The sequence below is a fragment of the Spinacia oleracea genome, chromosome 1, assembly GCF_020520425.1.
Source record: "Spinacia oleracea cultivar Varoflay chromosome 1, BTI_SOV_V1, whole genome shotgun sequence".
Taxonomy (NCBI): Eukaryota; Viridiplantae; Streptophyta; class Magnoliopsida; order Caryophyllales; family Amaranthaceae; genus Spinacia; species Spinacia oleracea.
The window spans coordinates 121,182,077-121,242,466 of NC_079487.1; the positions used below are offsets into that span (position 1 = coordinate 121,182,077).

General features: G+C 36.6%; 3 protein-coding genes and 1 long non-coding RNA gene across 10 annotated transcripts; 2 read left to right on the forward strand and 2 right to left on the reverse strand.

The window, feature by feature from the left end:
- Positions 1-4,815: 4,815 nt before the first annotated feature.
- LOC130466176 (uncharacterized) lies at positions 4,816-6,286 on the forward strand. Its single transcript, XR_008926190.1, has 2 exons — positions 4,816-5,865; positions 6,105-6,286. It is a non-coding gene; the product is annotated as an uncharacterized lncRNA (long non-coding RNA).
- Positions 6,287-22,189: 15,903 nt separating this feature from the next.
- LOC110775227 (homeobox protein ATH1) lies at positions 22,190-28,309 on the forward strand. Of its 6 annotated transcripts, none has more exons than XM_056842663.1 (7): positions 22,705-23,537; positions 24,050-24,121; positions 25,459-25,535; positions 25,624-26,589; positions 26,685-27,028; positions 27,622-27,682; positions 27,779-28,309. In XM_056842663.1, the coding sequence occupies exons 3-7, from the start codon at positions 25,509-25,511 to the stop codon at positions 27,995-27,997; spliced, it is 1,617 nt and encodes a 538-aa protein (XP_056698641.1). In that variant the 5' UTR covers positions 22,705-23,537; positions 24,050-24,121; positions 25,459-25,508; the 3' UTR covers positions 27,998-28,309. The 6 variants fall into 6 exon arrangements, with proteins under 6 accessions (XP_021835517.1, XP_056698641.1, XP_056698646.1 ...); XM_056842668.1 differs by having other exon boundaries at positions 24,059-24,121; XM_056842676.1 differs by having other exon boundaries at positions 22,706-23,537; positions 25,459-25,527.
- A 259-nt stretch (positions 28,310-28,568) lies between these two features.
- LOC110775235 (jasmonoyl--L-amino acid synthetase JAR4-like) lies at positions 28,569-31,198 on the reverse strand. The gene is made up of 4 exons (XM_021979839.2): positions 30,906-31,198; positions 30,659-30,760; positions 29,758-30,548; positions 28,569-29,450 (listed from the first exon to the last, which is right to left on the reverse strand). The coding sequence occupies exons 1-4, from the start codon at positions 31,196-31,198 to the stop codon at positions 28,906-28,908; spliced, it is 1,731 nt and encodes a 576-aa protein (XP_021835531.1). The 3' UTR covers positions 28,569-28,905.
- Positions 31,199-34,896: 3,698 nt separating this feature from the next.
- LOC110775233 (jasmonoyl--L-amino acid synthetase JAR6) lies at positions 34,897-40,297 on the reverse strand. 2 transcript variants are annotated; one of them, XM_056842695.1, is made up of 5 exons: positions 40,118-40,297; positions 39,201-39,502; positions 38,991-39,092; positions 36,721-37,517; positions 34,897-35,565 (listed from the first exon to the last, which is right to left on the reverse strand). In XM_056842695.1, exons 2-5 carry the CDS (start codon positions 39,482-39,484, stop codon positions 35,027-35,029), a joined length of 1,722 nt encoding a protein of 573 aa, XP_056698673.1. In that variant the 5' UTR covers positions 39,485-39,502; positions 40,118-40,297; the 3' UTR covers positions 34,897-35,026. The 2 variants fall into 2 exon arrangements, with proteins under 2 accessions (XP_056698673.1, XP_056698668.1); XM_056842690.1 differs by having other exon boundaries at positions 39,201-39,510; positions 40,118-40,296.
- Between the last annotated feature and the right edge of the window lie 20,093 nt (positions 40,298-60,390).

A 60,390-nucleotide genomic window follows, 5' to 3' on the forward strand; every position in this document is an offset into this window, starting at 1 on the left:
ACCCAAAAACGCATCATTAACACTAAACATCTTGATAAACTAACCTAGAGACTACCGCAAAGCAAAACGGAGGAGAACGGGCACACACAAATGGCAATTTAATCCCAACAACCTGAAATCCTAAACTAACCTTTACCTTTATCGTCAAGGTCGGGGTAAGTCGATACTACAAGACGGCGGTGACTACCTTTACCGTCAAGATCGGGGTGGTCCGACACAAAACAAGACGACGACGATTAGAAGGACTGGGGAAAAAAACCAACAAACCACAAAGGGTACTACCCAAAACCTACAAACAGAAACAACCCAAAACAAACGATTCCAATTCCAACAACAAAACCTAACCCTAGCAAAATTACCTCACCGACAAAAGAGACGGCGGCGCAAGGTAGGGATGGAAGAGGCGGCAGCTAGGTTGAATCTCTGACCCGATTAGATAACCTCCGAACCCAAAATCAATTGCTTTGCTTTAAAACTCCGGTTATCCGAACAAGAATCCGGCGAGAAGGATGATTAACCAAGAGGAGGAATAAGCGAACGTTTGGCTCCTCTTTCACCTTCACCACCGGCGACGATCTACAACTCAACTACTATTATTAGACGAAAGGAGGTGTTGGCCGGCGACCCGAGTTGAGCGGCGAACTCAGGCCGCCGACAAACACCTAGATCTAGGGTGTTGGTTGAGAGTTTCGTAGAGAGAGGAGAGAGCTTTTTTTTAGAGAGAGAGAGAAAATCTCCACACACACTACCGGATCCATTGATTTGAAGCACAACAAGTTGAGGTTTTACTAGAACCATTTACAAAAACTCTAAATTAGATCTAATCCACTAAATTAATAAAAGGGTGTACCCTCAGCTCTAAATTTGTGGTATACATGTCTATTTCATCATTGTAGATATTGTGTGACTGATTATTAATTATATTGTTTTTCCCCTTGAAAGAAATAACAGGATGTAGATTCGGTCTGTTTTAGAGTTGGTATAGATGAATATTTGAATTGTTATTTCACCTACATTACTCCCTCAAGGCTTCCAAGCCTGAAATTCGTAATGATTATAGTCCTAGTTTTCTTTTACGTTTAAAACTAGTTATTGGATCTGGTGATGCCTCAAGGTCAGTGTAGGTAATTTGAGAATTTATCCCACAAAAATTATGGAATCATATCTAAAGTTTGAGATAAAATTATTGCACATCACAGTAGTTTGTGATAAATATTTTATTCGAATTATTTTAAAGTTTATATTTATTTTGTATTTTGTTATTACAAATTTTGGTTAACCATCTCTTAGAAAATTAGTACGAGTATTTATATCAATATATTCAATTATTGAGATTTTTTTAGAAAACTTCAATTATTGCGATAATATTAAAAGAAGAAAATAAAAAAGTAAAAAAATATTTTAGTTTATAGGATATAGACCATATAGTTTTGACGTGATAAAAGTTTTTATAGGAATGTAAAATCATTTATCATTTCCATTAAACTCAAAAAAAAAAAATTGGGTTTAAGAGAGAAAAGTTCCTCCAAACAAACTCCGCTTTAGTATAGGTATACTCCTATAGATATAACATCAAAAAGAAAATACTCCTGTAGATATACGGAATAGATACTTACCACACTATTTTTTTAGAAAAGGTATTCTTAAATTAAAAGGTCTTGCGTGCACAAGGTATACAATAAATTTATTGTACACCAAGATAACTTTTATGCAGTTTTTTTGTAACTTTAACCTATTTTTCTGTAACTTTTATATTATAAAATTAAAAAGTTGAAAGATAAACATTTTAAAGGGTTAATGATATATTAATTTATACATTATTAGTGATTTTGAAGAAATAATTTTTATTCAAATGAAAAAATTTATCATTAAAAAATAGATAACTTTTACATATATAAAGGTAACTTTTAAGCATTTTGAGTCAACTTTTACTCCGGTGTACAATATTTATTGTACACCCATTATAAATAAGAATTTGTGTTCTTAAATTGTCCTGAAACCCTATGTTACGATAGTATATACGGAGTATATTATGTTAATATTGTAATATCCTAAATATACGGAATTACCTAGAATAGCCTTTTTATGTGATATATATACGGAGTTCATTGATGAGAATATCAGAGTTTGAGCGTTATTTGTCACCCTCCTATGCCTTTACTATCCTTCAGATTTCCTCGTGTGAAATTAGTTACTTTTCACTGTACAACCGATTGTGCCTTGTATTATATAACCGATACTATATTTAAGCGTAGTGTTCACAAGATTCATGCACATAAATACAAAAGTAATCTTATTTATATCATGTTTATAGTATAACAACATAGAAAATTACCTTTGCAGTGTTATTTTGTTACAATATCTCCTAATTTCTGTTGTTTTTGGTGGTAACATTAATTCGCTCTATAATAATTGTGGACTTTTTACTTTCATGACAAACTTTCACAATGTTTGGGCTTCGTCATCCTCCTACTGGGATTACGGCTTATAATGCAAACAATTTATTTGGGCCAGGCTTTACTGGATTTGCTTTAGCAAGCCTAATAAGGAAGGTGGGCTTGGTCTAAAAGAAAATTTAATTTATGGCCACTAATTCATATGGGCCCAAACCCTCAAATTGGGTCCAATATACTTATCGGGTCATGACTTTAGAGGGGAACTAGGGAACTTAAGTTAATCTTTTTTTTTAATGGATATTTATACTTATTACCAAAAACAAAAAGTTAAAGTTTGTTCATCTTAGATTTGGAAGAAGTTGTCAATGAACTGATGATCCAAATAGTTTCAGCTTTTCAATTAACTATATATGTCTCTCTAACTAAATTTCGGGCTATTAATTAAAGAAAAATGATATATCCATCCTTGAGAACTTACTACTACAAAGTACAAACTACCATGTATAACAAAATGAAGTGACCAATTATAAATTGTGGTTGAATATCTTTAAGTACTAGTAAGGGTCCGGTTTTTTCAATTGAAATTATTTTCAAAGGAAAACAAGTTTTGTTTGTTGTTTTCTACAAGAAAAAGAACATAGAAGTGAGAATAAGAGGAAAGTAAAGGAAATGTAAGAGATTTTGGATTATAGTGGAAAATGTGTCATTTCTTCTTTTCAAAGAGAAAGTTAATTTTTCTTAGATAAAGTTACCTTTGGGGAAATTTTTTTCCACCTTTAACAAAACAAACAAAGTAAAATGAAAAAATTATTTCCTGAGAAAGTGTTTACTGTCAAAACAAACGGAGCCCAGAAAGAAAGTGTACAGAGAGGAAAAAGAAACCAAATAAAAACTGAATTTGGTGGAAATTAGCGGAAAATTATATTGAGAATTTTGGAGAATATGATTGAGGAAGAATGATTGAATTAATTGAAGAAGAGTGGAGATGGAAATTGAGATTGAGTGGTTGCAACGTCTAGTGCTCGAAGGAAATAAGCAAATTGTTTTTTTATATCTTATTATTAAAAATCCATTAATATATTTCATTTTTTAAGGAAAAGTCAACTAACTATTTAAAACCAATAAAAATAAGACACGTTATCATTTTTACCTTTAGAGAGTAGGGTGTTTTCGACTTTGACCTATTTTAAGACGATTGATACACAAATTTCGGATTATTTAAAAAAAATTCATAATTGGAATTAATAAAAGTAAACCGATTCTAAGTTGAGATTATTTTTTCAAAAAATTGATTTACGAACATAGCCATGAGGAGTAAGGACTATGTTTCGGAATCAAATACACAAAACCTAAAATGATTCCATATGCAATTTTTTGACAAAATTACAATTCGATCAATGTGAAGTAGTGTATCATTAATTATAACTAAACTTTTACTTGTTTTATCTTTTCGTTATTTTTTTAAAATACTGTAGTTACTGCCGTACTTTCCACTTTGATGTTCATATAAAACTACAATGACTATGTTTAGAAAATTTACTAAAATGGAAAAGAAATGCTTGAGTTGATATGATAAGATGGGAATAATTTGTGGAGCATCCATATTTGGGGGTTGGGAAATGGGACACATCTCCCACATCAGCTTGGGCCCAAATACTTTAACAGGACTTTGCTTGTTGCTATTTACTGCTTACAACTTGGCATCCAATGATTTTTTTTAAATAGGAAAAATTGACAAAGACGGTCTAAACAATTGACATTCAGTTTTAAAGGTCTTAAGTATTGATTATTATTAACAGGTTCCAACTAAGGGGGTGTTGACTTTGCGTGGACTTTTTTACCGGTGACTGATTGTGTAAGTTATGATAAATTTGTAACTTTGTAAATGCAAGTCTATCATAGATTTATAATGGTTTAAACAACTATAAGACAAAAAGGTCAACAACAAAACGAGACAAACAAGTTCTATTGGTAATAAATTAAGTTAATTTAATAGGTAAGGCTCAGTTTTGTTCGACTTATTATCTTATTTTGACTTATTTCAGACAAAATAAGTTCAGACAAGTTTAGATAATATAAGTTCAGCAAAAATAAGTTTTTTTTCTAGAAATTTTCACACACAAATAAGTTTATTTCAAACAAAATAAGTATTTTTCAGATAAAATAAGTTCAGTTAAATTCAGATAATATAAGTTCAGTCAAAATAAGTCCAATAAAACGGAGCCTAAAACAACGCAATTTTTAATTATTTTGTTGGTTATAACTTAGAGCAGAAGTAGTGCTACTATGAGCAAAAGTCTCATTGATTATTAAGACAATGTATCCCATTTAAATGAGGGAGTACGTATGACAAAATTAAGTTCGAGTAAGAGTCTGGAAATGTCATGACTCTATTTCATAAACATCAACTTGTATCTCAATTATTATTTTTATTTTATTTTATTATTTTCACAGGTCTTGTGAATATGCGTACAAAGTGAAAAATTGGTTAAGTATGAAAGGATCTTGACAAAATCCAAAATATTAAAAAGTTAATAAAAATTAATAAAAGATTGTCTTAAGCTCAGACACCACTTATGTTACATTTATAAGGTTATAGTGTATTGTTTTAGATCAATCCCATTTAAACAACAACTACTCAAATACTTCCTCCGTTCCTAAATAGTTGCACCGTTTTGACTCTCACGTTTGCCAACGCGTAACTTTGACCATCACTACAAAAAAAACATGATATAACGACGGATTTGAGCGACCGAAGTTTTAACCATCGCTAAGCTAGCGATAGACTTTGAGGATCTGTCGCAAATTTCTTTCAACGACGGATAATAATTTATTTGTCGCAAGCTGAGCGACGGATTATTTAATCCGTTTCTAGTACAACTACAGACTTTTATTTCCGTTGCTGGTCCAACGACAGATATTAATTTCCGAAGCTATACCAGCTACGGATTTTTATTTCCGTAGCTATTCCAGCTACAGATTTTTATTTCCGTAGCTAGACCAGCTACAAACTTTTATTTTCGTTGCTGGACTCAGCGATGGAAACTCCATTTCCGTTGCAAGATTTTTATTATTTTCTTTATTTAACTTAAACTGAAAATCGACAACCCAACTCACATAGTATATAAATAAATATTTAGGGTTATATTGCGCCTCTCTTCTCCTTTCTCTCAATAGCCCCTTCTCCCTCCTTTCTAATATCCACTCTGAATCGATCTGTCTCTTCCCATGTTAGACTTTGATGGGGTTTGCTGAGATCTTCGACGACAAGAAGGAACACATATCAATTGTCATTTTCTCTCTTTCTAGTCTCTATTCATTGATCTTTTTAGAGATGAGGAGAGAGAAAGAAGAGAAGTGGGTATTCTGAATTTTAATGGACGAATTGCATTTGCGTCTCTTACTTTGGATGGAATGTAAATATATGTAGTCAATTTGATCGATAGATGTAGATAGAAACTAAAATTAGGTAAGATATTTTAGATCTGGGTTTTGATTAGCTCACATTCTTGTTTGTTTGATATTGGCATTATATATAATTAGATGTTGTAGTTTTTCTATTTTATTCTCTTTTTGCTATTAAAAATAATTTTGTTTCCTGATTTTATTGTTGTGTTTGAAATTTAAATGAGTTTCTTCTCTTGTTGATTTGTAAGCTAATTTGTGTTTTTTTTCTTTCCAACAAATGTTCTGATTATGGGAAGCTAGAGTCTGAAGATGTTTTTGAGCAAAGAAGACGGAGAAAATCGAGACTGTGTTTACATTAAGAATCTTAAGATATTACATATCAAGTTTGTATATAGTTCTATTATTTGTATATTACAAATCAAGTTTGTAATGCAATTGAAAAGTGTATATCTATAAAAACATCCGAAAATTTATGGAATTCATTTTTGGAATTAGACTTGAATATGTTTTCTAACTTACTTAATTATAGTCTATTGCATCATAAATATTGACCAACACCAAAATAAATGAAAAGGCAAACAAAAAAGCAACAATTAGAGATTTTCTGGTTCTTTACCTAAAAATTGAGCGACGGAAAAATTTTAATCTATTTCTAAGACCAGCGACGGAAACTAAATTTCCGTTTCTAAAACCAGCGACGGAAACTAAATTTCCGTTTCTAAGCCTAGAGACAGAAAACAAATTTTCCGTTTCTAAGTCTAGCAACGGATTTACAATCCGTTTCTAAAACGAGCAACGGAAATCAGAGACGGATCATTTTCTATCGCTAGCTAAGCGACAGTTTTACAGTTTTCCGTAGCTTAACTCATTTAGCGACAATGATTTTGCCAACGGAATGTATCTGTCGCTCAATCCGTTTCTAACCATATGCAGCAACGGATTTTGGTAATTTATCAACGGATTTGGTTTGTCGCTATATCATATTTTTTTTGTAGTGCATCAATACTTATAATTATGTATTAGTAAAAATTATAAAAAGTTGATATATTTAAAATATATATTAAGACAAACTTAATAATACTTTGTATAATAATTTTTAATTTTATTTATTAGTAGAAAATTGAGGTCAAAGCAAGACAAGTGAATAGTGTCAAAAGTCAAAATGGTGCAACTATTTAGGAACGGAGGAAGTAATATATAAGTATAGTTCCCAACAAGTTCAAGCAACAATGACTCAAATGAATTCAGTTGTCAACAAGTTCGATTAATTGGTTGAATACGAGCCAAAAGATTACAAGACTAACAAACAATAACCCGCCTATAACCTACATATATAAGTTCTATAACTGTTTGTGTTAAAAGGATTATGAGTTGTAATTAGGGGTGTTTATTGGTCCAAACCCGGATCGGATCGACCGACTTGGACCGGACCGAAAACCGAAATTATGATAATTCAAGACCCGAAGACCGGATCGAAGATCGAAATTATGATAATCGAAGACCGGACCGAAGACCGAAATTATGATAATTCAAGACCCGAAGACCGGACCCGGACCGGACCGAAAAAATCGATCCGAAACTCGGACCAGACCGATTTGGACCGGTTGTAGACCAATTTCTATATATTATTTATTTTTATAAAAATTAGGATAAAAAAGAAAAATTATATATGAAAAACTATTTGTTTGAGGCCTTTCTTGGAAGCTAAAATAAAATATATCATAATATAGTAATATTTACAACATATTAAAGGATGGTCCGGTCCTAAATCGGGTTTTGGACCGGACCGGACAGGACCGAACCTGACCAAAGACCGAAAATTGATATTTCTCGACCCGAAGACCGGACCGGTTTCCTTCAGTCCGGTCAGGTCCGGTCAGGTCCGGTCCGGTCCAGACCAATTTTTGCACACCCCTAGTTGTAATGGCTATGGTTAAATGGGTTATGAGTAATAAACGATTTCGGTTAAACGGATTACGGGTTGTAAATGGTTTAGATTAATCGGGTCATGGGTTGAAACAATTCGGGTTAGAAATGGTTTGGATTAAGTAGGTTTTCCTCGAGTTAATTGAAATGGATCAAGTCATTAATGGGTTTTGGATTCGTATTTTTCAGGTTTAAAAGGATCGGATTGTTGCAAAATTATTTGTTACCGGATTTTGGATCTAGGTCGGGTAAATCCTTTTTGGGTTTTGGTTTAGTATTATGAATATAATCGGATTGGATTTCGAGTTCTTAATTATCGGACAAACACAACGTGTCTAACGGTATAACATGTGAAATTGTGAATGTGTAATGACTACGGCGTAACGAGTAATCGGCTGTCAAAAACTAACCCGACCCGAAAACCCGACCTGAACCGACCGAACCCGTAACCGACCATGACCCGAAATTACGGTAAAACAGGTAACCCGAAACCCGACCTGTACCCGACCCGAAAAAACCGATAACCGATTTTAACCCGATGTTGTAACACCCGAACCCGAACCCGACACCCGACCCGAAAATGACCGATAACCGAACTGACCCGACCGAACAATGACCCGAACCCGATTTGATACCCGACCCGATGTCAACCCGAAACCGATTGTAACTCGATGAAACCTGCTATTGACCCGACCTGTGAGAATCCGCTACTCGATTTACCCGAGTTATCAATGACATGACCAAATATTAACTTCATTGATATATCTATTTTAAATATTTATTGCTAAATATTGAAAATTTAACTCTAAAATAAGTTAAACAAAATTTTTTAGAATATAAATCCTTAAAATGTATAGGTTAATTATCAGACCCGAGTTTGACCCGTCCCTGAGAGTGACCCAATCTGAATTCTATTTGATCTGATTATTATCCGATCCAAACTAAGACCCGAACCCGAAAATAACTGTGTTGCAAACCGACTTAAACCCGACTCGATAAGACCCGAACCCGAAATTATCTGCTACAAACCGACTTAAACCCGACCCGATAAGACCCGAACCCGAAATCAAACCTGACCGAAATGTGACCCGACTCGAACCCGACCTGAACCCGGGATAGGAAAAAACCCGATATGACCCGACCTGAAATCGACCCGACCGAACCCGAACTCAACCCGAATGAAATATTGACCCGACACGACCCGACCTGATCATGACCCGAAACCCGAGATGACCCGACCCAAACCCGACCCGATAACCTGTTTTGACAGCTCTAATATTTATAGTATGAATATTGTGTAGTCCGTAGTTAACATTGAGATAGCTGATGTTCGAAGCTGGGAAGTCTAGACATACTTCTATTTAGCCCTAGAACTCTAGGAGTAGGTAAGGAGTCCCCAACTTAAGCCGTACAAAAAAGGAGACCCAGTTAATTAGCATCCCAATGTAAATTCGCCCAAAGATCTTCTGTACTGAACTTGTGCTTGCATCGTCATCATCACAGTTTGTTTAATCTCTCCTAACCAAACTCAATTCAGATAGTCCCGTTTCGAATGTACTATTGTTGTAATTTCAACTGCAATGCGGACTCCGCGGTTCAGTTCAAGTTCATTAAGTTTAGTTTTTTTTCTTTTTTATGATCAGATTAATTTAACTACTTTATATGTCCATTTTTTATGGTGCTAAAAATTCATTTTTTCTTTTGATAATGGGATGTAATGGACAAAACCAAAATGTCTCTTAAAACCTATTTGCTTTCTTTCCATGAAATAGAAGATGGTTGTCCCGTTGTCGTTCCGTTAGTCCTTTTGGGTCAATTGGAAACATCTCTGCAATTGCAGGGGTAAGGTTACGTACATCCGACCCCCACTCACTCCGCTTCTTGCAGGAGCCTCTTTGAGGCAATGGGGGTAATGATAATGAATGAATGAATTATTTAATTTAACTACTTCATCCGTTCCATAAATATCGTACCATGATTGACTTTTATTTATCTAACAAATTACTTTGACTCTTAGGCCCTGTTCTTTTGGACTTTTTTGCAGTTTCATTAAGTTCAGTTCAGTTCAGTTCAGTTCAGCTCCATTAAGTTCAGTTCAGTTCAGCTCCATTAAGTTCAGTTCAGTTCAGTTCAGCTCCATTAAGTTCAGTTCAGTTCAGTTCAGTTCAAAAGAACGGATTCATCTTTCTTTGTAATTATTTTTATTCTTAATATTGCAATTAAAATTGACATTTATTACTTATACATATAATAATTATTATTATCGTTATTATTACTTAAATATTACAATTATTATATTAATATTATATGTAATTATTGTTATTAATAAATAATTATGATTATTGTAGTTATTATTTATTATTTATTATTTATTATTTATTATTTATTATTTATTATTTATTATTTATTATTTATTATTTATTATTTATTATTTATTATTTATTATTTATTATTTATTATTTATTATTTATTATTTATTATTTATTATTTATTATTTATTATTTATTATTTATTATTTATTATTTATTATTTATTATTTATTATTTATTATTTATTATTTATTATTTATTATTTATTATTTATTATTTATTATTTATTATTTATTATTTATTATTTATTATTTATTATTTATTATTTATTATTTATTATTTATTTATTATTTATTATTTATTATTTATTATTTATTATTTATTATTTATTATTTATTATTTATTATTTATTATTTATTATTTATTATTATTATTTATTATTTATTATTTATTATTTATTATTTATTATTTATTATTTATTATTTATTATTTATTATTTATTATTTATTATTTATTATTTATTATTTATTATTTATTATTTATTATTTATTATTTATTATTTATTATTTATTATTTATTATTTATTATTTATTATTTATTATTTATTATTTATTATTTATTATTTATTATTTATTATTTATTATTTATTATTTATTATTTATTATTTATTATTTATTATTTATTATTTATTATTTATTATTTATTATTTATTATTTATTATTTATTATTTATTATTTATTATTTATTATTTATTATTTATTATTTATTATTTATTATTTATTATTTATTATTTATTATTTATTATTTATTATTTATTATTTATTATTATTATTTATTATTATTATTTATTATTTATTATTTATTATTTATTATTTATTATTTATTATTTATTATTTATTATTTATTATTTATTATTTATTATTTATTATTTATTATTTATTATTTATTATTTATTATTTATTATTTATTATTTATTATTTATTATTTATTATTTATTATTTATTATTTATTATTTATTATTTATTATTTATTATTTATTATTTATTATTTATTATTTATTATTTATTATTTATTATTTATTATTTATTATTTATTCAGTTCCATTCAGTTCAATTCAGTTCAGTTCAGCTCCATTAAATTCAGTTCAGTTCAGTTCAGTTCAGTTCAGCTCCATTAAGTTCAGTTCAGTTCAGTTCAGTTCAATTCAGCTCCATTAAGTTAAGTTCAATTCAGTTTAGTTCAGTTCAGCTCCATTAAGTTAAGTTCAATTCAGTTTAGTTCAGTTCAGTTCAGTTCAGCCAAATAAAACTCAGAAGAATAGGGCCTTAATATCTCAAATCATGTTTAAGTAAAAATTATAAAAAAATTGATATTTAGAAAATATATATCGATACAAATCTAACATGACTCACATGACTACAATTTTCTTACGTATGAATTACAAAAAAATGACCAAAGTAATATAAAAATCAAATGGTGTGATATTTTCAAAACGGAGGAAATATATAACTTACGTACATGTATGGAGGGAGGAGGAGCCGCAAGAGCCTAAGACAAGACTGAGAGCATATTTGCTGACGAATACTCTAATACATACTCCATGTATAGAGAGTATTATTTTTGTTTAAAATTACTCCCTCTGTATTTATTTAAGGATATATTTGGTCGGACACGGGTATTAAGAATAATAATTGAATAAAATAAAGTAATAAAATAAGTGGGGTTGGGTAGATATTTTAATAAGGAGTAAATAGGTCTGTAGGTCCCTAAACTTTGCCAAAAGGTGCAGTTAGGTCCCTCAAGTTTCAAAAGGAGCATTTAGGTCCCTCAAAATGGATGGAAAACGCTGCTTTTTGTTTTCCGTCACTAACGGCCGTTAAAATTCAATTAAATTAAAAGGAAACTAAATAAAAGGCACTAAACGACAAAAAAACAGCTACATTTACCATTTACCAATAATTAAATAAAGGGAAATTCATTTCAGATAGCTTTTTACAAAAATATAGCCGTTGAGGCTCTCAAAAAACAGAGTATTTAACATTCCATGGCCAACAAAACAACAATAAAACACTTTAAAAAAAATTCTTTCTTCTCCATCTTCTGCTCTGTGTTTTTTCTCTGTTGCTCCACCATAGCTGACTCTTCTCAACAAAAAGGTATTTTTCTGCCATTTTTTTTAAAAATCTTAAGTTAGCTTATTTTAACAATAATTAAACATATTTAGGAAATAATTATTAAAACGTAATTTATTTGCAGAATGATGAACAGGGCTATCTCTTTGTTCAACAATGGTGATAATGAACACCCTAAGAGGTGCTACTGTGGATTCACAGTATCCATTCAAAAGGCATGGACAAAAGAAAATCCTGGAAGGAGGTTCATTGCTTGTCCAGATTATGATGTTGAAACAAACAGAAGGGGTTGCATCTTTTTCAGATGGATTGATGAACAAGAACCAACAACTTGGCAAACAATTGTCATACTTAGGTTAATGCAAGATAAACAAAGCCTTGCTGCTGAAGTTGATAGTTTTAGGACAAAACTTAGTGAAGCTAACAATTATGCAAGGAAGAGGGAGGCAGACTATGTGATGAGCAAGATGAGAAGACCTATTAGTGTGAAATGTGAAGTGTGGGTTGTGATCCTAGTGGTTCTGCTTTTTTTTATCTGGTTTGTTTTAAGTTAAGTGGGTTAAGTGGGTAGGTAAAATGTAATGATCTGCACTAATGAAATGTAATGAAGACTTTAAATTCAATAAAATCTAACCTCATGGTCTTTTTTCTAATCTTCTAGACATTGCAAGATCCTGCAATGCTTGGCTTGATATTGTGTGTCCTTGACTTGGTTGAGTCTGTGACAATGGAAAGTCATGTGCAGGGAAGGAGTAGATGGTTTGCTCACCCCCATGATCATAATAGAAAGCTGCAGGAGGTCTTTGCCTCTGTGGTGTGGGGAAATGTTGTGATATAGGCTGCATTAATTAAAACAAATTAGGAACAAGTTGGCTTCACTACAGTAAAGTAACATGTAAGAAAGAATTTGAGTCTATTGAATGACTTACATTAGTTATTCTTTGATACCCATTTGGGTAGGTATAAATACCCACACCCCTATTGTGCATTGGTATAGCTGAACTGGTTCTTGGGTGTTGTTGCTGTGTTGTGGTCTGCTCTGCAGTAGCATGATTGTTGTTGTGTTGTTGTTGCTTAGGGGCATTCTTGCAACCCCTTTTGTTGTAGCCTATCACACCACATAAGCTGCATTTCATAGAACAGCCTATTCTCTTCAGCTTACCAAATACAGTTACCTCTCCAACACCATATCTCCTCTTTGTTTTAGGTCTTCCATTGACCTTTTTCACCTTTGGAGCCACAACAATGCTATCAAAGAGTAAAGCTAAGAAAGGGTCACAAGTACTACTATCAAAACCTAAAAACCTAACCCCATTCTTGAATTCTTTCCTAGGGTCCCAGAAATGTACTTTCTCTATATCATTATAACCTAAACTATCCACTAATTCCTTAACATATTTGCCATCTGCATTCTCATGGATGTAATCAAAGACATCCACCCTCCCCCCACTATAAACCATATCACCTTGCACAACCCATTCACCACCATGATGCACATATATGCAAGGGTTCAAAGTCAAATCATCAACATCTGATCAAAGTTAAACAATATCAATTAAAAAAACAAAACTTTAAGAAATCAAACCAAACCAAAGCTTGAATAACAACACAAGAGATAACAAAAGGAAACAGTTTCATTCATTCATTCATCATGATCATTCCAGTTGAATTTACAAAAGGGTAGGCTTCAACCCTTACATTTCAAACCTCAATCCACTATTGAGGGAGAAGCCTACGGTTAGATATAAACTACTGTCATAGCAGTGACAAATAACAAAAACCAACACTTGTCACATTCACAAAAACCTAATTGCAATGACAGTAGTAATGTAATTGTCCTTGAAAATTAAAAATAAAAAAAGCTATAAACAAGCTGGATCATCATAAGCTTGACAAAAGAGGGGCCACCACCAGCGCCACCACCACCCACCCCTGCATGGCCTCCACCACCAGCTACTCCTCCTCCTTGAAAAGGAGGGGGAAGCCGTCAAAGTAGACGGACATGTCCTTGTCCATCCAGGCATGGAAGTCACGGCCATCATTGTCAATGATGTCCATGATCACTCACTCCCGCAGCCACGCGCGGTAGCATCCTTGAGGGTAGTGGTATGGGAGGCGGTACCGCAACTTGGCCCACCTACGCCACTGCTTGCATACCATCTGCACAACAGCCTGCCCCTCCCAGTCCAGCTTGGTGAAGATCTGGGTGATGAGGATGTCTTGATGATGACAAAGGGAGTGTGCCTCCCTTAAAGCAAGGTCTCCTAAAGTCAAAGTAACGGCCAAAGTCAATAAAACAGTAAGTAAACCCTAATTATTAAACGGAATCTAGATTAAAATACTTCCAAATTAAGAAACAATAGTTTAAATAAACACCATTTTCAAGAACATGCAAGCATCAATTCGAATTAATCAAACTCTGTTTTTTATTTAAGTGAATCAAAAATAGTAAGTGAAACCCTAATTACTACAAAATCTAGTTTAAATTAATTCCAAATTAGGCAACAATTGTATAATTTAACATATTAAACACCATTTTCAAGAACATGCAAGCATCAATTCGAATTAAATATTGGAAAGTAAAAACGGACGAAACCCTAATTCCAACTTCAATTGATAAATTATGCGAAATCAGCCCACGATTGTTTAAATTAACATATAAAACACCACAATCAAGATAATGCATGCACCAATTTTGGGAAAATGTTACTTAACAAAAAAGCCCTAATTTATCATGGCTCAACTGCAAACATTTATTGAAATAACCGACAAATTGAATGAAAATACCTTCGTCCCATCTGGAAATTCTTGTTCTCTTCCTGGGGGAGGGAACTTCCCACTTGGAATCACCAGAACGTTTGTTGGATACGCAAGAACCCATTTTTGCAGAATCACCAGAGCAATAACTTCAAATTCTCTCAAGTGTTTAAGTGAGTAAATGGGAAAAAGACAACTGAGAGTGAAAATGGGGGGGGGGGGGGGACCATATAAATAGGAAGTGAAAAGGGGGGAAATAGGGTTGGGAACAGTAAAAAAAATACCGCCAAAACATTATTAGGAAGGAACCAGAAAAAAGGAGGGAAGTTGGAAGGGTTTCCACGTGTACACATTGAAAAAGTAAGTTGAAAAGGCTAAGTAATTGGAAAAGGCTTCTTTTCATCAAAATCATCTGTTTTCAATCATTAATCTACGTGTATATTAATTCTCCTTTTATTTTAATAATTTTTATATTATTATATAAATTTTAACGGCCGTTAGTGACGGAAAACAAAAAGCAGCATTTTCCATCCATTTTGAGGGACCTAAATGCTCCTTTTGAAACTTGAGGGACCTAACTGCTCCTTTTGGCAAAGTTTAGGGACCTCCAGACCTATTTACTCTTTTAATAAGTAAAGTAAGTGGGGACCATGTCATTTTAGGAGGTGGGATGTAGATAGATTATTTAATTAGATGGTGAGGTTGATAAGTTGCTAAAAATAACAAATGTATCTCTTAAATAAATACGGCCGGAAAAGGCAAGTGTATCCCTTAAATAAATAGAGGGAGCATCTTTACACTTTCGTTTTAGTCCTTACATAATATTCTTTACATTGTATTTTATTCTGTTTTTTGACATGATAATTTACTATCTTACTCATTTGATTCTACAACATTTACAACTTTTCACTCATTTTTTCTTACTTTTTTTTTATTACATTCATCCACCTTATTTTACACATCTATCTTACTTTATATTCCCTTTGACCCGGAATACTCGCATCATTTTCACTGGACACGGTTGTCAATGTACAACTTTGATTACCGATATTTTTAACTACATATTATAAATACTTATAAAATATTAATATTTTATAAATATATGCTAGGATGAAGCCAACAATATATTACTAACATTTGTTTTCATATAATGAAAATAAAATAGTGTCAAAGTGAATTATGTGAATAGCCAAAAAGTCAAAACAATGCAAGTATTTTGGGACGAGAGGAGTACATATTTTATTATAACCACCTACCTTTTTACCAACTTTCCCTATTTATCATAATATTTTTTTTAAATAGTAACTCCAAAATTCATTTTGGAATGGAGCGAGGTAGTATATTTTTAGTAGGTAGGGAGAATGACCCTACTAAATCAACACTTACTATTATTATATTAGCCAACTCAGCTACGGATCAATGTTTGAGTCACTCTCAAAGCCTTCCACAACATAATTATGATCATTCATTCATTCAAGCGAAGAAGACATACATATACATAGTGTTATTTAATTGAATAGCTATTTTGATTACTTCATACCTACACAAAACAATTACAAAAGATATAAGTATGGACAAAATAAGTTAAATTGCCCTTAGGTCTAGTTTAGTTCACCTTATATATCTCTTTATCTAACCTAGTCCGATTGATATGATTTGATATGCTCTGATATAATTTGAACTTATTTTTTCCGAATTAATCTGAATTGATCTAATTCTTCAGAATTAAGATCTAAATAAACATCTACAACTACTAATATTAAACAATTTACACGTAAATTAAATGTTACTCAAATTTATAATATTGTTATAAAATTACACATTACGGAGTATTTGTTTGACTTTGCTCATGATTTAACTATCTACTATTACATTATACTAAAACAAACACCAGGAATGACACATGACATTTCATGGTGCAGAATTTTCCCGCCAAAAAACACTTTCCTAATAAACATATCTACTTTTATTTATTATTATTTTCTCTTCTTGTGTATAAACTGCTATGCATGTGAAAAAAAAAATACAATATAAAATCATAGAATATTACAATACTAGATAATTTTGGTAATAATATTAGTCAAATCGACAAATCAATTATACTATATAGAAAATATGTTTACTCAATATTTACGTCAAGTTAACATATTAAGCATTTAAGCATATCAAATGTTTTGGTCAAATTATCATATTCAACATCTAAAATATATAATATGTATTAGGGAAAAAATCGTATTAGATGATGAAATGAGTACGTTTAAGATTTATTAATTATGCATTACCTTTAAGAGATAAAAATTCCAGTTAAATATTTTTATAAAAAAAGATGGTCAAATAATAAATTTTGACTATCCGTGCGTCCACGGGACATAACCTAGTTCCTTATATTAAATAGACCTGACATGATCTAGATAGATCAATTGTGAACTCAACATGATCTAGATATATCGGTTCTGATATGGAAGATGGGTTTTGGTATGTACATGATCTAGACATATTAGCTCTAATCTGGACATGTTATGCATGCACATATCGGTTATGATCTGGACGTATGAGTTCTGATCTGGACATGATTTGTACAAATCTATTTTGATATAGACAAATCGGTTTTGATATGAACATATGGGTTCTGAACTGGACATGATCTGTACATGTCGATTTTGATCTGAATATATGGTTCTGGTCTGGACATGATATGGATAGTTCTCATCTATACATATGGATTCTGATCTGGACATGATATTGATATACTCCCTCCGTCCCAAAATTGTCCTATTTTCTAAATCGGGCGTCGCAAATTTATAGTCCTGTTTTTAATTTTGGCTATTAAGGTCCTCACTTTCTCATGTACTTTATTAATTAAAAATGTATTGAAAACCCCACCCATTTACTACATTCCACTTTCCTATGTCATATATTCTCTTTCACATGTACTTTATTCCACTTTTCCTTACAACTCAATTATCATTTGTACTTTATTCCACACTTTGTCATGTACTATATTCCATTTTTATTAAAACCCGTGTTTTTGGTCAAACGGAACTATAATTATGGGACGGAAGGAGTACTCCGTATCAGTTATGATATGTACATATGGGTTCATGTCTAGAAAGATAGATTTTGGTCCGAACATGATCTAGACAGACCGATTCTCATATTGACATGATCGATTATGAGTTGGACATGTCCTGACATATCGATTTTGATTTGGACATGATATGGAAATTTCGGTTATGATCTGGACACATGAGTTTTGCCTTGGACATAATCTGGACAAATCGTTTCTTATCTAGACATATCGGTTTTGATTTGAATATATGGGTTCTGATTTGGATATGATTTAGACAAATCGGTTAGACATATCGATTTTGATATGGACATGATCTAGATAGATCGGTACTGACATGGTCTGGCCAGATAGGTTTTGATCTAGACATATGATTCTGATCTGGACATGATCTAGACATATTGGTTATGAGTTTGACATGATCTGGACAAATTGGTTAAGAGCTGAACATGATATGGACATATCGGTTCTAAACTGGATATGATTTGGACGAATCGATATTGAATTGGACATATAGGTATTGACTTGGACAAATCGGTTATAATCTAGACATTATCTAGACATGTCGATTTTGATATGAATGTATGAATTCTAATCTGGACATATATATTGGTTCTAATGTGATGGATATATTAGTTCTAATATGGACATGATCTGAATATATTGGTTCTGATTTGAACATGATCATGATAGATCGGGATCTAATTTTAATAAATTGGTTCTGATATGAAAATATGAGTTCTGATCTAGATATAATCCGGGTAGACCTTTGTCCCTTACCCCAACCCTCCACAATCCACATCCCTTACCAATGCTCCTTTGACGTCTCACATACCCAAGTCGTAACTGATTCTCCCTTATTTTATTCTCAACATCCGCAACTCCATTGCTTTCTTAAATATCTACACTCCTAATTCAATCCCTCAAGGCGTTCTTAACATTCCTACACATCCATCTCAACATAGGTGTCTCTAATATTCTCATCTTAATTAAAGTACGTACTCCGTAAATACCCAACATTATGACTCATATAAAATGTCGGTGTATTTTCATCATACCCCGTATATAATTTTCCGTTTACCCTTTAAAGAAACACTACCATCAACAATAACCCAATCCCTATCTAGACTTATATCATATGAAAATCTTTATTTCTTTGTATGATTATATCAACAACATTAATACTCAGTAATACTCCATTTGTATTTATTTAAGGGATACACTTGTCTTTTTCGATCGTATTTATTTAAGAAATACACTTGTCATTTTTAGTAATTTATCAACCCCACCATCTAATTAAATAATATATTTACACCCCACCCCCACCCCCACTCCCTAAAATGACATGGTCCCCACTTGTTTTTCTTATTAAAATATCTACTCAACCCCACTTGTTTTATTACTTTATTTCATTCAATTCTTTTTCTTAATACGCGTGCCCGACCAAGTGTATCTCTTAAATAAATACGGAGGGAGTAGCAAATCAAGTTAGTCGATCTTGACATAGTGTTGACCGACTCTTTACCCTTAACTAGATTTGAATCCCGTTTAAAGAACGGACAATTATACGTGTTTGTTAAGCCGTTTTTTAAGTGTTAATTTTATTGAGAGCTTGTAATTTTAGTTAGGGTATATGATTTATATAGAAGTGATCAAATTTATAAGTTGAAAAAAATATAAATTATATGTTGAATTAATATTAAGTGTTAAAGAGTGAGATGAAGTAGTAGAGGCTGAATATGAATTCAATGGTGAATTGATGTTGGATGAGGAAGATGAAGTGGAAGATGTGTTGAAGTTGTGAAATGTTTCGTATAACAAACAACAACATGATTTTTTTTTAAAAATAAAAAAATGAAAAATACATGGATGAAAGAAGGAAGTGACACAAGTCATCTAACAGAAAAAAAAAATCTATGGTTGAAAAAAGAATGTGACACGTGTCATCTAATCATGTACGGTTATCCTTTTTAAATACTAGGTATAAATAGACTAGGTATAGATAAGAGCACGTGAGATGCGAGTGTGACTCACTATTATTGTGCGGGATAAGAGGGTTCTTAAATGGACTTGGTCTACAATAAATTTATTGTGGAACATTCTTCAAAAAGTCAACAACTTGATTTTAATTTATTTTGACGTGTTTATTAGAATTATTATGAAAAAGCTACTCCATAATTGGTGTCGTTAGTATTCCCTATGTCCCTTATTGTTTGACCCATGAAGTAAATGTGATTTGTTAAGAAATGGGTGGGTGGAATTAAGAATATACAAAAGTGGTGGACCAAATGTACTATATGTGATAGTAAAGTTGTTGTCCCATTAACATTTATGTAAATAAACAATTTTTTGGGGACAAACATAAATAACAAATTGGGCAACCAAATAAGGACAAAAGGAGTCATGTTGTGCTCGAATAATGTTATTTGAAATCACCACTCTCCTGTTAAAACATAGGTTACTTGATTCAAAAAATAGTTACTGTAACTAAGAAAATTGGTGCTTAATTTATTAGAGTAACTATGTGAACAATAAATGTCATTATATTCATGAAAGAGGAGCCAAATTGTGGACCAGGTCCACGCAATAATAATCACGGTCGGTGATGTTGGTATCGGACAGTCCTAGGGGCGTAAATTGGATGGATTAGATTGGACTTTGCCAAGTCCAAATCCAATCAAAAAAAATTTGGATTTGGATAGATGAGTCCAAGTCCGGTCCAAACTTTTTTCAAGTCCGATCCATAAAATATTTCTTGAGTTCGAATCCAGTCCAATACAATTCGAATTTATTTTAGAAAAAAAAGTTTTTTTAGTTTTACTTTTATTTAAAAAAAAGTTAAACTCAAATGTTTCGAACATAAATGCAAGTAATACTGTTACCGGCTAACTTTTCTGACACATAAAATAAGTTATATGTGTATTAAATATTGAGTACGAAATACTTTAACACCTACTAGTATAACTACAAGTCACTCTTCCATAAAGTGAAATTAAATAGATACTTCGTATTAAGCAATAGATATAATTGCAAATAACAATATGTCTTCACATTGCCAAAAAAAGTTCCAATTCTTAAGAGAAACAAAAATTTTAAATATATCAAAGCTCAATAATTACCATCACAACCTACGAGCAAAAGCTAAAGAGAAAGAGGTTGATAGAATATTTTTAGGTTATGGGTTTTATGTGGAGTGTAGGTTAATTTTGTTGCACATAGTAAAAAAAGGCCAAAAACTCACATATTTTACAATAGTTTTTAAATCACATACGTGATATGTTTATACTTCGTATATAAATAACGAAAATGATAAAGGTTGCAACATGCGACCTTTAAGACGTATCTCAATGACATGACATGCTTATGTGTCATGATTTAAACTGGAAATTAAAATATTTAACTTATACGCAGTATATCCTATTATACATGCATGTTTAGAAAAAAGGTAGGAAAATTTTAATATTCTAATTTGTTTCCTTCTTTTTATATCGACTACCTAATTTACGTATTTTCATAGTAAAAATATTGCATTTATAGCGACAGCTAAATGTTGTAGCAACTTACGACCTTTATCATCACCCTATAAATAAAACTTCAAACTTTTGACTTAATTAGATTTTTGGACTCCAAAAGGTTGAGTCCAAGTCCAGTCAAAAAAAATTGTATTTGATAATTTGAGGTCATAGCCCGATCTAAAAATTTTCAAATCCGATTCAGTCCGACAAATTTAGACTCGATTGGACTTTATACATTTTTCTCAATCCACTATACATCTAGCGGACACCTTCTTATACAACAACCTTTTTTTTTTTTTACAACCACCTTTTTTTTTACAACCACCTTTTTAAGATAGGTAGTACTTCCTCTATTCTTTTTTAAATGACACAATTATTTAGGCACGTTTGCCAATGCACGATTTCAAACGTTAATATCTTTTATTATGGATAAGAAAAAATATATAAAGTTGATATTTAAAAAATATTTATTGAGACGAATCTAATAAGACCCCACACGACTATGTTTTTTCTTATGTATAAATCACAAAAGTAAGTCAAAGGAACATGTGTGAATAGTGTCGAAAGTACAATTGTGTCATGTAAATAAGAATGGAGGAAGTATGTAATACTAGTAATAGCCTGTGATAATGATGGTGATTTCTCCCTTGATTAAAAAGAGGCAACACCCGAGAAATCAACAGAGAAAACACAGAGCTACCCTGCTTTACTCATCATCTCCCTCGAAAACCCAGTGCTTAAAACCCTCGTACGTTACACCATATAATTTCAAAACTCCTGAAATCAGAGATACCCAAAAATCCAAAATTTATACTCTCACCTTTCTCCATCACATGAGCTCAAGGATTTTGTCTCTAAATAGGACTGTATTACTATACTGCTTTTTCCCCTTTTTTCACAATCCAAAGTAAATTAATTAATTTTATAAAAAATTCTGCCATGAACAGAAATTTGATCAGAAAGTGAAAGAATCCAGCTATAATTTTTGATCATCATCATGAGTGCAGTGAGGATAAAAGAGGGTTCAATCCCAAAAACACAAAACAAATAAAAAAAATATTGAATTTTTTTTCATGGGTCCCCTTTAGCCTGCAAAAGAAATGAGTGGAACTGCACCAAGTAATGTAATTTCTCTCTCCAAAATCTCTGATTTTTTTCCCCTTGTTTTTTGCTCTTGTGTTATTTTGTGTGGTTCTTCTTCTTCTCTTTATCCTGATTTATGGGTCCATCTCCTCTGCATTTTTTTTTCCAAATTTTCCCCCCTGTTTAAATTTAATTTTTATGGAAATTTTTTAGAGACTATATATTCAATATTCCTTGTTTAAATTTGGTTCTCTGAAATGGGTTTCCTTTATTTTGGACTTACATTTGTGTTTTTTACTTAAAATAGTGTAATACTTTCACCACAGTTGTATTTTCTGTGAATAAAGTTTGGATTTTTGCTTTTAATTCAGTTGGGTTGTTTGCTTCTTGAAAGAGTAGTGGGAAAAAGAATCACATTTCCTGTTTCATTTCCCATTTTACTATTCTTTTGCTTTGTCTTTGTTTCAAGTAAAAAAAAAAAAAAAAAAAAAAAACCCGATAATCCAAAGTCTACCAGACTCCAACTAATCCGAGCCCGCCCGCTCGCACGGTCGAGCCCGGGGTGTTGTGAAGGGGGAAGGGGAAAACAGTTTCACATTTGTCATTTTCCCTTGAAATTATAGTTGTACCACTGTTGGAGGGAAAAGAGGCAACCAATGATTTCTTGTTTTGGGATGTCCTTAGAAACCACATTTAGGAAGGGCTATTATTGATTCCTATAACAATATAAAAAGGGAACTCTCAAACTCTCATTTCAAATCCTTCCCTTCACTTCAATTTTTGAGGGTTTTTTTATTTCTATGATTTGGGTGTAAAATCAATCAAGTCTAACATTTTAGGAGGTTGAATATTCTTAGACCCTCTTCATTGTTTTGTTTACTTTTGGCATAGTTTTTGAGTGGAGCAATTTGGGATTTTTTTATTGCTCTTAAGAAGAAAGAAAGGTTAGTTCTTTTTTCTTCTATATGGTTTATTATTTTTTTTGCTTTTGTGTTCTTGATTTGATGCCTACTTTATTTTAAGTAATACTTACCCAATATATAATGTGATGTAAAACCTTTATATTATGAAGTTTGTAACTTTAAACTTCCTTAAATTGGTTGTTGCTATAAAATCCTCTGTTTCATGATGTATTTATCACTGTTTGTTGTACTTAATTATGTTTTTTAGTGGCACATTAAGTAGCTTAAACTCGAGTCTAAGATGCATTATTAGTATATCCTTAAGAAAATATGTGGCCTTTAATTTTGAGGGTTCTACTGTTGCCTTTTAGAATCTAAGGATAGTAGTACTAGTACTTTAACTAAAGTTTTTGATAATTATTTCTTTGACATGCTAATATGATTGTCTCTTATGATTTAACATTTACTTTAACTAATTTCATTGTTGTTGTTGGACTGTCATTATGTGTTAATTGACCGAATGAACTCGAGAACTGACTAGCTCTTCTCTGTAGTTAATGCAGACTTTTGGTGGATATGGGGTTTAGAAGTGTGATTAGTTGTTTCAATCTTACAAATTAGATATGGTAAGTAAACCAATTGTGTAAAGAAATGTCGAAGTATTCATATTTTTTCGTCTTTGAGGTGTTTGCTTGATTGTGTTTTTATAGGTATTTTGTTTTCCAACCTAAGCAATGAAGCAATATCATGTGCACAAGTTGAAATAGGATCTTCCTAATCCCTATAGATCATGTCAAAAGTAGGGGGAGTATGTTTGCGTAGTTGATTGTTTTGGATTATACACATGAATTTGCTTGGAAATTATTAGGTGCACCCAGGTGCACCATGCACCCCAAGGGTATTTTGACGTCCTTTGGTGGTTCCTAACACATTTTCTCCTCACATGTAAGAAGAAAATGCGAGAGGGTGCACGAGTGCATCTTATATGCTCTAGAATTTCCTTTAGACACCCGAGCTCTAGTACCGGCCTGCTCCGCTTTTCTGTAGTTGATTGTTTGGTATGGACACCCTTCTAAACCGAATCCTAATCGCCAATTCCCTTCTTGTTAAAACATCTTTGTACTAGGGCTCCGTTTGGTAGGGCGTAAAACGTTTTCCTGGAAAATGATTTTTCCCTTTTCAATCATTTTACGTTGTTTGGTTGGTTAAGGGATGTAAAACAATTTTCCATGACTCCCTCAAAGGTGGAAAACCCTTTTCCATTTGAAATGGAGGGAAACCACTTTTCCTTCTTTCCTCCTTACTTTCCTCTCCTTTCTTCCCCTCAATTTTCACCATCTTCTCTCATTTTCCTTTAAGTTACCAAACAAAGGAAAACTAGTTTGGAATTGTGTTTTTCCTTGGAAAGTGTTTTCCATGGAAAATCATTTTACAATGAAAACGTTTTACGCTCTACCAAACGGAGCCTAGCAGTCTTTTCGGAATTCCTTGTAACACGTGATGAGATCCGTGTTGGAAGTGGAACATCATTGTTCATTGTAGCATTTTAGGTGCATTGTTATTAGGGAAGGGAAGATTTCAATTGAATGTTGAAAAACATCTTTGCCCCAAAAAGTTTAGCTTTGAGGCTTTGAGGTGAATATCAAAATGTCTCTTAAGTTCTATAGGCTTGATTTACCAAACTAGTTGTCTGCAATAGCATTGAAGTGAAACCATCTTAGACATACCTCATTAAGCATACTGAAGACGACTGAAAAGTCGATTCTCTCAGTTTCTATGACCATGTGGAGCAATCTAGATGTTGATTTATGTAATAGATACATAACCAACATACCTCATGTTTTCAGATGTAGTTGTGCTGTCGAAGGTGTTGTGTATCTGTTCTTAAAAACCTCAGCTAGACGATTAGGATGGCTATGTTACTTGCAAACCATGACAGTGTTTCAAATAATCTTATTTTCAGGTAAGTTTATGGAATTTTGCAAGTCTACATCTCTTTGAAGATGATTATGGATGATCCTGATTGCTAATGGTAAATTGGTAATTGCGCGAGCTGATTCTAGTGGTCAGATTTACCAAATGTGGATAGTGAATGCCTGATTTTATTGTTGATTTTTCTGAAAGATAGATCATGGAGAGTGAACCACACATGCAACTAGATTTTCCCATCTGTATACCAACAGCCCTTGACGGAATGCCTTCTCAATCATTATCAGAATCGCATCTTCGAACCAATTTCTTTCAACTAAACACTCAGAATGATAGCCTGCTCGGATTTCCATCTGTGCAAGGGCATTCCTTCAAAGATATCCATGGTGATAATAAAGCTGTCAACTATGATGGATTATTAATCAACAGAGGTAGTAACTTCAACTTTCAAGAGCTTTTCTTGGGAGGCACCTCTGTTGTTTCTGGACTCAATGATGCTGCAAACAATTCAATCATATCTCTACAACAAGAAGCTCCATCAGAATCTCTAGGAGCAATGTTCTCTAATGGTTGCTCCTATGCCTCAAGTTCCTCCATTCCCAGCAACCTAAACTCATGCGGCTATGATGATGGTTCATTTGGTTATTTAAATGACAGATTTCCGATGCAACAGGAGCTGAGCTGGAGAGCATCAACCTCCGAGTTTGAACCAATACGGTTTCATGGGAGTCAAGATGCAAGTAACGAGTGGGTAGTGCCAAGCTCTGCTAATATTTGCACAACTCATCATCATCCTTATGTAACTTCTCGATCTCATAACGAGCTTTCTCTGAGTTTAGCTACTTCTCATTCTCAAACAAGGATAGGTTCAGAACACAGTTCACATCGTACTAAGGAGCTCTCAAATAATAATAATAATAGGTCATTCCAGTTTCCTCCAGTAGTATCTGGTTCAAGATATCTTTCCGTGTTGCAGCAAATACTTTCAGATGTCTCAAGCTACTCACTTGACGGTTTAGACAAAACCAGTTTTCACAGTAACAATTACTTCGATCCAGGGTCTTCATCATACAAAAGTTCCAATGAGTTTCATGACAATGATGGATCATTTGAAGTTCCATCTGGAAGTTCAAAGAGGTCACAGATGTTATCTCTTCTACAAATGGCAAGTTTTTGTCTATACTGACTACATATAAGACAACACCCTCATGTATATATCTAAGTGGTTTCTTTGGATGATCATATTTGTACCTTTTGCAGGTGGATGATCGTTACAACCGTTGTTTAGATGAGATACACATGGTAGTATCTGCATTCCATGCTGCAACTGAATTAGACCCTAAATTGCATTCTTGTTTTGCTCTTCAAACAATGTCATTCTTCTACAAAAATCTGAGGGAGAGAATCAGTAATCAAATACTAGCTATGGGAATGGATAATAAAGGAAGTGCTAGAGACAACTCTTTTGACAAATCATTCATTCAAAAGCAGTGGACAATCCAGCAATTGAAGAAAAAAGATCAACTGTGGAGACCTCAGAGAGGCTTACCAGAGAGATCTGTTTCAGTACTACGAGCATGGATGTTCGACAACTTTCTTCACCCGTGAGTTTCTATGTTCATCATGATTTTGTTCTTGCTGTTGCGGTTTCTTAAGTTACGCTGCATCTTTTGCTCACACATTTACACTTTTGAAATTGATTAAAAGAAAATGGCTTGCTTATTATTTTTTACTTAAATGGTGTTGACAAGGCTCTGTTTGGTAGAGCGTAAAACATTTTCCTGGAAAACGGTTTTACTCTATTTTCAATTTTAAATTTGGTTTACAAAGGAGTGTAAAACCATTTTCCATGGGAGTAAAATAGCTCTCCGAATGATGGAAAACAATTTCCCCTTCAAAATGAATGGAAAACTGTTTTCCTTCATATCTCTCTTGTACACTTCCCTAACTACCTGTTTACTTTCCCTTTTATTTTCCTTTCGTTTCATCATTTTTCTTACAGAAAATGTCTGGATAAAATGTTTTCCACGTAAATAATTTTACGTTTAAAATGTTTTACACTCAACCAAACTGTAAGTTTCATTTCCTTAAGTAAACATTTCTGCTTCTAAGCTTGTGTACATTTGGCGTATAAACTAATTCGATCCTGAACTTGCTGAGAGTAGGAATAAAAGGTCTAAACTTTGATGTCTTTCAGGTACCCAAAAGATGCAGAGAAACACTTGCTTGCAGTCAAAAGTGGATTAACAAGGAGCCAGGTATCATAAAATACTTCTTACATGAATCTAAAACATGTGAATGTGACCTTTTCTTTATCAGAAGATCATAACCTCATTTCTTTGTCAATATAACAGGTTTCAAATTGGTTTATCAATGCTAGAGTCCGTCTCTGGAAACCTCTAGTTGAAGATATGTGTTCAGAGATAAATCGAAGAAAGGGGAGTCGCCAAAACGAAGAAGAAACCAACAATAGTAATAACAGTAGAAGCCAGTTAAGGATTTATGACTACGATCAACGAGATTCAGCAATTGAACAACACAGAGAAAAGGGCAGTGTGCGCAGTTACTGGTAGGCGCTAGTTGGTTTTGGTAAGGTGAATATGAATATAAATTATATACAGTATGTCTCTCTCTATGTATAGTATAATTAGGCTAATATTAGCTTTTGCCTAGAAGATCAATGCAATTGTACATAAATGCTTATATGAGGACTCCACTACTTCCTGGGTTTGCTTTGCTACAATTTTGCAAGCTTCCATGGGAGTTTGTGGGTTGTCTTAGCATTTGGGTAGGAAGGATCACATTTTGGTATTTTGTATGTGGGGTTTTTAATGCATTGAATTTGTTTATCTTAAAAAAAACTTGTTTTAAAACTTCTTGATTGATGGGTGTTTTGCAAATTCTATTTACACTCGGTTGTACCTATAGGAAACTGCACCATGAGCCATTAAGAACAAACTCCAATAGTGAGCTACAAGGTGGTGTAGCTAAATTTGCCTCATCAAATTTCTAGCTACAATTGATTTAAGCTACAAAATTTCACATTGGTCGACTACAATACCTTGTAGCTCCATATAATATTTAATTTAAACATTTTTTTTTTGTTTTCCAGCTACCAGCTCAAAGTAGCTACAAGATTTTCATTGCTGTTTATGTCATTGATATACCAACGGTTGGCTATCTGCTTCCATGTTTTTAGTTTGTGTGAGCATGTCCATTTTTTAACCACTGGAGTTGCTCCAACGCTAGTGCATGCATGACATGTATCGATGTCACGGTACATGACCACCTGTTGATCATGCTTCATACACTTGTACATTCGGGATTAGGTTACACATTTTTGCCCTTACACCATTAGGCTTATAGAAAACCCGGTTAAAAAGAGTCTTCTTAAACTGAGAAAAACATTAAGCAACATTTTCCAGAAACATACACTGATGTCTAAATGTCTAATGAAACACATTATTTAGTCTGATGTGTACTAATAAGCAGTACTAGAGTAAGTCTTGACAACATTTTCACCCAGAATTAACAAGAGTGACTTATTATTGATAGAACCAACATATCTTGGTGTCTTAAACTGGGTAGGAGTATTTCCCATACTCAAAGAATGCATCATTATCTTATAGAAAGTTCTCTTCTTCACAATCCGAAGCTCAAGAGGTCCAATCGTCCCCATCTTGCGCGAGACAACGTATCCATGATCAGCAAAAGATCGGTCCAAGCAGTTGCAGCATTCCTTCAGAACATTGTCATCATCAGTTTCACCACTTAGCTCCCAGAATATGACATAGTTTCCTACTTCTTTGGATACATCCACACTGCTGGTAAAATCAATCAGTTCCACCTTCTCTGCTGCCAGTAACTTACTTGCTTCTTCCACCGCGAGCTGTAGATCTTTCTCTGTGTTCTTGTCGACGTTGATGTTAAGCATAAGGTTCTGACGGCATAAGAATTTCAGCTCTGGGGTAGAGTTGTGGAACCCCATTACCTTGACGGCATCTCCTAGCTTGTAACGGTATAACCCTGGAGGTATTTTATAAGGACTTTTCAGTATATTTTAGGATGCATTTATTCTTTGAGTTTGGTGAACTGTTAGGAAATTAGCCAGACTTAAGTAAAATGAATTAAGCCTCTGTTCTGTTCACCTTATTTCCACTTATTTCAGAAAAAATAAGTTCATATAAGTTCACTTAAGTTCAGAAAAAATAAAGGTGGATCAAGTACAACTTATAACTAAAATAAGTTTTGATAAGTTCTAATAAGTTCAGATAAGATAAATTCAGAAAAAACAAGTGAAAATCAGGTGAATAGAACACAAGATTAATGATACCTGCAAAGTTGGTGACGATGATTTCATATTCTTCTCCAAGTTTAACATCAGCAAGTCCAACAGGTTTTGGTTCAATTCCTTCATTCCTTGTTTCCATCAAAGGAATGAACTCAAAGTAGCCTATGTTCGGAACAACAACAAAGGTTGCAGATTCAGGAGGTGATATTGGGTTGACATTTGCAGCAATCCAACCTTCTGAAGACCCATAGTCACCAGAAACCAAAGGCAACTTACCAGCATACCGCCTTAATCGTTTCACATAAGGCTCCATAGAACCTGTCATTACCCCATAAACATACTTAACATTCGGGAAAAGCTCTGGTATAAGGCCATACCATTCCCTTAAACCAGAGCATTTGTTGTAAATCATGTCAGCCAATTCAGGGTTAGGCTTAAGAAGTTCAGACATAGCAGCACGAGTAGTTTGGTCTGCAACTCTCTCATTCAAGGTTCCAGATCGGATATCAGAGCAAAGATCTTCCCAAATTTGTTCAAAGGTTTGGAATGCTTGTACAAGGCTATGAGCAAAAGTTGAGAAAACGATTTGGACCTCGTTGTAGTTCAATAAGCTACAGAGAAGATGGCAGTATAAAGATTCATGGAAATCAGACCCGAAAAGTACTTGATCAGGGCTGCAACTTTCAGTTTGTATTTCCTTCATTAAATCTTTAAAATTTGGGTGGCGGATAACATTGGTTGATGCAGTTCCTACAGGTAGACCTCCTTCAGTCATGAACTGTTTGCCACTGTAAGCTAAAAGCAATGCTTTTCCATTTTTGATAGGAAATTCCCTACAATCAGATTGTACAGCATTTGGATCATCAGAGTATGATTGTAACATATACTAAAATACTCCAATTTATACTAAAAAGTGGTTAAAAAAAAAGCAACAATTTTGTACCTGTTCCTGTATGCAAAAGAAGTATGAAAGATTTGTGTAGTATCATCAATGTATTTATCAGTGAAAGGTATAAACTTGCGCTTCCCCTGAGTTGTTCCAGAGCTGTAAATAAAAAGATCAACAAAACATTAAATCAGAATAAAATTTGACTTTTATACATTAGTAAGAAAGAGTGATTAAAGTTTATGTATGAATAGTGCAAAAGTCAAACTGTTACAAGTATTTAGAAACGGATTGGAGTAGATACCTCAAAGAAAATGCGAGGATAGGTTTGGTAGTAAGGATAGGAGAAGTTTCACCATCCATGATCCTTTGAATATAAGGTTCAAAGTCCTTGTGTGTGGCAAGAGGAACACATTGCTTGAAACTCTCTGCATCTGTCCTTCCATTTAAGCCTGTGTATTGCAAGTACTCGGCCTCGGCGTTTTCTGCTAGGATCTTCCTCAATGTTTCTTCCTGGACTTTTCCAGCATTCTTGGTTAATTCTTCAAATTCCTTGATCATTTTCTCACACTCAATTTCTTCCTTTTCGTCCAACATTTTCGCTTAACGTAATCTTCCTAGTTCCTACTACACAATTGTACCAACTTTAGTACCTTACTCGTTTTGACTTAATTGACATGTTTGCTAATAGGAGTATGCAAAGTGGAGTTCCGTTGCCCGTAAATATTTGTTAGTTTTGATCTCGATTGTAGATGTCGTATAACTATTTTAATAATGAACTAATTTTACCTTTTTTTTTCTTAAAAGAGTGTAGTTATGTTACCTATTATAATTTTTTTTCGTTTGTAAGAATGTTGACCCTAAACCTCGCATATCCAAAACTTTTCAGGTTGTTCAGATTCGGATAAATCGGGTTCCAGGTTATAAAATTTGATCAAAACCCGTGTTTTTGGATTCAAAAGGTCTTGCACGCACAAGGCGTACAATAAATTTATTGTACATCACGCTAACTTTTTACCTAGTTTTTTTGGAACTTTTAATAAGTTTTGATAAATTTAATATTATAAAAAATATCGATAGATAAACTTTTTAAAGAGTTAAATGGTTAATTTTTTATTATTTATATAAAAAAATAATTTTTGTTAAAATAATTTTTTTTTATGACATAAATAGATAACTTTTATAGTTATATATAAATGTAGCTTTTACGCATTTTGAGTTAAATTTACTCTATCATATCATATTTATTTTACGCGAGGTGTAAATACGAATTTATGTTTTCGATCGAGTATTTTTGTTGTTGTTGTTGTTGTTGTTTTTTACGGTTCTAATCACATGTGACAAACATAAGCATGAGAAAAGTAGATCGTTTTGTGCGGTGAATAATGTAAATGTTCAAAATATGCAATATTTCTGGAAGGAACGAATTACTGTTATAAAGTGAATTTATTCATAAAATAATGAAACCCAAAAATTCATCTATCCTATTATTAAAACTCAGATCAATGGCGTGACGTGTCCTATGCAAGTCATATGCTCAAACTTTTGATCAAAAAATGAATAAATGTACTAGCCACCAATCTAATGACGCCATCAATCTAATGACGCGAGAGTGATGGATAGCTCAATTGGTTAGAGCTTCCATCCCGATTTCAGGTGATCCTGAGATCGATTCTCATTCCCGTCTTTGTGGCTCATTTGCACCCAAAAAAAAAAAAAACCAATCTAATGACGCCATCAATGATAACAAAATATAAAAAATGAGATAATCATTTTTATGAGTTTTATATCAAACTTAATTCGTATATATTAAAAAGTTCTCTCATAACGTTTCCGTCTATTTTTCCGTTAAAAGATGTAAAAAATACTATGCAACTTTTATTTATTCAGGTGATCAAATACAATTTGCCAAACTGGTAAAAATCAATTTAAAAAACTGAAAAAGTGGATGAAGTTAGAGGGCAAGGTGCAACAGTTAAACTTCCAAACCGATTTGTGGAAAAAATGTGAATTAGAACTTGTGACAATTGTAATCAATTTGAACAATTACTTACTGTATGTCTGTATACGGTGTGGCCTGAATGAACACTGCCTTAGAAAGTTAGAAGCGATATTTTTGTAACACGATGCGATGCAATCAGAAATCGGCGATATTGGCACCTAAGGTTAAGCACAATTATACTTTTTCGAATGAACACTCATGTTAGAAGAGGATGAAACTCGCACATATAAATATCGGTAAAAAAAAAATCAGGGGGAAGAGAAGAGGAAAGGAGAGGAATAGGTGTTCTAAGTATTTCCCAAACCCTCGAAAATTTATAAGCTCAAAATAACGTGCAACAGTTACAAACAAATTTCTTAAATACTTCCTCCGTTTTTCTTATTTGTACCACGAGTTGGACACAAAAACTAAGAAAAATTATAAATATCAACATTGTCCATATGATAAAAAATACTTCATATGAAATAAAAGAGAAGAAAAATATTAGGTACTAAAGATAAATGTGAAATGTAAGTAAGGATAAAGTGAGCATTTAGTGTGTGAACCATCAAAATGTATATAAAAATATATAGTAATAGTAAAATGTGCAACTAATATTCAATTTTCATAGAAAGGAAATGACGTAAATAAAAATAAAAGGGAGGGAGTGAATAATTCACGACAACTGTAAGGTTTAATAAAAGTTAAATTCTATAAAAATGACCGGACAAATAACTGTTAAGGTCGCTAACAAATTAAAAGCAACAAATTAAAAAAAATCTATAAAAATATTTTAAAATGGAAATTTTGCATGCCATATACGATACCATATATATGTGCCACCCGTTTAATTTTTTTTGTGAAACCATGCATTTCCTTGGCTATATATATAACTTATCTATCATTTCCTCTTCCCACTCTTAAATTAGATGTTGTAGTTGATAATAGGAAGTATTTTATTTGTTTCACATTTCAATTTCATCATATTCGAACTACATCATATTATGTTGTTTAATTTTTTTTGTATCATCTCGATCCGATCCCACAGTACATAGATAACATAACCATTTAAAAAACAAAAAAAATAGAAATCCGACTAACTCATGCTTTGAATGAGATAAAAACGAGTTGTATTCGTTTGACATGTCTAATGACGGTTGCGGGAAAGGAAATAGGAATAGTAAAAAAAAAAAACAAATTAGGAAATTAGAGATTTCTAACTTAAATGAGAGATTATATTAGAGGTAGGAAATCATTATATCCTGAATTGCAATATGGTTTTTATGTTTTTTTAAGGTTGGTAAGGAAACAAATGTTTATCTTTTATGCGCATATTTTTTCAACTGTATATGCATATTTTCTGAACTGTATATTCATATTTTTTTTTGACTCGTATAGGGTGAGGTTCCGGTGAGAACCCTCTTATTGTGAGAACTTATCCTATCGTGAGAACCTTTAATAAAATACACATTAGATACGAGTCAAAAAAACAATTCTCCAATTTCATTAAAAACATTTTACACCAAATCAAAAGGAGACTAAGAGCAACCCCAATGGTTAAAAAAGGACATGCTCACCCAAAAAAAAAATGAACATGTGAGCAGGTAGCCCACCTAGGGGTGTTCATCGGTCCAAACCCGGACCGGACCGGACCGAAGACCGAAATTTTATAATTTGAGACCCAAAGACCGGACCGATTATGCTTGGACCAAACCCGGACCGGACCGATAAAATCGGTCCAAAATCCGGACCGGACCGATTTGGACCGGTTGTAGACCTTTTTCTATATATTTTTTATTTTTCTAAAAATTAAGGTAAAAAAGAAAAAATATATATAAAAAAATCAATTTTTTAAGGCCTTTTTTGGAAGCTAAAATAAAACATATCACAATATAATAATATTTACAACATATTAAAGGAGAGAATTAACTTTTTATGTATTTTATATTATATTTTATTAAGAAAAATCGGTCCGGTCCAAAATCGGGTTTTGGACCGGACCAGACCGGACCGGACCGAAGACCGGAAATTGATATTTCTCGACCCGATGACCGGACCGATTGTCTTCGGTCCGGTCTGGTCCGGTCTGGTCCGGTCCGGACCAATTTTTGCACACCCCTAAGCCCACCATTGGTACAACAATGACATAAACAACTGTTAAAACCTTGTACTATTTTGTGCAGGTAGCTTAAATAAAATATAGCTCAAATAAATAAATTATTTAAATTAAATATGAGAGCTACAAAGTATTGTAGCCCATCAATGTGAAAATTTGTAATTTTAATCAATTATAACTAAAATTTAATATGACAAATTTAACTACAACATCTTGTAACTCACTATTAAAATTACGCTAATACAAATACTTTAAAATCAGAATCCATAACAAATTAACCGAAGACTAACATCCGATGATACAACATTTATATAACTCTGATTTAGTACTAATACGCAGTACTAATATAACCCTTAACTATATTATCACCCAAAATTAGCAAGAGTGGCTTATTAATAGACCCAACACATCTAGGTGTCTTAAACTGGTTAGGAGTATTTCCCATACTCAAGCAATGCAACATTATCTTACCGAAAGTACCCTTATTAACCATCCGAAGCTCAAGAGGTCCAATCGTCCCCAACTTACGCGAACTAACATATCCAGGATCAGCAAAAGATCGGTCCAAACAATTGCAACACTCTTTCAAAACATTTTCATCAGTTTCACCACTTAGCTCCCAATATATAACGTAATTACCTAACTCTTTGGATACATCTACATGGCTGGTGAAATCAATTAGCTCAACCTTTTCTCCTACCAATAGCTTGCTTGCTTCTTCTACTGCGATCTGTAGATCTTTCTCGGTGTTCTTGTCGACGTTGATGCTCAACATAACGTTTTGACGGCATAAGAATTTCAGATTTGGAGTGGAGTTGAGGAACCCCATTACCTTTACTGAATCCCCAAGCTTGTAACGATATAAGCCTGCATGTATAATATTATACGAAGTAGGTACGTAGCTCAAATACTTTTTCCTGGAATTTATTTTAATAATTGACTTATTTTTTACCCACTTTGCCAATAACTAGCTTATTAGAAGTTAGTAAAGTTAAGGCGGTAAAATAAAAAAATAAAAAAGTATAAAATACGGAGTAGTTTTTCTCAAAGTAGTTCAAACGAGCAGCGTAACTTAGTATGAAATACGGCGAAAAGTTTTACAGTGTATTTTTAATTAGGATATTGTTATATTTATCATCTTTTAAAGTTCCAGGAAACCTAATGAAAGATAAGGAAACTTGAAGAAGTTGGTGGATGAAAAATCGGATAAAATTCTTAAACTCAACGTTTAGTGTAGCTCACATGGATGAAAAATCGGATAAAGTTCTTTAAAAAGTGTTAGAATACAAAATTTTTCATAAAATTAAGGTAGTAAAAACGAAATCACATTTGATTGTAAACATAAAAATCCGAAACTTAAAATGTGGTAAATATGGAAAATTCCTTTTAGTTATGTCCCTCCCCAAAATTTGAGTATTTATTATCTATAACTATATACTAAAAAGACACTAGGAATGACACGTGTCAATTCCTGGTGCAATTTTTTTCCGCCAAAACCACTTTCCCAAAAAAGTGTATATGTTTGATTTTATATTTATTCTCTAGTTTTCTTATAAACTATTTATGTATGAAAACAAAAAAATTAGTTTATAAATTATGACAATAATAGATACGGCGTAATAATAATTACTCTAAATTGGTAATATTTAGTCAAATTGCTATATAAATAATGGAAAAATATACCAATCAATATTTTGGTCAAATTACAATATTAGCATTTTGTCAAATTACCATGTTAGCATTTTAAATATGCATATTAGATAAATAAATTTAAACGAGTATATTAAAAATGTTATAACTATGAAGTAGTTTGGGACATATTCAGTTAAATATTTTGTGAAAAAAATGATCAAAATCCGTGCATGCACGGGATCTAATCTAGTACTACGTAATTGTTTAAATCTCACACGTATTATATAGCTTAATTTTTCTGCTGCCCCACGGTTCAAGGTCCGCCACTATATACAAAATCAAAGGGTTATTATCAAAGAATCCTAAATTAATTATGTAGAATAATCATACCTGCAAAATTGGTGACAACAATTTCATATTCTTCCCCAAGTTTAACATCAGCAAGTCCAACAGGTTTTGGTTCAGTTCCTCCATTCCTATTCTCCTTCAAAGGAATAAACTCGAAGTATCCTATGTTCGGAATCACAGCAAAGGTGGCAAATTCAGGAGGTGATCTTGGGTTGGCATTTACAGCAATCCATCCTTCAGAAGCCCCATAATCACCACAAACCAAACGCACCAACCCAGCATACTTCCTTAATTGTTTCACATAAGGCTCCATAGAACCCGTCATTATCCCATGAACATACTTAACATTTGGGAAAATCTCTGGTATAAGACCATACCATTTATGGCTTATTAAACTCGAGCATTTCTCATAAATCATGTCAGCCAATTCAGGGTTAGGATTAAGAAGTTTGGACATAGCAACACGAGTAGATGGGTCTGAAACTCTGTTATTCAAGATTCCAGATCGGATATCAGAGCAAAGATCTTCCCAGATTTGTTCAAAGGTTTGGAATGCTTGTACGAGACTATGACCAAATGTTGAGGAAATTGTTTGGACTTCATTGTAGTGCAATAAGCCACAGAGAAGATGGCAGTATAAAGATTCATGAAAATCAGAACCTGAAAATACTTCAACAGGGCTGCAACTTTCGGATTGTATTTCTTTCATTAAATCTTTATATTTCGGGTGGCGTAAAAGATGTGTTGATACAGTTCCACCAATTAGACCTCCTTTAGTCATGAAATCTTTGCTAATGTAAAGGAAAGTTAATGCTTTTCCATTTTTGATACCAAATTCTCTGCAAACAAATTTGTACCACATTTTCAGTTAGGAACTGCTTCATGTTAAATTGTTAAGCTATTCATCTAGAAAAATCTAGATAATATGCTCTTGTAAAAATCCAGTAGTGAAATGTATTAATGTTGAAAAATCTAGAAATGTATGATCGTAAATTACAATTTAGAATAATCTTAAGAAATACCTAGGAGCTAGTCTAGAAAAATCGAGTAACTAAAATGTCTAGAATTATCATAACAAAAATCTATTAAGAAAATTCTAATAAGAAAAATTCTAGATGAATGAGAGGAGTAGAAGAATTTAGAGCATTTAACTCCTATATATATTTTGTAGGCATGAAATGAGAGAAATGAAAAATATAACATTATCTCTTGCTCATCGTTGCTCTCCATATTAAAATATAAGCACTAAATACGGTGGCGTATCCAGGATTGTCAGATAGGGTATGCAAAATTATTACGACAAAAATCAATGTATCAAAATTGAACACTAAACTAAAAACCAAAGATGCATTATATTGTTACGGAGTAACGACAATTATGAGCATGTGACCGTAAACCGTACAAAATTATTGAGAAAAAAACAAACTCTAAATGCTAATAGCATACATCGATCTTTTTTCGCTAACTTTCCCACGTAATTACTCTTACCAGCAGGCCATGGTAATTTCGTGATGCTATTTTGCTTCTAAACTATTTTAGCTTTAGCCAAACAGGATATGTAAATGTCTATCCTCCGTCTACACTAGATCCGCCCCCTGACTAAATACACCAAGTCTTCCGCATCCAAATCCCCGCATACAAATTCTAACATTTGGTATCAGAGTCGGAGAGTGATTACGACAAAATTGAAGACCGGAGACCTAAAATATGGAGGGTTACAAGATTTTAAGAAAATATGAATCATAACAATAGAAACAGAGGTAAGTGTAATCTAAATTTTCTTAAAGAAGATAACAAAGATCGGAAAATTAAGCTAGAAGAAGAAATTTATGGAGAATTTTTTTTAGAAACAAATGCAAGTAGAGATGACGGATGATCGTTGGTGACGTAAGTACCAACTAAGAGATACTACGTAAAAAAGAAATCAGGAGGGAACAAGATGAAAGTTACAATTAGTGAAAGTATTAGATCATACGAGCGGTAGGAAGACCGTCTTTCTTGGATTTGATAGGAATATAATACTGGTATGACAATGGAATGGAATATATCTGTATTAGCAGAGGAAGAAGGTTACTCTAGAAAAATCTAAACGTGTAATAAACTAAACTTTGAACTTCAGTTCCTATTTTTTTTATTTTTTAGCAGAGATGCTTTGTGGAAACTTTAATTCCTATCTCCCGACTTTCTACTTCTTTAATTTTCTGCTTTCATTGAAAATGATTTGTTTTCCATTAAAACAAACGGAACATTGATCATTTTTTTTGTTAAAATAAAAATAAAAATAAAAATAAGAGAAGATAACAAATTTCTACCTGGTCTTGTACGCAAAAGAAGTACGATAGATTTGTATGGTAGTATCAAAGAGTGCATCATTAAAAGGTATAAACTTGCGATTCCCTTGAGTTGTTCCAGAACTGTAAATAAATAAATAAAATCAACCAAATTCAAACATTAATTAGAACCACAAAACTCCTCTATAAAATAATTCAAATAGGAGTAAGAGATATGAGTAGGTACGGTACGTTAAAGAAAATGCGGGAATAGGTTGAGAAGTAAGAATAGGAGAAGTATCGCCATCCATCATCCTTTGAATATAAGGTTCAAAATCCTTGTGAGTGGCCAAAGGAACACATTGCTTAAAACTGTTTGAGTCTGTTCTTCCATTTAAGCCTACATTTCTTAAATACTCGGTTTCGCCATTTTCTGCTAGGATCTTCCTCAATGTTTCTTCCTGAACTTCTCCTGCATTCTTGGTTAGTTCTTCAAACTCTTTGATCACTTTCTCATAGTCAAATTTTTCTGCCATCTTTAGTCAACCTTTTTCCTACACAACTTTAGTAATTAATTAAATTAGTAGTCGTTCAATAATACTTCAAGTCTCCAACCATCTCAGAGTTTTGGGTGTTCATAGGTCCAAACCTATACTACTATATGGAGTACTAGAGACTGGAATTATGTCAGATAAATCCTGAAACTGCAGTTAATCCAAAAAGAATAGAGTCTAATACTTGGACAAGGCCCAGAGCAAAACCTGTTTCAAAATCCGAATTGGACCGGTTTGGATCAAACCGGTTTTAGACTTACTTATATATATACTAATTGTAGCATTTTTTAATATTTTCTATAAAATACGGTAAAAAGAACAAAAAAAACAGAATCGAAAACTAATTGATCAACACTTTTGTGATAACCTATTACACACTTAGTACTATAGTAAACTTTCCAACATTTTTAAAGGAGAAAATCAAATTTCTTTCGGTGGTTTGAGTTATGTGAAAAATGTGAACTGAGTTAGATCACTTGCAACGAGTAAGATTTCTTGGTGCAAATTAAATGAGTCCTAAAGAGCAATAGAATTATATATTAAGGAAGGGAGATTCGATCCTGAGACTATCTCAAGACCTAATCAATACACAATTATCGTGGGACGATTACTTACTGTATATGATGTGACGTAAAAAAAAAAGTTGCTCGAACGATCAATCGAACTTCTGAATCGTGCGCTCAAGTTAGATGTGATACTCACATATGCTCGGATCAGTCAACAACTATTTTTAGAGATAAGAAGAACAAGTGTTCTGTGTATGTATTTTCTGAACCCTCAAAGAGGATCAATTTTATAAACAAAAAAAAGGCAATAAAGAGGGGGAAATATCGTGAATCGGTATAAACAAATCATAAAACATGTGAATTAGATTTATGACAACTCTAAGGGTACAGTCAAATTGAAATGTTAAAGCTCGCCAACTAAAACAATAAAAACGCTCAAATGCGAGATTACTGGAAAAAAAAAATTAACAAAAAAGGAAAGAAATCATTGTTTCCTAATTAGCAACAAAATAAGTAACCTCAACTTTTATATGTGTAACCAGCCGCACTATTTACTTGATGTGTGGCGTGTTCACACTTAAAAATAAACTCAACACGTTTGTTCCGGTGTTGTAAATATGGAAACAATGGGCTTCGAATGAAGGCCCTTTCGTATGTGTTGAAGATCTTGCTTGTTTGAATGAGTAGAGTCCGAATTCACCTGCACAAGAGCAAAGTCACTAGCCTCGGGGGTGTTTCCGAGGAAAGCCCCTCCGATGCCTAAGTAAGAACGATGCTCGGATTCTAGAGAGAAGTTCTCTAGAAGAGTAGTCTTAAGGCGATAAATTGGACGTACCTTGAGGTGTGAGCCTTGGCGGCCTATTTATAGTGTTTGCATAATAAATGCCCATAGGTCATTTATTGCTTTTGGGCCTTGGGCCTTGATGGATGGCTGGCTAGCCATTGGTAGGTTTGATGCTGTTTGTTTAGAGCCATTGGGCTTTGGACTTAGTGGCCCAATTGAGAATCAATTGGGAGCCCAAACAACGTGCCCCCCAGACCCGGTCCATTTAGAATTAAATGGGTGGGTTTCCAGCTGTCAGAAGTCCGAAAGTTCCCTCTCTTTTTTGAAAAGGGATGATTTGCATTGATGACAAGTGTTGGGAGTTGTATTGTGTCGTGGAGATCGTGGGTTGAGGAAGTTGATGCGCCTCCCTTTCTTTTCTATAAATACTGGGTGCTTTGCTCCTTTCGAATTTTTTACTCCTTCTTTCAAACTTATTCTCTCTCTAAATTCCGGCGATCGCAGTTTTCAAATTTCTTCAGATCTACGAATTTCGGCCAGCTTTAGACTTCGGGAACTTGGGTTATTCGTTTTATCGGCGAATTTCGCTTCGGAAAAAGGTAATTTGTTTCTGAGTTTTCTTTTCTTCTTCGTTTTTCCTTCTACCCCTCAATCTAAACCCTAGGCCGAGAATTCGCGACCATGGCAAAGAATAGGGGCAAAAGCAAGTTCGTCGTTGGGTCCTCTAGTGAGAGGGAGAACGTGCCTTCGGGCAGGTTACCGAAAACTTCGAGGGGTCGGCCTTCGGAGAGGCCGGCGGAGAGGCGTTCGACTGGTTGGGATGCTTCCAAAGATGATGTTGTTGGCGGGTCTAGCGTGTCTGAACGCGCAACTTCTGGTAAGAAAGCTGGTTCTTCGGGTGTGCGCCGTCCTTACCCTGAGTTTCCAGTTCATTGGACTGAAGCTGATCCGCAGGGCAAGTATGCCCCGATCCTGCATGAGACCACTAAGATCGATGGTCCTTTGGAAAAATCGGTCAGTGGTGACTGGTTGGTGGAGGCGAAGCTGGGGAACTACCATCGGAGGGCCGAAGAGTTATACGGAATCCAGCACGCCTTGGGGTACTGGTGCGAGCTTCCCGATCAGGAGCGTCCTCGGGTGACTCATCCGCCGAGGGGGTTCATCTCTGTGTATACTCATCACTTGGAGAACGGTCTCCGCTTTCCCTTGGATCCCTTCATTTCCGAGCTTCTGGTGTCGTACAACATCAGCTTGGCCCAACTTACCCCCAAATCTATGAGGCACATCATCGGATTTAGATGGGTGTGCGATTTTATTAACTTTCCCTGTTCTGTTGCCGTGTTTCGGGATCTCCACGATCTTTCTTTCAATCACGCTTCCAAGGGGGATGGGTATGGTTGGTGGACCATCATCAACAAAAGGTCCCGAAGGAAGGGGGAGCCGAACTACATTACGGCCTACCCTTACCTCAGCTCTGACCATAATTGGAAGACGGAGTGGTTGTTCGTTCGTGTGCCGACAGATCCGAAGCATCCACATTTTTACCGCCCTCCGAAGTGGTTTGTGACTCCTGATCCTGATATGCGAAGCGTGGCTGCTCCGGATCGGAACCATCACCACTACGTGGATCTCCTCCAGTGGTTTTTGGCTCGGGAGGACAACTACAAACTGCCGTCCAACTGGCTCCCGAACCTCAACTATATCTTGCGGGAGGACATTCTTGCTGTTGCCGGTCTCAGCAGGATTTTTGACAGGGGTAGGTGTCTTTCGGCTGGGACCGTGCTTTAGTAAGTTTGTCCTCCTCCTTTTTGTCTCGTTTTATTGACTTTGTTTTGTGCTTTGTTTCTGCAGAGTACGGCTTTAGCTGCGTTGATCCTGTGGTTTTGGGCATTTCTTTGGATCTGAAGACCATTCACGACTCGGCTCCTGATTACAAGTTCGGGAAAGAGAATCCTCGTAATCCTCGCTTGAAGGATTACGTGCTGTCTCCGTCGGGTGTCGCTCGGATATCTGAAGTTCGAGCTGATCCGTGGGATTCTGCCTCTTCTCCCGAAGCTGTTCCAATGAAGGTCGTGCTCCCTGATTTGAGGACAACCTCGGATCCGGTGAGTGTTTCTATATCTCGAAGTCTTTTGTTTGTCTTTCTTTCTGGTTGGCCGTCGGCTAACGTCTTGGTCCTGGACCATCTTTTTAGGGTCCTGGGACTGACGCTGTGCCGCGTGCCGTTCCTTCGGTTTCATCTCCGGCTCGGATAGATATCTCTTTATCTAGGAACCGGGTACTTCACGGTTTTTTCTTTATTCCTTCCTTTGTCTTCTTTTACATTTATTGACCCTTGGTCTCCTCTGTTTAGGATCAGCGCAAAAGGAAGGGTAGCACTCTTTTGAGGCCTTCCGCGCATCCGAAGAAAGCGAAGGCTTCTCAGTCCTCGGAGAAGGTATTTGTTCTAACTTGGAGCTTTTTGTAGTCCGTTCTCTCTTTTTCCGAAACTGACCTTTGAGCATTTGCCCTGTAGGAAGCGGTTTCGGAAGTCATGCCTCCTCCCAAGAATCTCCTTCACTTCATGCCCTTGCCAGGGCAGAAGTTGAAGAGTGTGGTGGTTGCGGAACCGCCGCCCGTGGACCAACCGTTGGCTGAGGAAGATACCATCCCCTCTCCGCTGAAGCCGTCTGCTGCTTTAGGGATCGAGATCCAGGATATAACCAAGGTGATGGAGGCGATTGAAGCCGACCTTGTTCCTGGCTCGGATGTCCCTATTGTGGCCGAGCAGAAGGAGGAATCTGCTGACGTTTCTCTCGAAAGGGAGAAAAGTCCAGATAAGGAGATGGTGGATCTCACCGAAGCTCACATAAAGGTTCCCGAAGCTGAGAAAGAGGTCCCTTCTGCTGAGGAGGAGCAACCCGAACAGGGTCTGACGAGGAAGAGGCGCCACTCGACCTTGGGCTCTACTTCGACCTCGGCCCTGGATAAACTGATCCACGCTGACCCTTGCTCGGATGTTCCGCTGAAACGGATCCCCGAGGAGGTAAGGGAGGCGATGGCTCGCTATGCTAGAGCTCCGGTTTTGGGGGAGAACCCCATGGCTCACGTGGGATCTTTGGTGGGTCCCGAAGGTGCACGGGAGAATCTTCTTCGGGCCAACCCGCAGTGGAGGGTTCCTGGAGCTGAGGAGAGGAACCCAGCTATGATGGCCCAATACTATCTGAATGAGGTAAGTGTTGGAAATTCTCTTTTGAGTTCCGTTTTTGGTTTGTTGTTTTCTTCTTTCCTCATCTTTTCTCATCTTTTCTTCTTTCCCAGGCTGTTTTCTGGTCCTCGTTCGCTTCCGAGTGTAGCTCGGTTGAGGAGAGACAACTGAGGAGATATCAGGAGGCTTATGCTCGTGATATCCCTATCTTGGACCAGAAGGCTGGGCAGCTCTTCGCCGAGCTGGTGGAGGTCAAGCAACTGTACCTTCAGTACAGTCGTGAGGCTAGGGAGTCGGCTGAGCAGATCGGGGCCGAAGTTGGGAAGCTCACTTTCCAAGTCGAGGAGGATGCTGAAAAGATAGCTTCCTTCGACAAGGAGAGGAAAGAAATGGCCGCCAAGTTTGCGAGCGAACTTGAAGAAAAAGACAGTCTTCTCAAGGAGATGACGTCTAAATTTGAGGCGGCCATTAAGCAGAGCCAGGAAGCGGAGGCGAGGCTTCAGCAGTTTGTCAAGCATCGGGAGATTATTCAGAATCAAGCTGACAAGGTGCCCGTTCTCCAGCTGAAGATCCGAGAGAAGGATGCGGCCATTCGGAAGTTGGAGCAAGAGAGAGTTGACCTCTACACTGCTGATCAGTGTAGAGAGCAATACTGGAATGGCATCCTGGGTGCTCGGCGCATGTTTGCGAAGCACATGCCTCATTTCCCTTGGAATGAGAAGGTTCCGCTCTGGATGAGGGCCCAGGATCACTTGGTGGAGTGCCAGGCCGACCGAGACGAAGCTGAAGCTGAACGTCAAGCTGCTCTTGCAGAGGCTCGGGCCCAGAAGGCGTCTTCCGAAGGTGACACTACTGCTGGGGGCTCTTCGAAGGATGCTCCCCTAGGGGCTGCTCCTGAGACTCCCAAGAGTTAGGGATTCGGGCAGTCGTCTTCTTCAGAGTCGGTCGGTTCCAGTTGAGGACTTCCGAACATGTGCTTGCCTTTCCCCCTTTTGCCTCGGCGCTGCGTTGTACTCATTTCTTTTTGTTTTCTTTAGTACTTCGGTAGGCCGGTATTGTCTGTTGATGGCTGCCGATTTTAACTGTTTCATTTTGTTTTCAATTTTTGAGGTTTTCAATGTATTTGTACTCCCCCCAAATATTGAATAAAAAATGAATGTTTGTTACTTGGCTGCTTCTTTTCAACTTTGTACTTTCGCAATTTTAGGTCTTTGAATCCGTAGATTTTTCGAGCTCCTCTTTCTGTAGACTTGCTAAAAACCTTTTGATCTTGCGAGCTCTTTAAATCCGTAGATCTGTTAAGAGACTTTTTAACTTTGCGAGTTCTTCAAATCCGTAGATCTGCTAAGAGACTCTTTAATTTTGTGAGTTCTTCAAATCCGTAGATCTGCTAAGAGACTCTTTAATTTTGCGAGTTCTTCAAATCCGTAGATCTGCTAAGAGACTCTTTAGTTTTGCGAGTTCTTCAAATCCGTAGATCTGCTAAGAGACTCTTTAGTTTTGCGAGTTCTTCAAATCCATAGATCTGCTAAGAGACTCTTTAGTTTTGCGAGTTCTTCAAATCCGTAGATCTGCTAAGAGACTCTTAAGTTTCCAGACTCTTCAAATCCGTCGATCTGCTCAGAGGTTTGGATTGTTCTTCCGATCTCTTGTGGTTCGGAAACCTGGGCAAGAGATCGCTAGTCTGCCTCTTAGTTATGCCTTCGGCGATCCGTGGATCTGAGCCGGAGTTTTATAACTTGATTCGAGCGACTGTTTGTGGCGAACAAGTTTTATTTGGTTATCGCGAATCCGAGGGTTCTGGACGATTCCCTGAAGTGTATGATTTGGTCATTTCTTGCATTTTATCAAGGAATGGGCAAAGTCAACCTGTTTTTAGTCTCGGATTGATCAGATCCGAGGCTGCATATATATATAAGGGGACAATAAATATAGAGATAAGTTTAATGAAACACATGGTGCCAATGGCTTTCCTCTTCTCATTAAACAACTTACTTGGTTTACAGACAGAGATCATACAAAATATTTCTTGAGAACATCGGTATTCCAATGGTTCTTCAAAATTGTTCCATCTAACTGTTTCAGCATAAACGTGCCTGGCCTTTTTTCGGAATGGATGATGTATGGTCCTTCCCAAGTGGCTGAGAGTTTGCCATGGATCCGTCCTTTCTGAACCGAGGCGGCGTTTCTGAGCACTAGATCACCGACTTTTAGGGGTCTGGCGTTGACTCTTCGGTTATAATGCTTGTTGACCCTCTGCAAATAGGCTGCGTTGAGTGTCCTTGCATCGTTCCGAGCTTCGTCCAGTAGATCAAGAGCTTCAGACAGAAGTTGGTTGTTGCTTTCTCCTTGGAGCCCATCATACCTGTTGTATGCCTGGATCCTCAGGCTTTCTGTTCCGATTTCCACAGGGATTACAGCTTCGGATCCATATACAAGGTGGAACGGTGTTTGCCCGGTAGCTTCTTTCTCAGTGGTCCGAAGGGACCATAGCGTTCCGGGTAGCTCTTCTAACCACTTGTTTTTGTCATCCTCGACTCTTTTCTTGAGTGCATTGAGGATGAGTTTGTTAGCAGCTTCGGCTTGCCCGTTGCTTTGTGGGTGGCAGACTGCCGAGTAAGCTAGGTGTATGCCGAACTGTTTGCACCACTTTTGCAACGGGGTGTTTTCGAACTGTTTCCCGTGGTCGAAGACCATCAGTCTTGGTATGCCGAACCTTGTGATGATGTTCTGCCATATGAACTTGCGGACCTGAGGTTCGGTGATGGAGGAGACAGCTTCGGCTTCGATCCATTTGCTAAAATAGTCGACTCCTACAATCAACCACTTCTTCTGGTTCGTCGCTGAGGGGAAGGGACCAATGATGTCTAACCCCCACTGTGCGAATGGTAAGGGATACAATGTTGATTGTAGGGTTTGAGCTGGTTGATGGATGGCTGGTGCGAACTTTTGGCATTTCTCGCATTTCCTTGCCATCTGCTTTGCCTCGGAAACCATAGTGGGCCACCAGTACCCAGCCCGAAGGGCTTTATGTGCCAATGTCCTGCCTCCGATGTGGTTTCCACATATCCCGAGGTGGATTTCCCTTAGGATGTAGTCAGCGTCCGTTGGACCCACACATTTTAGCAGCGGAGCAGAGAATGATTTCCTCATGAGCTCTCCTTCGGCGCTGATGATGAACCATTTGTTGAATCTTTTCAGTTTTCTCGCCTGCAGCTTATCTTCGGGAAGTTCTCCCCTTTCTTTGTATGCAACTACTGCGTCCATCCAGCTGGGTTCGGTACGTAAACTGCATACTGTGGTGGGTAGCAAGTCAATGCTTCTCTCTTGGTGAACTTCCACGTGGACCGACCTGTTTAGGTCGATAAGTGTTGAGCTTGCGAGTTTTGACAGTGCGTCTGCTTGCGTGTTTTGTCCTCGGGGGATGAGGATGACTTCAAAGTGTTAGGTTATGATACATATGACATTACATAGATCATGCGGAAACAACCATTAACCCAGGACAACATATTATTTACACATAATCATATAGCATAATTTAGATGCATACTCTTTGTTGCGTGCCCTCCCTAGCTGCGCCCGAACCGAACAAGAACAAGTCTTTTAGGACTCCAAGTGTCGTCCCTCCGTAGATAGTCCACAGCACGTCCGGATCCGCCTTAAGATTGACCAACTAGAATCGCCCTTAAGGTACTAGAAAATTTCGGCACTTTATGAGCAAGATGTGTTTTAATTTTCTCTCAAAAAAACTCACTTTTGAATAATTTGAAACTTGTGTATAAATTATGACCCCTAGGCCTTTATTTATAGAGTTATGGAAAAGGAATCGTAATCCTAGTAGGATGCGAATTAATTGGAATTAGAATCCTACATGAATTCTATTTAATTAATTTATCCAATTAGGAATAGAAATTTAATCATACACTGACTCTTGTAGATTCAGGAATCACGCATGAGCACAAACTCACACACACACGGCAGCCACAAGGGCTGCCCATGCGCGTGCGAGCAGCAGCCCGCGCAGCACGGCCCACGCAGCCGTGGCCCTTGGCGCGCGCTGGGCCTGCCTTGCGGTAGGCCTGGGCGCTGCCTTGGCTGGGCTTGTGGCGCGCATGCTTGCTGGGCGATGGCCCCGGCTTCGTGCTGGGCCTTCGTCCGGCAAGCCTCGTCCGATGCTAATTCGTACGATATGCTTCCGATTAAATTTCCATTTCCGGAATCTATTTCCGACACGAACAATATTTAATATTTTCCGATTCCGGAATTAATTTCCGTTTCGAACAAATATTTTAATATTTCCGTTTCCGGAATTATTTTCCGATTCCGGTAATATTTCCGATTCTGACAATATTTCCGTTTCCGGCAATATTTCCGATTCTGGTAATATTTCCATTTCCAATAATATTTTTCCGATACGTACCATGTTTCCGTTTCCGGCAACATCTACGACTTGGATAATATTCATATTTCCGATACGATCCATATTTCCGTTTCCGGCAATATCATCGTTTCCGGAGTATTCATTTCTTGCCTGTGACGATCTTAGCTCCCACTGAAACCAAGATCCGTCGGTTCCGAATATTCATAGATGGAGTATTTAATGCCATTAAATACTTGATCCGTTTACGTACTATTTGTGTGACCCTACGGGTTCAGTCAAGAGTAAGCTGTGGATTAATATCATTAATTCCACTTGAACTGAAGCGGCCTCTAGCTAGGCATTCAGCTCACTTGATCTCACTGAATTATTAACTTGTTAATTAATACTGAACCGCATTTATTAGACTTAACATAGAATGCATACTTGGACCAAGGGCATTATTTCCTTCAGTCTCCCACTTGTCCTTAGGGACAAGTGTGCATTTCCTAATTCCTTTGTCGCTTGATGCTTGCTCTTGAACATAAGGTAAGAGTTGTCATCCTTATTATGTCCAGAGGTGTTCCTCGGTTTCAGAGTTCAACTGATCAAATAAACAGATAATCATAGCCTATGATTCATCCGAGCACGGCCATGCATTTCACAGTTTCTAGCTCTCCGAGTGGCCTTGTACAACTTTTAAGCATCTCATCCCGATTTATGGGAGGACAATCCCAATCTTGCGATCTTGAGATTAGACTTCGTTTGATAGGTGATTACCTGAGCGTTGCCTTTATAGCCTCCTTTTACGGTGCGACGGTTGGTCAACGTCAAAGCAACCAGTTCTCAAACAAGTAATCTCAAATCACTCAGGTATTGAGGATTTAGTGTCTAATAATTTAATGAAATTTACTTATGACAGACTTTCATCTCTTACAGTAAAGTTTCATAGGTCTTGTCCGATACTAGTCTTCCCAAAGTAAGTATCTATGCAAATGATTATGACATTGCCATGTCCACATAGTTCAAGAAACAGAACTACTAGTCATCTTGCACTCTAATCGTCTAACGTTTTCTATGCGTCCAATTTTATAGAAAACTCCGATTAGGGACCATTTTCAACCTTTGACATTCAAGTTCACTTGATAGACATTTCTTAGTCACAGGACTGGTCCTGACAGTCTATCTTGAATATATCGTCAAATTGAAGGGACTCATCATTTAATAAACCACAAATTAAATGGAAAAATGAATTTCTTTCATTTATTGTGAATGATTAACCAATAATGTTTTACAAAGATTTAAACTCTAAAACTTTAAAACATTAAACAGAGACATCAAAGCCATTCTCCAATATGCTTGATTCCCATAGCTGCAGTGTGCGAGTTGTGCTTCGCTTGCGGCAGAGGTTTAGTTAATGGATCTGATATGTTGTCATCAGTTCCAATTTTGCTTATCTCGACTTCTTTTCTTTCAACGAACTCTCGTAGAAGGTGAAATCTACGAAGTACATGCTTGACTCTCTGGTGGTGTCTAGGCTCTTTTGCCTGTGCAATAGCTCCGTTATTATCACAATACAGGGCTATTGGTCCTTTAATGGAGGGGACTACACCAAGTTCTCCTATGAACTTCCTTAGCCATATAGCTTCCTTTGCTGCTTCATGTGCAGCAATGTACTCCGCTTCAGTTGTAGAATCCGCAATGGTGCTTTGCTTAGCACTTTTCCAGCTTACTGCTCCTCCGTTGAGGCAGAAGACAAACCCAGACTGTGATCTGAAATCATCTTTGTCGGTTTGGAAACTTGCGTCCGTATAGCCTTTAACAATTAATTCATCATCTCCACCATAGACCAGGAAGTCATCTTTGTGCCTTTTCAGGTACTTCAGAATGTTCTTGGCAGCAGTCCAATGCGCCTCTCCTGGGTCTGACTGGTATCTGCTCGTAGCACTAAGTGCGTACGCAACATCCGGGCGTGTACATATCATAGCATACATTATTGAACCAATCAATGATGCATATGGAATCCCATTCATCCGTCTACGCTCATCAAGTGTTTTTGGGCACTGAGTCTTGCTTAGAGTCATTCCATGAGACATGGGTAGGTAGCCTCGCTTGGAGTCTGCCATCTTGAACCTATCAAGCACCTTATTGATATAAGTGCTTTGACTAAGTCCAATCATCTTTTTAGATCTATCTCTGTAAATCTTGATGCCCAATATGTACTGTGCTTCTCCTAGATCCTTCATCGAAAAACATTTCCCAAGCCAAATCTTGACAGAGTTCAACATAGGAATGTCATTTCCGATAAGCAATATGTCGTCGACATATAATACTAGGAAAGCAATTTTGCTCCCACTGACCTTCTTGTATACACAAGATTCGTCCGCGTTCTTGATGAAACCAAAGTCACTGACTGCTTCATCAAAACGTATATTCCAGCTCCTGGATGCCTGCTTCAATCCGTAGATTGACTTCTTTAGCTTGCATACCTTTTTAGCGTTCTTTGGATCCTCAAAACCTTCAGGCTGTGTCATAAACACAGTTTCTGTTAAAACGCCGTTTAAGAAAGCAGTTTTGACATCCATCTGCCATATTTCGTAATCGTAATATGCAGAGATTGCTAACATTATTCGAATAGACTTTAGCATTGCAACTGGTGAAAAGGTTTCATCGTAATCCACACCGTGGACTTGCCTGTAACCTTTTGCAACCAATCTAGCTTTGAAAACTTCAAGTTTCCCATCCTTGTCCTTTTTCAGTTTGAAAACCCATTTGCTTCCAATGGCTTGGTAGCCATCTGGCAAATCGACCAAATCCCATACTTGGTTTTCAGACATGGAGTCTAATTCAGATTGCATGGCTTCTTGCCATTGCTTGGAGCTAGGGCTCGTCATAGCTTGCTTGTAAGTCGCAGGTTCATCACTTTCAAGTAATAGAACGTCATAGCTCTCGTTCGTCAAAATACCTAAGTACCTTTCCGGTTGAGATCTATATCTTTGCGATCTACGCGGGGTAACATTTCTAGATTGACCATGATTCTCACCAGATTCTTCTAAAGATCTCTGAGTTTCATCCTGAATGTCATCTTGAGCATTCTCTAGAGTTTGTTGTTCGACTCGAATTTCTTCGAGGTCTACTTTTCTCCCACTTGTCATTTTGGAAATGTGATCCTTCTCCAAAAAGACACCATCTCGAGCAACAAACACTTTGTTCTCAGATGTATTGTAGAAGTAATACCCCTTTGTTTCCTTTGGATAGCCCACAAGGATACATTTGTCAGATTTTGGATGAAGTTTGTCTGAAATTAATCGTTTGACGTATACTTCACATCCCCAAATCTTAAGAAAAGACACATTTGGAGGTTTTCCAAACCATAATTCGTATGGAGTCTTTTCGACAGCTTTAGACGGAGCTCTATTTATAGTGAGTGCAGCTGTATTTAGTGCATGTCCCCAAAATTCTAATGGAAGTTCGGCCTGACCCATCATTGACCTGACCATGTCTAGCAAGGTTCTGTTCCTCCGTTCTGACACACCGTTCCATTGTGGTGTTCCAGGAGGAGTCAATTCTGATAGAATTCCACATTCTTTCAGATGGTCATCAAATTCATAGCTCAGATATTCACCGCCTCTATCAGACCGCAGTGCCTTAATCTTCTTGCCTAATTGATTCTCTACTTCACTCTGAAATTCCTTGAATTTGTCAAAGGATTCAGACTTATGCTTCATTAGGTAGACATAACCATACCTACTGAAGTCATCAGTGAAAGTGATAAAGTAGCTGAAACCACCTCTAGCATTTGTACTCATTGGTCCACATACATCTGTATGGATTAAACCCAATAGTTCATTTGCTCTTTCTCCGACTTTAGAGAAAGGTTGCTTTGTCATTTTGCCAAGTAAACATGATTCGCATTTACCATATTCCTCTAAGTCAAATGGTTCTAGAATTCCTTCCCTTTGAAGTCTTTCTAAGCGTTTCAAGTTTATATGGCCTAATCGACAATGCCACAGATAGGTGAGATCTGAATCATCCTTTTTGGCCCTTTTGGTATTTATGTTATATACTTGTTTGTCGTGATCTAATAAATAAAGTCCATTGACTAATCTAGCAGATCCATAAAACATCTCTTTAAAATAAAACGAACAACTATTGTCTTTTATTATAAAGGAAAATCCCTTAGCATCTAAGCAAGAAACTGAAATGATGTTTTTAGTAAGACTTGGAACATGGAAACATTCTTCCAGTTCCAAAACTAGCCCGGAGGGCAACGACAAATAGTAAGTTCCTACGGCTAATGCAGCAATCCGTGCTCCATTTCCCACTCGTAGGTCGACTTCTCCCTTGCTTAACTTTCTACTTCTTCTTAGTCCCTGTGGATTGGAACATAAGTGTGAGCCACAACCTGTATCTAATACCCAAGAAGTTGAATTAGCAAGTATACAGTCTATAACGAAAATACCTGAAGATGGAACGACTGTTCCGTTCTTCTGATCTTCCTTTAGCTTCAAGCAATCTCTCTTCCAATGCCCCTTCTTCTTGCAGTAGAAGCATTCGGATTCAGAAGTGGGTTGACTGACCTTCCTCTTTGCAGATTTGGCGCCAGTTTGCTTAGTTGGGCTGGCCTTGTTGCCACCTTTCTTAGCATTCCTCTTCTTTCCAGATTTCTTGAACTTGCCCCCACGCACCATAAGCACATCCTGCTTATCACTTTTGAGCGTCTTTTCAGCGGTCTTCAGCATACCGTGAAGCTCAGTGAGCGTTTTGTCCAGACTATTCATACTGTAGTTCAGTTTGAACTGATCATACCCGCTATGAAAAGAATGGAGGATGGTGTCTATAGCCATTTCCTGAGAAAATTGCTGATCCAGCCGACTCATATTCTCAATGAGTCCAATCATTTTGAGAACATGTGGACTTACGGGCTCGCCTTTCTTAAGCTTGGTCTCAAGAATTTGCCTATGAGTCTCGAATCTTTCGACTCGAGCCAGATCTTGGAACATGTTCTTCAACTCACTGATGATTGTGAAAGCATCTGAGTTGATGAACGTTTTCTGCAGATCCGCACTCATGGTGGCGAGCATTAGACATTTCACATCCTTGTTGGCATCAATCCAACGATTGAGGGCAGCCTGAGTGACCCCGTCGCCAGGAGCTTCGGGCATCGCCTCATCTAGGACATACTCCTTTTCTTCCTGCATAAGAACTATTTGCAAGTTCCTTTGCCAGTCAAGGAAGTTTTTCCCGTTCAACTTCTCCTTTTCGAGAATTGATCGAATGTTGAATGAATTGTTGTTTGCCATATTAAAAACTACAATTGAAAAGAATAAACAAATAAATAACCATTCACAGTTTCTCTTAATAAACTTAAATTCTAGCATACATGCATAATTCAATGTTTATTAAGCATTTTATTCAAGTTATGTGTTCCGGCAGGTGTGAATAAAATGATTCCAAGATCCTAAAATCATTGAAGAACTAAGCACAGTTTGTCGACTTAATCCTAGAACATCTTAGGTAAGCAAAAGCCTTTTGCTAATAGTCTAGAAACTATTCTTGGTTGATAGGTACGTCTAAGAACTTATTAGGTAAACCTATCGAATTTGCCACGACATAAAAGGACTCCTTACTTATATCGTTGAGTTTCACCAAAACTAACATGTACTCACAATTATTTGTGTACCTTGCCCCTTTAGGACCAATAAGTAACACCTCGCTGAGCGAAAAACTATTACTAGATTGATGTAAAGGATATCCAAGCAAGTGTATATTTTGGCATGGCACCTTTTAACTCAATTTTTAAGTTTGGAACTTAAGGCTCTTACTATGTTGGTTAGATTTTAAGTGAACTAAAATCCTTAATCATGCAACATAATCAAGCTTTTGATCTCATGCATTTTAAGACATATTTAAAGCAATAAATAACTTAAAACATGCATAAGATATTTGTGATCTAGTATGGCCCGACTTCATCTTGAAGCTTTGACTTCAAAGTCCGTCTTGAAAATCTCCGTGGGAGGCACCATTTTCTTCAAATAGGATAAGCTATAACTAATTACAACTATTTGATGGTACGCAGACCATTTTGAATTGAAAAATAACTTTGGTGCTTTAGACCAATTACATTCAAATTAATGGTACGCAGACCATATTTTCTATCCTATTTGGGCCATACTAGTCACTTCATAACCTGCAAAACAGTACATATACAATATATACCATTCACCCATTCATTATCATGAATGGCCCACATAGCTGGTTAGTAAAACACATTATGCATCACGTAAACATTTGCAGCAATTAATCAAGGGCACCAATAATCTACCAATTATTCAGTCCTTATTAATTCTAATCGAGTTGTTTTAACCTTAAGGATTTGTAGACCTAATCAAGAGTTTATGACTAAAAAGCGCTCCCACTCAAACCAATAAATTCATATGCTTTACTAATTTTAAACATAAAATTGTATTTCTAGTCTAACCGGAAACATACAAATTTAATTAAAATTTAAAGCTCATATAAATTTATAATTGAATCCAAAAATTTAATTTAATTTCAGTCGCATTTAAATTAATTCATGATTTTAATTTTAGTAAAATAATTAGAATAAATTCCATTTATTATAATTATAATATTCAAAATTAAAATCCAAGAAATTAATTCAAATTATTAATTTTAAAATTAATTAAAATTACGTGAACTGAAATTTTCAAATTAAACATTCAAAACGATCTAATCGTAACGCAAACACCCTATGCGTTGCACGCCCATGGGCCGCACGCACACAGCCATTGCTGGCTATGTGCGCGCAGCTCATGCGCTCGTCGCATAGCTGCTGCTGTCCTATCGCAAGCCTCCGCACAGCGCCCCATCGCACGCGAGCTATCGCTCGCAGTGCGCGCGCGCGAGATCGCTCGCTGGGCGCGCTGGCTCGCTCGCTGTGCGCGCGAGCCATCGCTCGCTGGGGCGCGACATCGCTCGCTGGGCGAGCGACATCGCGCGCTGCGCGCGCGAGCCATCGCTCGCTGGGCGAGCGACATCGCGCGCTGCGCGCGCGAGCAGTGCTGGGCGCAGCGCTCGTGGCACGCGAGCTTGCGCTCGCTGCGCGCGAGGCTGCGCGCACTTGTGCGAGGCAGCGCGCGTTGTGGCGCAGCTCGCTTGCTGCCCACACGCGACTGCCTTGGCTCGCCCTTCGCCCATGCCCATTCGTTCATTGCTCGTGGCACACGACACAAGGCAGGGCTGCTGCCTTGTGCTCGTGCACTACGCCCTTGCTCATTGCATTCGTGCCGCACGGGCGACGAGCTCCCTTGCTCGTCGTCGCATGCCCGCATTATACAACACCCCTTAAGGGTAACACGAAGCGTCCATTGCTTCGTGCGTGCAAGTTATTTGAACGAATCGCATAAAAATTTAAAATTTATATTTAAAATTAATGACAAATTAATAAATATTATTAATTTCATAATTTTAGGGCGAAAAAATCGAAAATTTATTATCCAATTGATTTCCGATTGATATGGATTCAAGTCTAGGTCATAAAAATTTAAAATTTATCGTAAATTTACAATTTTTATGGTGGTTTTTAATCATAGGTTTCTAATTAAATTACAATTAATTATGAAAATCAAATTAATTCTAAATTATTCTAATTTTCAACAAATTAATCATAATTACAAATTAGATTGCATAATTAACAAGACTAGGCATTCAAACTTGTTAAACATATGCAGTAGGTCAATCAAAAATTCAAGATTTATCAACAGGAATCGCAAATATTTAATTTAACATCTTAAATTTACGAAATTTTGCATTCGAAAAACTAAAACCTTCGAAAAGTCATAGCTAGGCTTCGAATTTGAGAATTCTGGGTTCGGCAGAAAAATACTTTTTTTGTCAAAATTTTAGAATGCCTTTTACATGCGGAATTGACACAAAAATCACTCAATTCGGATGAGTAATGAAGAAACTGCCGAAAAACTGCGTACATATAATTAAATAAACGCAATTTGCAATTAATTAACAATTACGAAAATTAATCACCCCCTTTAATTCTTGCAAATTTGTAATATTTAACCATGTTCATGCAATTTAGATTATGAAAATAATAAGGGGCTCGTGATACCACTGTTAGGTTATGATACATATGACATTACATAGATCATGCGGAAACAACCATTAACCCAGGACAACATATTATTTACACATAATCATATAGCATAATTTAGATGCATACTCTTTGTTGCGTGCCCTCCCTAGCTGCGCCCGAACCGAACAAGAACAAGTCTTTTAGGACTCCAAGTGTCGTCCCTCCGTAGATAGTCCACAGCACGTCCGGATCCGCCTTAAGATTGACCAACTAGAATCGCCCTTAAGGTACTAGAAAATTTCGGCACTTTATGAGCAAGATGTGTTTTAATTTTCTCTCAAAAAACTCACTTTTGAATACTTTGAAACTTGTGTATAAATTATGACCCCTAGGCCTTTATTTATAGAGTTATGGAAAAGGAATCGTAATCCTAGTAGGATGCGAATTAATTGGAATTAGAATCCTACATGAATTCTATTTAATTAATTTATCCAATTAGGAATAGAAATTTAATCATACACTGACTCTTGTAGATTCAGGAATCACGCATGAGCACAAACTCACACACACACGGCAGCCACAAGGGCTGCCCATGCGCGTGCGAGCAGCAGCCCGCGCAGCACGGCCCACGCAGCCGTGGCCCTTGGCGCGCGCTGGGCCTGCCTTGCGGTAGGCCTGGGCGCTGCCTTGGCTGGGCTTGTGGCGCGCATGCTTGCTGGGCGATGGCCCCGGCTTCGTGCTGGGCCTTCGTCCGGCAAGCCTCGTCCGATGCTAATTCGTACGATATGCTTCCGATTAAATTTCCATTTCCGGAATCTATTTCCGACACGAACAATATTTAATATTTTCCGATTCCGGAATTAATTTCCGTTTCGAACAAATATTTTAATATTTCCGTTTCCGGAATTATTTTCCGATTCCGGTAATATTTCCGATTCTGACAATATTTCCGTTTCCGGCAATATTTCCGATTCTGGTAATATTTCCATTTCCAATAATATTTTTCCGATACGTACCATGTTTCCGTTTCCGGCAACATCTACGACTTGGATAATATTCATATTTCCGATACGATCCATATTTCCGTTTCCGGCAATATCATCGTTTCCGGAGTATTCATTTCTTGCCTGTGACGATCTTAGCTCCCACTGAAACCAAGATCCGTCGGTTCCGAATATTCATAGATGGAGTATTTAATGCCATTAAATACTTGATCCGTTTACGTACTATTTGTGTGACCCTACGGGTTCAGTCAAGAGTAAGCTGTGGATTAATATCATTAATTCCACTTGAACTGAAGCGGCCTCTAGCTAGGCATTCAGCTCACTTGATCTCACTGAATTATTAACTTGTTAATTAATACTGAACCGCATTTATTAGACTTAACATAGAATGCATACTTGGACCAAGGGCATTATTTCCTTCACAAAGGATCTTAACTTTGACGTTAAGGATTTAATTTTTGCTAAGTAGGCTGTCATGCTGGGCCATTTGGCCTCATACTCCCCTCGGATCTGGTTGGCTACAAGCTGGGAATCAGTTTTGAGGGAAACATGCTCGGCCTCCAGGGATAAGCAAAGCTCTATCCCTGCGATTGCGGCCTCATATTCGGCCTCGTTGTTAGTTGCTTTGAAGCCGAACTTCAATGCATACTCTATGCTTTTCCCCGTCGGGGGGATTAGTACAACTCCTGCTCCTGAGCCGTTTATTGTGGAAGATCCGTCAGTGAAGACCTCCCAAGTGCTTTTCGTATCATCCAGCATTTCCTGGTATGAGCACTCGGCCAAGAAGTCTGCCAATGCTTGTGCTTTGATTGCTGTCCTCGGCTGATATTTGATGCCGAACTCTGATAGTTCGAAGGCCCAGGCAGCCAATCTTCCTGACCTCTCTATTTTGTCGAGTACTTTCTCGAGCGGTTGGTCAGTTAGTACTGTGATCTGGTGGGAGTCGAAGTATGGCCTCAGTTTTCGTGCAGCTACCACTACTGCATATGCGACTTTCTCGATGAGCGGGTACCGGGTTTCGGCCCCTGTGAGTGTTCGGCTGGTGAAGTAGATTGGCTGTTGCTTCTTTTCTTCTTCCCGAAGAAGCACTGCGCTGACGGTTCCAGGGCTAACTGCGACATATAGGTACAGGGTTTCCCCCTCCTTTGGTCTGGCCAGTGTCGGCAGTTGAGCTAGGTGGGCTCTGAGTTGCTGAAAAGCTTCTTTTTGCTCCTGTTCCCATATCAGTTCGGGATCCACTTTCCTCGGGACCCCCTTTTTCTTGACTGGTTCTGCTTCTCCTCCGGGGAGGTTCTTTGGTTTCAGTGCTTTGAAGAAGGGGGCTCCCTTGTCCGAGGCTTTTGATATGAACCTTGTTAGTGCGGCTAACCTGCCGGTTAGCCTCTGCACATCTCTCTTGGTCTTCGGCTCGGGTAAATCCAATGTCGCTTGGACTTTGTCTGGGTTCGCATCAATTCCTCTTTCGCTCACCATGAATCCGAGGAATTTCCCTGACTTCACCCCGAAGACGCATTTTTTTGGGTTCAGCTTCATGCTGTATTCCTCAGATTTCCGAAGGTCTCTGCCAAGTCTTTGACATGGTCTTCCTCCTTGATGCTTTTTACGATGGAGTCATCCACATAGACCTCCACATTCCTCCCTTTCTGGTCGGCGAAGACGTGATCAACTAACCTCTGGTAGGTGGCTCCGGCATTTTTCAAGCCGAAAGGCATCATTTTGTAGTTGAACACTCCTGCGCTTGTGATGAACGCTGTCTTTGCCCTGTCATCGGGGTGCATGAATACTTGGTGGTAGCCTGAAAAGGCATCCATGAAGCTGAGCAGTGCATGGCCGCTGGTGGAGTCAACCAATTGATCTATCCTTGGCAGGGGATAGCAGTCTTTGGGGCAGGCTCGGTTCAGATCTGTGAAATCCACGCACATTCGCCATGAGCCGTTCGCTTTTTTGACCATCACCACGTTGGCCAGCCACTTCGGATACATGCATGGTTCGATGAATCCGGCCTCTTGCAACTTTTTCACCTCCTCGGCGATGGCTTTGTTTTTCTCCGAGGAGTAATTTCTCTTTTTTTGCTTGATTGGCCGAGCTTCAGCGTTGACGTCCATTGTGACAAATCAGCTTCGGATTTATCCCTGGCATATCTGCTGCTGACCATGCAAAGATGTCTTTGTGATCCCTGAGTAGTCGGATCAAATCGATTCGGAGCCCCGAGCTTAGGCCCTTGCCTATTCGGACGCTCCTGTCTGAATTATCTTCGAGGAAGATATCCTCCATTTCTTGATCTGGCTCAGGAGACAGGGTTTCGGGGCGAGCATCAACTTCTGCGGGAGATAGGCTGCTCGTGCTTGCTCTTCTTCTTTTTGCCTCGCTTTCCTCTCCCGTGGCTCCTTTTTCTTCCTCGGGGCCGTCCCCTAGTTTGGGCTTTCGGACAGCAGTGTGGCAGGTTCTTCTCGCCACTTCTTGATCACCTCTGATTCGTTCGGCGAATCCTGCATCCGAGACGTATATCATCAGCTGATGGTATGTGGAGGGGACTGCTTGCATCTTGTGAATCATGGTTCTTCCCATGATTACGTTGTATACGGAGTCGCAGTCCATCACCAGAAATTCGTCCCGAAGGGTTTTTGCCGCCTGGCCTTCACCCACTGTGACTGGTAGGGTGATCTTTCCTCGAGGGATAGCTGCGGATCCGTTGAATCCGATCAGAGGATAACTGACTTTCGTCAGTGCTTCCTCTGATTCTTCGAGGATCAGCTGCTCGAAGCAGTTTCTGAAGATGATATTGACGGCACTTCCTCCGTCGACTAACACTCGATGTACGTTGTGGTTATTGAGGTCCATGGAAATGACTAGAGGATCGTCATGTTTGTACTGGACTCCGAAGCAATCATCAGCAGTGAAGGTCATGTTCGGGGGATGTGGCTGGTTGTCTCCCACCGCGCTGAAGTTGACCCGATGGGA

Bases quoted from the DNA above. Each gene is read 5' to 3' on its own strand.
- LOC110775227 (XM_021979825.2), top strand. From the start codon at position 25,509: ATGATCCTGATTGCTAATGGTAAATTG. The intron at 25,536-25,623 runs GTAATTGCGCGA...TCTGAAAGATAG, and splicing joins TGATTGCTAATGGTAAATTG to ATCATGGAGAGTGAACCACA. The intron at 27,683-27,778 runs GTATCATAAAAT...TCAATATAACAG, and splicing joins GTGGATTAACAAGGAGCCAG to GTTTCAAATTGGTTTATCAA.
- LOC110775235 (XM_021979839.2), bottom strand. From the start codon at position 31,198: ATGTTGGACGAAAAGGAAGAAATTGAGTGTGAGAAAATGATCAAGGAA. The intron at 30,549-30,658 runs GTACAAAATTGT...ATCTGATTGTAG, and splicing joins TCTTTTGCATACAGGAACAG to GGAATTTCCTATCAAAAATG. The intron at 29,451-29,757 runs GTATCATTAATC...AAATACCTCCAG, and splicing joins CATCGTCACCAACTTTGCAG to GGTTATACCGTTACAAGCTA.
- LOC110775233 (XM_056842695.1), bottom strand. From the start codon at position 39,484: ATGGCAGAAAAATTTGACTATGAGAAAGTGATCAAAGAGTTTGAAGAA. The intron at 37,518-38,990 runs GTAGAAATTTGT...ATTTGTTTGCAG, and splicing joins TCTTTTGCGTACAAGACCAG to AGAATTTGGTATCAAAAATG. The intron at 35,566-36,720 runs GTATGATTATTC...TTATACATGCAG, and splicing joins TGTTGTCACCAATTTTGCAG to GCTTATATCGTTACAAGCTT.